The sequence below is a fragment of the Triticum aestivum genome, chromosome 6A (genome assembly GCF_018294505.1).
Source record: "Triticum aestivum cultivar Chinese Spring chromosome 6A, IWGSC CS RefSeq v2.1, whole genome shotgun sequence".
In the NCBI taxonomy this organism is placed as follows: Eukaryota; Viridiplantae; Streptophyta; class Magnoliopsida; order Poales; family Poaceae; genus Triticum; species Triticum aestivum.
In genome coordinates this window covers 14,042,847-14,114,935 of record NC_057809.1, presented here as the reverse complement: position 1 = coordinate 14,114,935, position 72,089 = coordinate 14,042,847, and the positions used below count along the sequence as shown (strand labels likewise).

General features: G+C 45.3%; 2 protein-coding genes and 1 long non-coding RNA gene across 3 annotated transcripts; all 3 read right to left on the bottom strand.

The window, feature by feature from the left end:
- Positions 1-29,852: 29,852 nt before the first annotated feature.
- On the bottom strand, positions 29,853-30,701 carry LOC123129992 (uncharacterized). The gene is made up of 4 exons (XR_006463721.1): positions 30,575-30,701; positions 30,302-30,409; positions 30,097-30,138; positions 29,853-29,964 (listed from the first exon to the last, which is right to left on the bottom strand). It is a non-coding gene; the product is annotated as an uncharacterized lncRNA (long non-coding RNA).
- A 470-nt stretch (positions 30,702-31,171) lies between these two features.
- On the bottom strand, positions 31,172-32,158 carry LOC123129991 (protein FAR1-RELATED SEQUENCE 5-like). Its single transcript, XM_044549944.1, has one exon. The coding sequence runs from the start codon at positions 32,147-32,149 to the stop codon at positions 31,349-31,351; it is 801 nt and encodes a 266-aa protein (XP_044405879.1). The 5' UTR covers positions 32,150-32,158; the 3' UTR covers positions 31,172-31,348.
- Positions 32,159-32,660: 502 nt separating this feature from the next.
- LOC123129304 (uncharacterized) lies at positions 32,661-33,689 on the bottom strand. The gene has a single exon (XM_044549523.1). It carries the CDS (start codon positions 33,687-33,689, stop codon positions 32,997-32,999), a length of 693 nt encoding a protein of 230 aa, XP_044405458.1. The 3' UTR covers positions 32,661-32,996.
- Positions 33,690-72,089: the final 38,400 nt, after the last annotated feature.

The window sequence follows — 72,089 nt, the reverse complement described above, 5'->3', positions numbered from 1 at the left end:
CCGAGGCTTCGGATTATGCAAATGACGATTTTTGGCTTCATATGTGCTGTCACGAAGTTTGCCGCCTCCTCAGTAATGAATGCGTCTGCCATCGATGCTTCAATTCTACGTTTATTTTTACATTTTTCTCGTAGCGTCTTCTGCATCCTCTTAGTTGCTTAGCCCAAAAGATTTTACACTCCCCCCCAATCTTGCCTCGGTTGGGGGATGCAAAATCAAGTGCTGCATTGGATTAAAGAAGCCCGGCGGAAAGATCTTTCTCTAACTTGCAGATCAACTCTGGCGCCAACTCTTCCATTCTTTTAGCAGAGTAGGCGATAGTTCTTTCGCACAAAGGACATGGAAGAAATAGCTTAGCTCTGCCAATACTAGCCATTCATCCTCAGGGATGAAGCCATGCAACATCACCGGCATTACCCGCTCAATCCATATGTGCCAATCATGACTCCTGAGGCCAAATATTTTCAATTTATCAAGACTCGCTCCTCTCTTTAGATTTGCTGCATACCCATCGGGGAACATCAATTGCTTTTGCACCCACGAGATAATTTCCCTCATAGCTGGCCTTCCAAGATTGAACCATGCCTTTGGCTTCATCAAGTTCTGTTTTCCTTTCGGTTCTTTCATGTTTTTTAACGGTCTATCACATAGCGCCTCCAGATCTACTCTAGCCTTAGTATTATCCTTTGACTTCCCCTCTATGCCGAACAATGTACCAAAAAGTGCCATGGCGATATTCTTTTCAGTGTGTATCACGTCGATTTTGTGTGGGCAAAGGAGGTCTTTGAAGTAAGGCAGATCCCACAAGCATGTCTTGTGAGTCCAGGCGTGTTTCGAATTATACCCCCTGAAATACCCTGCACGCTCTGGATCCGGCTCGAGAGCGTTTAACTGATCCATGGTCTATTGGCCTGTGAACACAGGTGGTGCAGAGTTTTTCATAACTCTACCTTTGATGAAGTTCTTCTTGTCTTTCCAGAACTTATGGCGAGGATCCAGGAATTGTCTATGCATGTCGAAGCAAGAAAACTTGCGACCGGCCTAAAGCCAACGAAACTCAAGAGCTCCCTTGCATGTGGGGCACGAGAACCTTTCATGCACACAGCAGCCAATGAATAGCGCATACGACGGCAAGTCATGCGTCGAGTACATGTACCAGACACGCATTATGAACTTCCGTTTGCTAAAGGCGTCATATGTCTTGAACCCATTATCCCAGGCTTCTTGCAATTTGTCCTTCAGCGGCTGCATGTACACATTCATATTCTTCCCCGGATAGTTGGGCCCTGGAATTATCAACGTCAGGAAAATGTTCTTTCTTTGCATAATCTGTCCGGGGGGAGATTGAGTGGAAAGACAAATACGGGCCAACAACTGTATTGGGCTGCCATCAGACCAAACACACTGAACCCATCCATGCTGAAGGCGACTCGAGGATGCCTCGGATCTGCCGCTTTGTCATCATGTAATGCATCGAAGCGCTTCCATGCTTCACCGTCCGATGTGTGCACCATCATCAGCTTCCCATCTGCATCTAGTTGGGTTCTTTTACCCGTTTTGTGCCATGTCATATGTCTGACTGTCTCTTCAACCATGAAAAGAGGTTGAAGTCTTGGTATGATTGACATATACCGAAGAACATTAATGGGGATTTTGGTCTACATCTTCTCACCCATACCGTTGTCTACCACAACATACCTGGATGACTTGCAAATGGGACAATAGTTCGAGTTCGCATACTGAAGCCTAAATAAGGCACATCCTTTCTCATAGGCTTGTATCTTCTCACAGGGCATCTTAAGAGCACGGAGGATTTTTTCTGACTGGTACAGGTTTGCAGGTAGTACATGGCCTTTGGGTAGAAAACGTCCAAATAATGTCATCATCGCATCGTACCATTCTCTGCCCAAGTTGAATTGAGCCTTCAGAGCCATTATTTGTGAGATGGCACCCACCTGACAAAGCCCAGTGTACTCGTGGAGAGGAAGTTTTGAAGACTCCAACATTTCATTGAAGGCCTTTGCAGATTCCTCCATCTGATCGTCCGAGTCCCGAGCATCATCAAAGTCTTGCACCATGTCTTCCATCCCGGTACCATGCTCGTCGGTGCGACGACATAGCACCTTCGCTCTGGCACGTTGGGCAGGCTCGCCATGAAATGTCCACACCATATAACCTGGCGTAAAACCCCTCTTCTACATGTGTTTGCCCATTTCATCCTCTGTCCTCTTGTGCCGATTGTTGCACCTAGCACAGGGGCACCCGATTGTCCTCTGGCCATTTGCAAATGCGGCTCTCAAAAACCCCTTGGTTTTTGTTAACCATTCAATGCTCATGTCTTTCTGACTAGTGTGACCGATGTACATCCACGCACGATCAGTCATCTTGCCTAGCTACTGGACACATAAGAAATATATATATATATATATATATATATATATATATATATATATATATATATAAATCATCATGTATATATTCATCAGTTAATGGAGATTGTCACTTTTATTACGTCCATGCAACTGATACGTCTCCAACGTATCTATAATTTTTGATTGCTCCATGCTATAGTATCTACTGTTTTGGACCATATTGGGCTTTATTTTCCATTTTTATATTACTTTTGGGACTAACCTATTAACCGGAGGCCCAGCCCAGAATTGCTGTTTTTTTGCCTGTTTCAGTGTTTCGAAGAAACGGAATATCAAACGGAGTCCAAATGGAATGAAACCTTCGGGAACATGATTTTCTCATCAGATATGATCCAGGAGACTTGGACCCTCCATCAAAAAGAAGAGAGGCGGTCACGAGGGTGGATGGCGCGCCCCCTGCCTCGTGGGCCCCTCGAAGCTCCACCGACGTACTCCTTCCTCCTATATATACCTACGTACCCCCAAACGATCAGATACGGAGCCAAAAATCTAATTCCACCGCCGCAACCTTCTGTACCCACGAGATCCCATATTGGGGCCTGTTCCGGAGCTCCGCCGGAGGGGGCATCTATCACGGAGGGCTTCTACATCATCATCATAGCCCTTCCAATGAAGTGTGAGTAGTTTACCTCAGACCTTCGGGTCCATAGTTAGTAGCTAGATGGCTTCTTCTCTCTTTTTGGATCTCAATACAATGTTCTCCTCCTCTCTCGTGGAGATCTATTCGATGTAATCTTCTTTTTGCGGTGTGTTTGTTGAGACCGATGAATTGTGGGTTTATGAACAAGATTATCTATGAATAATATTTGAATCTTCTCTGAATTCTTTTATGTATGATTGGTTATCTTTGTAAGTCTCTTCGAATTATCAGTTTGGTTTGGCCTACTAGATTGGTTTTTCTTGCAATGGGAGAAGTGCTTAGCTTTGGGTACAATCTTGCGGTGTCCTTACCCAGTGATAGAAGGGGCAGCAAGGCACATATTGTATTGTTGCCATCGAGGATAACAAGATGGGGTTTTTATCATATTGCATGACTTTATCCCTCTACATCATGTCATCTTGCTTAAGGTGTTACTCTGTTTTCATTAACTTAACTAGCGGGGTGACCCGCGCATTTGCGCGGCTAGAATTCCTATCTTGGTGGTTTTCTCTACCATCGTGTTTCCGCTGCATGAGTATTTATATAAAAGAATAAGCTAAAATATGTATCTTCATAAACCATTATTAAGCAGCAATGCCATGCGATAGGCTTTGGTAGTAATCTATAGTTTTTAGTGTTCCACCTTTTTTCATCCATTTTCATTTATCTTTTCACCTAATATATTTTGGGAATTTTCACCAAGAAAATATGAACATTCATGACTTGTACCCATACCTTTTTATTTGTTCCATCACGTGCCTCATCACCGGCCATATAGTGTTTATCTGTTTTGTTAGTACATTGTCATACATCCACATATCAATATATGTTCTTCAATGTATTCACATCATTGCCTGAATATCTATAACACTTCTCACTCTAAATGGATGTAGCAAGTGAATGGCGGAAATTTTACTAAAACATTCTCTAACTCGGGCTCTCCTAAGCTTGTCACCTCGGATGATGCCCATTTATTTTTAACGTGATTGTACTTGTAAGGAAGTTAATAAAATTTATTACATATTTGACACGCATAAGTGTTCTTTATATAACGACTATATGATTCAATAAGTAATAGATATACTCGGTATTGTTTTCTCCACCGGTATTTATTGCTGTTAAAGTCATCGGTGGATGTTAGCAAATGACTAATGTCACCAAAGTTTGTGTCTCACAACATGGAACCATTTCCTCTGTAATTAAATGCCTAAATTTCAGGTCCTCTCCCCCAATCTGTCTCACCATTATCTTTCTTGCCTACGATTCTCGATAGCACAATATCATGTATGTCCATCTTACATGCATGCTTCTAGATGCTCGTGACAATGTCCTCTCACCCTAACTATTTATGTTGTAGTCCAAGTAACTGTTGGTATATATTCATTTAGAATGGTAAATTATGTCTTGTCGAAGGTTGTCATAGATTTCTTTTTCTTTGTCCTTGTTGTTCTGCGCAAACTTATATTTTTTGCATATTGTATTTGGTAATAATTTATGTGAGTTTTAATTTCATGTTCAACTTTATGGGTTAATTTAAGCCCTATAGTTGAGTTTTATATAACGTAACTATACTTAATAATCGGATTATCATTTATTTTAAATTCATGTTCAACTTTGTGGGACAAATTTTATATTTAAGCCCTATAGCTGAATTTTTTACTTATTAAAAATATATTCAATAATATAGTTATTGTTTATTATTTTACAATTCACATATAAATCAAGTTGTACTCTTTGTCTATGAAAGAAGAGACATGTGTAGTATTTTATTGTGAAAAACTCAAATTATCAACCATGATCAATTGTATTTTGTGGCTTGTCTGTTTGCTTGGATTTTTTTGCAGAACTATTTTTCTTTGTTGTATGGCCTTTTGCATGCGAACATAGTGGGAAAATTCTGCTCCTGCATGTACGTGATCGCTTGGGAAGGTTTTTTTAATGTGTACTTATCCATGTTAGACGTGTCAATGACCATCGTGTACATGTTTTTTTTTAACACTACATACTCTTTATTCTCTTTTTACTACTTCCGGCGTGGGATACATAGCCATAATTTATTTTCTGAACAGGTACGTGGCCGTATGGTAATTGGACTCTCACCCATCGCTTTGTTTTTCTTTTTTAAATCAGCTCATCACGTTGATTGGCAGGCACAAACATACGGGATATGGACAGATGAATACTAATTTCCAGCAAATCACAACCGTTCTTTTAAGATCTTTTCTATTGTTATATCTAAGCCGTTCGTTTTCTATCGTTTTAATAATACAATAGACACTTAATTTAACTAAAGCACTTTTTGTGCGGAACTTAAACCGAAGGCATTGGCATGCATTGTTTCTTTCCATTGTTTTTTAGATTATAAACCATTGTATTAAATGGAACTCACAGTGATTCATCGACATTTTTTGGGAGAATAGAATATTAAATATTGGCAATTAGATGTTCACGTATTTCATGTTTCGGTTTTCCATCCATGATTTTATACAACTAATATCCTATTTTATTATATCAAATAGAAGTAATCTTTTTTAACACGACGAAATTATATTTCTAATCTCTTCTCTTTGATAAGTATATACGCCAAAAAGGCTTTTCAAGGTGGGTAGAGAAAGATTATTATTTTAACACAAACATGGAGCACTATTTTTTCCTGAAATCTAAAAAGCGGCCGGCCACTAAATAGACAGAATGAGCGGCCGAACGAGAGCCGCTCGATCTCGTCCCGATCGACGCCGCGCGGTGTCCAGGTGTCCCCTGGTCGGGAGGTGGGGCCGCGCCGCTCAGACCCGCGTGTGGACCAGTCGCCTGGTCCGATTTGCGCCGCGCCCGCGAGATAAATCGTCCGTGGGACCCACATGTCATCGAGGATTAGGCAGTTCTCCAGCGTTTTAGCCGTCGTGCGTAGTGGGCGGCGGTTTCGAATTTCGTGCCATTACCCCGTCCACCCCCACCTCTCGCCGCCCATTCCTCCACTTTCCCCCTTTGCTTTCGCCGTTGGTTGGTGCTCGGAGGCGGTTCCAAATCCGCTGGGTTGTGGTCGACGGCGGGGCGCGCCGCGAGGGTCGTCGTCCGCGGCGGCTCTGGTACTGCTCCTACGCGCGCTCCACGTCTTCGTCCCTGCTTGTTTCTCCACTCGCCCGTCCTCCTTTTTCCGATGAGGTCGCTCGTTTTCCGGTGAGGTCGCGGTCGTTGTCAGGGAGGTCGAGGTAGAGGTCGAGGTCGCGGTCGGGGTTAGGGAGGTCGAACTCATTTTCCGGCGAGGTTGAGGTCACCCCAGCGGACTACTTCATTTGGGAAACCGCCGGATTGGCAGGGATGGGTTAGGGTTGTGCTCATCCTGTCGTTTTTGAGTTGCAATAGGGGGTGAGCTCGTGCATATGGTTCAGGGAGGATGAGTGGTTCGCGGCGATAGTGCCTCTTCTGTGGATTGAAGCCTCGCGGTGGATCTGGTGTTTTTGATGAGTGTTTTCCCCCGCGGTGTGCAACTCTGTCGCCCCTTGCGTGCAAATTAGGAGCAGCAGTAGACAATTTTTGAGATAATATAGCCAATCTGCCAGCCTTCTGGTGGTTCTCGTGGGTCATTTGTTTTTCTCCTCTTGTTTGTAATTAGGGACCATTACATGTGCAAATTAGTACCTGTGCAAATTAGGGACCATTACCTGTGCTAACCAACTAAGAGGGTGAAACTTGTATCACGGCCACTTTTTAGTTGGTAGACACTTGTGTTCCAGTTGCACAAAATTCTATCCAGTTGGCTTCATTCATATAGTAGTTGGCTGTCCCTATGTTCTGCAGTTGCACCAATTTTTTGCTAGTTGGGTTTCTACATACTGTTCAGTTGCACAAGTTGCCTGCTCAGTTGGCTACATCACTTTTACTAGTTGGCTGTCCATATGTTCTACACCTGCACATTATTCTTTAGTTATTCTGTAAGTTGTATTAGATGTGCGCAATGTTGTGTGCAATGCATTGGCTGATTTCGTAGTTGGTGTTCAGAGATTTAAGTGGTTAGTTGCACAAAATTCTCCTCAGTTGGCTACGTCCATATAGTACTTGGCTGTCCATATGCTATGTAGTTGCAGCAGTTGTTTTGGTCAGTTGGCTCACTGTTTTTGTGTGCAGTTGTCACACCCTAGCTAGTCATGCATTAGAGTGTTGCATCATGTTTACTTTTTCATCAGAAACTTGAAATGGGGATGACAGAACCCCCAGTCCCCTCTGAAAACCAACTAGGGTTTACTAAAATAATTTTCAATGAACCTGAAATGCCCTTCTAAAATGCCCATCATTTTTGCCTTGGTTCAGAACCTCTGCCAAAAATGGTGCACACTTTTCTAGGCCATCCTAGGGTTCTTGAGTTAAATCATAACTATTTGAATTTGGGCATTTAAAATTATATAAAATATTTAAATGCTCAAATATCTCCAAACTAAAATGTTTCATGTTGGAAATATTCCAACTATGGACCAGGAGTAGTTTGGTGATTTTTGGAGTTGTCTAGGTATTTTATTTAATTCAACAAAGTTGCAGAAGTATTAAATAAAACAGGAAACAGAAAATAAATAAAGGGAGAAGCTTACCTGAGCTCCCCCCTGTGCGGCCCAACCCAGCCGGCCCAGCACTGTGCTGGCCCGTGCCAGCCAGCTGCTTCCCCTCGCCAGAGCAGGCAGGGAGGTGAGCATGGCGCGCCCGAGCTCGCCACGCACCACCCAGCCTCTCTGCATCGCCCTGGTCGCCATTGCGCCGCGTGGATCGTCTTCTGGTCGTCGCCCCGACCTCGCCGACACCCCATTCACTCTCCCCCGGTTCTCCCTCGCTCTCTCCCTCTCACGGCCGAAGCACACCGTCGCCGCCGTTCGCCTTAGCCACTGCCTCCGACCACCCCTCGCTCCCCCGATTAGCTCAGGAGCTCCGCCTCGACTCCCACTTCCTCCCCACCGCTCCACGAGTCCCCGGAAGCCCTGCATCGCCGCCACGTCGCCGTTCCCCTCTTCGGACTCCGACCACCGTCTCCGACGAATTCGCCGTCTCCAGCGCGTCCCCGAGCCCGCTTCGACGCCCACTGCAACCGCGGTGAGCTACGCCACCGTTTCCCCCTCTTCTTCCCCTCGTTCCCTCACCGTAGCTGCATCCCCACCACGGCCGAACCTCCGCCGTCGCCGAGCTCGCCGTCGACGCAGCTCCGGTGACCATTTGGTCACCCCGGCGAGTCCAACGCGTTCACAGAACCCAGTAGAGCATCCCTAGCGCCTCACTTTGCTCGACTTCGAGCTCCAGCACCAATCTCGCGCACGACCGAACCCCGGCAGCCGCAACCGAGCTCGCCGCCGTCGACTCCGGCCACCCCGACCCCAACTGACTCCGCCAAGAGCCGCGGGTCGTCCTCAGCTTCACTCCGGTGGTCGCCACGTTCCATTTGGTGGCCGAAACGACCAAAACCACTATCGCCGCCGCACTGTTGGTCGCCGCCGGCCAGAACTCCGGCGAGCTGACGTGGCCTAGTTGATTAACCACTAATCCACCACCTACAGACGCTGACAGTGGGCCCCAGGGCTTAGTCAAAGCTAACCAGCCCGGGGTCAACGCGGGATTAGCCCCTGTGACACTGACGTGTGGACCCCACACGTCAGGTTTGACCCGAGCCAGCTCTGTTGACCTGCTGATGTCACTATGATGTCAGGCTGACGCAGTAATTGAATTTCTGGATTTAAATTAAATCAGGAAATTCCAGAATATTATTTAAACTTCAAAAATTCATAACTTTTATTCTGTAACTCCAAATTGGACAAATAATATATGAAAAATGATCAGAAAAATCCAATCTATCCATCTGTACCATTTTCATGCATGATCAAACAAGTTAAGTTGATGTTTCAATCAGAACAAGAAAGGCACCTTAAAAGGCCATATTTGAATTTGAAATTTGAATCTTTGATTCAAATTTGTTCAAACCCTTCTGGTTTTAGTTGCATTAGCCCAACACACTCATATTGCCATGTTTCATGCATGCATCATATTGTTGCATATTGTTTGGTGATGTTTGTGTATCGATGTCCTTTGCGACAGGATCTGTCCCCGAGGAGTACCGTGATTACCCTAACGAGGAATCGTATCCGTGCAACGAACCATCAGGCAAGCAACCAACCATTTGATCATATCGATACAATCCCATGTTCTCGCTCCTGCTCTCTTTTACTGCATTAAGACAACGCGATTCAAACTGCTGTGTGCTACGGTAGTTGAACCCATTTCCTCTGCATGACCTGTCATTGCCACAGTAACTAGATGAAACCCACTAGCATGTGTAGGAGTTGATTGAGCCATATGTATGTGTTGTTCCTACCTTGCTATGCCTGCTATGCTTAGAGTCGTGTCAGGTCTGGTTCATCTGGGTGATGGGCTAGAGTGAAATGATTATGTCGGTAACGAGAGTGGTGTGGTGAACACGATTTAGTAAAGGTATCGATGAGAGGCCATGTAGGAGTACATGGTGGGTTGTTTCATTGAAGCCGACCTTAAGCACTGAGATCTGTATGTGTGATTTAAGATACAGCTACTACCATGCATTGGGCCCTGAAATATGACCCCGCTCGACTTCTTAATCACCCTAGCTCTCTGTCCAGGAGTTGCAAGTAGTTTCTGGTGTTTGTAGCCTACTGGAGGCCGTGGACAGCGCTGACCGTAGGGGTGGGCTGTGATGCGGTAGGTACGTGGCCGGGTGTACCGAATACCCGTTAGGTATCTCGGGAACCCTGTTCACATCGTTCGGGGCCGTATGGGAAACCTCGGCCGGACTCCCTGCGGATGGAACCTGAATAGGCGATAAACCTGGACTAGAGGCTTAAGTGTTTAGGTAGGTCGTGGTCTACACCCACGTCGGCTTTCGCTTGAAGTCTGCCGAGCACATGTCGTGTGCAGACGCTAAGTGGTGGAAACATGTATGACGAAGTACACCCCTGCAGGGTTAACATGATCTATTCGAATAGCCGCGTCCGCGGTAAAGGACTACTTGGTTGCCTATACAGTTCATAGACAAGTAAATGGAAACTACTAAAAGCCTCAAGATAAGTGTGAGTGCCGAGGATGGCTCTTCCGTAGGAAGACGGAGGTGGATCCTCGGTAGTGTATTGAAGTGGTGAGTAGTGGACTCGAGTGCGCAAAACTATTTCAAATGGAGTATCGTAGGATAGCCTAGCCAAGAGTCAAAGCTGGCTTGCTGCAATAACTCCACCAACCCTTCTTGATACTATGCATGTATGTAGGATCTGATGTAAGTCTTGCTGAGTACCTTTGTACTCATGTTGCTATAATCTACATTTTTACAGAAGACGCTGCAACCCCTTCTGATGGGTTCTATGTAGACGTTGACATCAACGAGTAGGCTAAAGACCCAGGTGGTGACCCTGAGCTTGTGAAGGACCACATAGTATAGTCAGGCTTTCCAAGCCTCTTTTATTTTACTAGTTGTCTGTACTCAGACAAGTTACTTCCGCTGTTGGCTTGTATGATTGTATGACTTGTATGTTGGGTCGTGAGACCCGTACCTTTGTGTGTATGTTATGTATGGCTCACTGAGCCTTAAATAAAGTACTTGTGTCGTAGAGTCATGTTGTGATGCTTCGTTGTATTTGCACATATCGAGCATATTGTGTGTATGATTGAAATGCTTGGTATGTGTGGGATCTGACTATCTAGTTGTTTATCTTTAGTAGCCTCTCTTACCGGGAAATGTCTCCTAGTGTTACCGCTGAGCCATGGTAGCTTGCTACTGCTCTGGAACACTTAGGCTGGCCGGCATGTGTCCTTCTTCGTTCCTGTGTCTGTCCCTTCGGGGAAATGTCACGCTTTGAGTACCGGAGTCCTGTTAGCCCGCTACAGCCCGGTTTACCGGAGTCCTGCTAGCCCAGTGCTACAGCCCGGACCCACTTGCTGATGACCGACACGTTCGAAGCTGGGTCATGGATGCCTGTCCCTGTAAGTCTGTGCCACTTTGGGTTTACGACTAGTCATGTCAGCCCGGGCTCTTTATCATATGGATGCTAGCGACACTATCATATACGTGAGCCAAAAGGCGCAAACGGTCCCGGGAAAAGGTAAGGCGACACCCGTGGGAATACCGTGCGTGAGGCCGCAAAGTGATATGAGGTGTTACCAGCTAGATCGATGTGACATCGAGTCGGGGTCCTGACAGCGTTGGCATCAGAGCCGGACTGCCTGTAGGTTCTCCAAGCCAAACTGGTCGATGTTGAGTCTAGAAATTCTTTAGTTATATGTAGGGAAATTGTTTGTGGGATGGAACGTAAGGCTCTTTTTACTCCTTATATCTTATGACTTTCTGATCTGAGTCAGTCCATTCTTCCACCGGGGGTTAAGGAATTAGGATCTGTTCTCTCTATCAGGATCACGTGTTACTAATCAGTAGTACCTTATAAGTTTGATGGTTACAAGCCTAGTCCAGTTCTACTACCACATTATGTTGTAAGAATGGTTTCAAGACTTGATATGATGATGTTGAGTGTGTACGAAATCCTTCGTCAAATGTCTCAATGTCCTTTTTGAGCATTTACAGCTGTTATGCTGCCGAAATTTTGCTAGAAATTCTAATGCCTTTGCATTATAACTGTGCTTTCAGATGGCCACTCGCGACCTCAATCAAGTGGTTCGCCTGACTCGATGCCTAGATGTACCCGGCCATACTGCTAAGTTGGTCAGGGTAATGACTGAGGCTGGATACCGCTGGTATCCTGAGTACACGGTCGAAGAGCAATTCCGAGACTTTAATCAAAGCCAGTATCTCTGCACTGTCAGGATATTTCCATCTTATCCTGGATCCACTGAGCCTCTTCACTGCTCCTATGGACTCGGGGTTACTATCGAGATGGCTGTGCAGGATGCCGCCTACTCTATGATGACCATTATGCGAGTCAGATCTGGTTATTTCGGGACTCTGATTTCCGGTATATGCCAGGATCACTTCCGGGAGCACAAGGATATTTTCAGGCTATATATGCTGACTCCACTCAGGAGGATTCACGGACTCGCACCACTGCTGAGATGCTCGAGGATAAGGACCGTGAAAATCGGGCCTTAAGGCTAGAGCTCTTCAATACCCGTGCCGACCACTGGGCCACTTTGACTCGGTTCGCACCGGCGGTGCAAGCTGGATTTTCAGATATGCGCGATCTCTATCCTGTGAGATCTGCTCTGCCGGACGTGATGGTTTGGCGTGATGTAGGAGGCATCACCCCACCTCGCGGTCCCCGCAGGCCACCGTTTGTTGGTCCACGACCTCATCCTAGCCCCTATGGTCCACAAGCTCCGCGAGATCGTCTGTTTCCGGATGATCATGTAGAACTTCCGGGCTATGGAGGTGACTTCTACGAGGACTACTACGGATCGGTCTGAGTTAGTAGTAGTATCACTAGTTCGCACTAGATGTGTCGTCTATCGTCCCGCGTGACTCGTGGGTTATGACCTAGTTTGTACTCTTTCCGGAGGTGTAGAAAAATAATGTATAGGAGCTTGGGATGCCTCCGATGAGATGTAATCCTTTTCTCACCGTAATAGTACTTTGTTTGGTCTTGTACTAAACCTTGTATGGTGTGTATGACGATGGAATAAAGAAGCAGTTTCTGTATCTACCATGTCATACGGATGATCATCTTGCATTCCGAGTTATTTCTTACATTATGTATCCCATGTCGGAATTTCATCATTCTGACTAAATCATTGTCTTGTCTACCTAGGATGGTCAACACGCGCGCTAACCCTGCCTCTCAAGAGCAGGCCGAAGGCAGTGAAGCCAGGGATGTAAATCTGCCTCATCCTCCTTCACTAGCCGAGGTTATGATGGAAGCTGAGAGAAACAAGCGGGAGACAAACCGTTTATTAGAGCGTATTGAACAGAATACAGCACACCATCAGAGGGCTAACGTGGTGTCACTCAGTGATTTTATCAAATTGCATCCACCCACGTTCCACCACTCCGTCGAGCCTCTCGACGCTGATGACTGGCTTCGCAGTATCTCTCACAAACTGCGTTCCGTGCTGGTAGCGGAGGCTGACAAGGTCACCTTTGCTGCATATCATCTTGAAGGCCCCGCCAGTCTATGGTGGGAGAATTATGGAGCTATGCGCCCAGCGGGCCATGTCACAACTTGGGCTGAATTCAATGAGGCTTTCCGTGAACATCACATTCCGGAGGGTCTCATGGACCGTAAGCGTGAGGAATTTTGCAATTTCACCCAAGGCCGACTCTCTGTGGATGTCTATAGCAGGGAGTTTGGTAATCTCGCCCGATATGCAACTGAGGAAGTGTCTACTGACGCCAAGAAGCAAGCAAGGTTCCGTAAGGGCCTTAGTCCTGAGCTTCGCCGCGACCTTCGTCTGCATGAGTGCACATCCTTTTCGAAACTTGTCAACAAAGCCATCAGTGCTGAAACTGGTCAGACTGACTATGACGCAACACGCAAGCATGGACGTGACATGGGTTCCTCATCCGGTGCTGGTCCTCAGAAGCGCCGCGTGTGGGTACCCAACACCGCCTTGCCACCCAGGTTCACACCGAGGCCATCCTTCCAGGCGCCTCGCCCCGCTCAACAGTCTGCTCCAGCTAAGCCCTATGGGGGTCCAACCAATAATGCTCCTCCACGTACCAGTTCTGTGACTTGTTTCAAGTGTGGGGAATCTGGTCACTATATGCGTGAGTGTCCCCAGACCAACCCCAATCAATCTGCTAAAGCTGCTGGCCGTGGCAAGCCGACAGGGAAAGTATTCCACGCTAAACCGGTCACCGCTTCACGTGGCCATGTCAACTGTATCTCTGCCGAAGAAGCTCAAGAAGATCCCAACGTCGTTCTCGGTACGCTTCTTGTTAATTGCCACCCGGCATCTGTTCTTTTCGATACAGGAGCCTCTCATTCCTTTATATCTGAAAATTATGCTCGTTTGCATAACGTTGCATTCTGTGATCTGCCGTCCACTATGGAAATCTCTACCCCTGGGTCTAGATGGCAGACCTCTAGGGTAAGTTATGGAAATGAAATCCAAGTCGACAGACTTGTTTTTCTCGCATCTTTGATAGCCCTTAAATCTTCAGACATTAATATCATTTTGGGTATGGACTGGATGTCAGCTCATCATGCCAAAATTGATTGCTTCTCTAGGACTGTTCAACTCACCCATCCTTCGGGGAAGATAGTCAATGTTTTGACTCGAATAGCCAAGCGACAATTATATTCTCTTAACGCCAGCCCTTTGCCAGACCTTGAGGACGTTCCGGTAGTCCGTGACTTTCCGGATGTCTTTCCAGAGGAATTGCCAGGTGTTCCACCTGACAGGGATGTTGAGTTCGTAATAGACCTCATTCCAGGTACCGTTCCGATTGCTAGAAGACCTTATAAGATGGCACCCCTAGAACTAGCCGAGCTTAAGAAACAACTCGATGAATCCTTGAAAAAGGGTTTCATCCGACCTAGCTCATCTCCGTGGGCTTGCCCCGTCCTATTCGTCAAGAAGAAGGATGGTACGGACCGGATGGTTGTAGATTACCGACCTGTCAACTTGGTCACAATCAAGAACAAATATCCACTTCCCAGGATCAACGACCTGTATGATCAGCTCGCTGGATCTTCAGTCTTCTCTAAGATGGATTTGAGGTTGGGCTACCATCAAATCAAAATCAGAAACGGGGACATTCCTAAAACGGCCTTTGTTACTCGTTATGGCCAATACGAGTACACCGTTATGTCCTTCGGTTTAACCAACGCTCCAGCCACTTTTTCTCGGTTAATGAACTCAATCTTCATGGAGTATTTGGATAAATTCGTCGTAGTTTATCTCGATGACATACTCATATACTCCAAAAACGAGGAAGAACATGCCGAACATCTAAGACTAGTGTTGCAAAAACTTCGAGAGCATCGCCTTTATGCCAAATTTTCTAAATGTGAATTCTGGTTGCCAGAAGTGACCTATCTGGGTCATGTAATATCTGGTAAAGGTATTGCTGTCAACCCTGAGCGAGTTCAAGCCGTCCTTGATTGGACTCCACCCGAATCGGTCAAGCAAGTTCGGAGTTTTCTAGGCTTAGCGAGCTATTGCCGTCGCTTTGTCGAGAACTTCTCCAAAGTTGCCAAACCTCTAACCGAACTCCTCAAGAAAGATAAGAAGTTCGAATGGACTCCACAATGTGAGCACAGTTTTCAGGAACTGAAAAGACGCCTGACCTCTGCTCCTGTGCTGGTACCGCCAGACTTCTCCAAGGACTTTGTTATCTACTGCGACGCCTCGCGACAAGGACTAGGTTGCATTCTCATGCAAGATCGACACGTAATTGCTTACGCTTCACGGCAATTGCACCCACATGAGGAGAATTATCCTACTCATGATCTAGAACTTGCAGTCGTAGTCTATGCACTTAAGACCTGGCGACATTACCTCCTAGGTAATCGTTGCGAAATATTCACTGATCACCAAAGTCTGAAGTACATTTTCACCCAACCGGATCTGAATCTCAGGCAAAGACGTTGGGTTGAATTGATCACAGACTTCGACTTAGGAATAACCTACACCCTAGGGAAAGCCAACGTCATGGCTGATGCGCTAAGTCGTAAATCTTATTGTAACAACCTGATGTTACAACAAAGTCAACCGCTTCTCCATGAGGAATTTCGGAAGCTTAACCTTCACATTGTACCTCAAGGTTTTCTTTCCACCTTGGTGGCAAAACCTACTCTTACGGATCAAATCATCGCTGCCCAAAAGCGAGATAAGGGAATATCTAAAATCAAAGAGAACATTGCTAGCGGAGGTGCTAGTTGTTTCTCCACAAATGATCATGGTGTTGTGTACTTTGAGAATCGTCTAGTGGTTCCCAAGAACCAGCATCTACGGCAGTTGATCCTTAAGGAGGCTCATGAATCTTCTCTCACCATTCATCCCGGTAGTACTAAGATGTATCAGGACCTACGCCAGAGGTTCTGGTGGACTAGGATGAAGAGAGAAATTGCTCAGTATATTGCAAATTGCGACGTCTGTCGTCGTGTAAAAGCAGAGCACCAACGGCCTGCTGGCACCCTTCAACCCTTAGCTATTCCTGAATGGAAATGGGATAAAATTGGTATGGATTTCATTACCGGTTTTCCCAGGACCAAGAGAGGGAATAATGCTATTTTCGTCGTGGTCGATCGTCTTTCCAAAGTAGCTCATTTCTTACCTGTTCGTGAGAGTATAACCGCTAGTTAGCTGGCAGACTTATACATCTCCCGAATAGTGTCTCTCCATGGTGTTCCTTTGGAAATCAATTCGGATCGAGGAAGTCTTTTCACCTCTCGATTTTGGGAAAGTTTCCAAAATGCTATGGGAACCCGTCTCTCCTTTAGCACCGCTTTCCACCCTCAGTCAAGTGGTCAAGTGGAACGCGTCAACCAAATTCTAGAAGACATGCTTCGAGCCTCTGTTATCTCGTTCGGAATGGACTGGGAGAAGTGCCTTCCATTTGCCGAATTCGCTTACAACAACAGCTATCAATCTAGCTTGGGTAAAGCCCCTTTTGAAGTTCTCTATGGACGACGATGTCGAACACCCCTTAACTGGTCAGAGACCGGGGAAAGACAATTCTTTGGCCCGGATATGATTCAGGAAGCAGAAGAACAAGTTCGTATCGTTCGTGAAAAGTTGAAAACAGCCCAATCTCGTCAAAAGAGTCAATATGACCAAAAACATAAGGCTATGACTTTCGAGGTTGACGAGAAGGCTTATCTTCGGGTCACCCCTCTGAAGGGAACCCATCGCTTCGGTATCAAAGGAAAATTGGCTCCTCGTTACATTGGACCTTTTCGCATTCTTGCCAAACGAGGAGAAGTTGCCTACCAATTGGAACTACCTCCGCACCTCTCCAGAGTTCACGATGTCTTCCACGTTTCTCAACTCAGGCGTTGCTTCTCGGATCCTATCCGTGAAGTGGACCACGAAACGCTTGATCTCCAAGATAATCTTACATATCGAGAGTACCCCATTCGTATCCTCGATCAAACCGAACGTACCACGCGACGTCATAATATCAAGTTTCTCAAGGTTCAATGGTCGCACCATTCTGAAGATGAAGCAACTTGGGAAAGGGAGGATCGTCTTCGACTCGAGTATCCCGCCTTCTTCTCGGAGGAACCCAAATCTCGGGACGAGATTCTTTTGAGTGGGGGTGAGTTGTCACACCCTAGCTAGTCATGCATTAGAGTGTTGCATCATGTTTACTTTTTCATCAGAAACTTGAAATGGGGATGACAGAACCCCCAGTCCCCTCTGAAAACCAACTAGGGTTTACTAAAATAATTTTCAATGAACCTGAAATGCCCTTCTAAAATGCCCATCATTTTTGCCTTGGTTCAGAACCTCTGCCAAAAATGGTGCACACTTTTCTAGGCCATCCTAGGGTTCTTGAGTTAAATCATAACTATTTGAATTTGGGCATTTAAAATTATATAAAATATTTAAATGCTCAAATATCTCCAAACTAAAATGTTTCATGTTGGAAATATTCCAACTATGGACCAGGAGTAGTTTGGTGATTTTTGGAGTTGTCTAGGTATTTTATTTAATTCAACAAAGTTGCAGAAGTATTAAATAAAACAGGAAACAGAAAATAAATAAAGGGAGAAGCTTACCTGAGCTCCCCCCTGTGCGGCCCAGCCCAGCCGGCCCAGCACTGTGCTGGCCCGTGCCAGCCAGCTGCTTCCCCTCGCCAGAGCAGGCAGGGAGGTGAGCATGGCGCGCCCGAGCTCGCCACGCACCACCCAGCCTCTCTGCATCGCCCTGGTCGCCATTGCGCCGCGTGGATCGTCTTCTGGTCGTCGCCCCGACCTCGCCGACACCCCATTCACTCTCCCCCGGTTCTCCCTCGCTCTCTCCCTCTCACGGCCGAAGCACACCGTCGCCGCCGTTCGCCTTAGCCACTGCCTCCGACCACCCCTCGCTCCCCCGATTAGCTCAGGAGCTCCGCCTCAACTCCCTCTTCCTCCCCACCGCTCCACGAGTCCCCGGAAGCCCTGCATCGCCGCCACGTCGCCGTTCCCCTCTTCGGACTCCGACCACCGTCGCCGACGAATTCGCCGTCTCCAGCGCGTCCCCGAGCCCGCTTCGACGCCCACTGCAACCGCGGTGAGCTACGCCACCGTTTCCCCCTCTTCTTCCCCTCGTTCCCTCACCGTAGCTGCATCCCCACCACGGCCGAACCTCCGCCGTCGCCGAGCTCGCCGTCGACGCAGCTCCGGTGACCATTTGGTCACCCCGGCGAGTCCAACGCGTTCACAGAACCCAGTAGAGCATCCCTAGCGCCTCACTTTGCTCGACTTCGAGCTCCAGCACCAATCCCGCGCACGACCGAACCCCGGCAGCCGCAACCGAGCTCGCCGCCGTCGACTCCGGCCACCCCGACCCCAACTGACTCCGCCAAGAGCCGCGGGTCGTCCTCAGCTTCACTCCGGTGGTCGCCACGTTCCATTTGGTGGCCGAAACGACCAAAACCACTATCGCCGCCGCACTGTTGGTCGCCGCCGGCCAGAACTCCGGCGAGCTGACGTGGCCTAGTTGATTAACCACTAATCCACCACCTACAGACGCTGACAGTGGGCCCCAGGGCTTAGTCAAAGCTAACCAGCCCGGGGTCAACACGGGATTAGCCCCTGTGACACTGACGTGTGGACCCCACACGTCAGGTTTGACCCGAGCCAGCTCTGTTGACCTGCTGATGTCACTGTGACGTCAGGCTGACGCAGTAATTGAATTTCTGGATTTAAATTAAATCAGGAAATTCCAGAATATTATTTAAACTTCAAAAATTCATAACTTTTATTCTGTAACTCCAAATTGGACAAATTATATATGAAAAATGATCAGAAAAATCCAATCTATCCATCTGTACCATTTTCATGCATGATCAAACAAGTTAAGTTGTTGTTTTAATCAGAACAAGAAAAGGCACTTTAAAAGGCCATATTTGAATTTGAAATTTGAATCTTTGATTCAAATTTGTTCAAACCCTTCTGGTTTTAGTTGCATTAGCCCAACACACTCATATTGCCATGTTTCATGCATGCATCATATTGTTGCATATTGTTTGGTGATGTTTGTGTATCGATGTCCTTGCGACAGGATCTGTCCCCGAGGAGTACCGTGATTACCCTAACGAGGAATCGTATCCGTGCAACGAATCATCAGGCAAGCAACCAACCATTTGATCATATCGATACAATCCCATGTTCTCGCTCCTGCTCTCTTTTACTGCATTAAGACAACGCGATTCAAACTGCTGTGTGCTGCGGTAGTTGAACCCATTTCCTCTGCATGACCTGTCATTGCCACAGTAACTAGATGAAACCCACTAGCATGTGTAGGAGTTGATTGAGCCATATGTATGTGTTGTTCCTACCTTGCTATGCCTGCTATGCTTAGAGTCGTCTCAGGTCTGGTTCATCTGGGTGATGGGCTAGAGTGAAATGATTATGTCGGTAACGAGAGTGGTGTGGTGAACACGATTTGGTAAAGGTATCGATGAGAGGCCATGTAGGAGTACATGGTGGGTTGTTTCATTGAAGCCGACCTTAAGCACTGAGATCTGTATGTGTGATTTAAGATACAGCTACTACCATGCATTGGGCCCTGAAATATGACCCCGCTCGACTTCTTAATCACCCTAGCTCTCTGTCCAGGAGTTGCAAGTAGTTTCTGGTGTTTGTAGCCTACTGGAGGCCGTGGATAGCGCTGACCGTAGGGGTGGGCTGTGATGCGGTAGGTACGTGGCTGGGTGTACCGAATACCCGTTAGGTATCTCGGGAACCCTGTTCACATCGTTCGGGGCTGTATGGGAAACCTCGGCCGGACTCCCTGCGGATGGAACCTGAATAGGCGATAAACCTGGACTAGAGGCTTAAGTGTTTAGGTAGGTCGTGGTCTACACCCACGTCGGCTTTCGCTTGAAGTCTGCCGAGCACATGTCGTGTGCAGACGCTAAGTGGTGGAAACATGTATGAAGAAGTACACCCCTGCAGGGTTAACATGATCTATTCGAATAGCCGCGTCCGCGGTAAAGGACTACTTGGTTGCCTATACAGTTCATAGACAAGTAAATGGAAACTACTAAAAGCCTCAAGATAAGTGTGAGTGCCGAGGATGGCTCTTCCGTAGGAAGACGGAGGTGGATCCTCGGTAGTGTATTGAAGTGGTGAGTAGTGGACTCATGTGCGCAAAACATTTCAAGTTGAAGTATCGTAGGATAGTCTAGCCAAGAGTCAAAGCTGGCTTGCTGCAATAACTCCACCAACCCTTCTTGATACTATGCATGTATGTAGGATCTGATGTAAGTCTTGCTGAGTACCTTTGTACTCATGTTGCTATAATCTACATTTTTACAGAAGACGCTGCAACCCCTTCTGATGGGTTCTATGTAGACGTTGACATCAACGAGTAGGCTAAAGACCCAGGTGGTGACCCTGAGCTTGTGATGGACCACGTAGTATAGTTAGGCTTCCAAGCCTCTTTTATTTTACTAGTTGTCTGTACCCAGACAAAGTACTTCCGCTGTTGGCTTGTATGACTGTATGACTTGTATGTTGGGTCGTGAGATCCGTACCTTTGTGTATGATATGTATGGCTCCCTGAGCCTTAAATAAAGTACTTGTGTCATAGAGTCATGTTGTGATGCTTCGTTGTATTGCACATATCAAGCATATTGTGTGTATGATTGAAATGCTTGGTATGTGTGGGATCTGACTATCTAGTTGTTTATCTTTAGTAGCCTCTCTTACCGGGAAATGTCTCCTAGTGTTACCGCTGAGCCATGGTAGCTTGCTACTGCTCTGGAACACTTAGGCTGGCCGGCATGTGTCCTTCTTCGTTCCTGTGTCTGTCCCTTCGGGGAAATGTCACGCTTTGAGTACCGGAGTCCTGTTAGCACGCTACAGCCCGGTTTACCGGAGTCCTGCTAGCCCAGTGCTACAGCCCGGACCCACTTGCTGATGACCGACACGTTCGAAGCTGGGTCATGGATGCCTGTCCCTGTAAGTCTGTGCCACTTTGGGTTTACGACTAGTCATGTCAGCCCGGGCTCTTTATCATATGGATGCTAGCGACACTATCATATACGTGAGCCAAAAGGCGCAAACGGTCCCGGGCAAAGGTAAGGCGACACCCGTGGGAACACCGTGCGTGAGGCCGCAAAGTGATATGAAGTGTTACCGGCTAGATCGATGTGACATCGAGTCGGGGTCCTGCTTGGTATGTGTGGGATCTGACTATCTAGTTGTTTATCTTTAGTAGCCTCTCTTACCGGGAAATGTCTCCTAGTGTTACCGCTGAGCCATGGTAGCTTGCTACTGCTCTGGAACACTTAGGCTGGCCGGCATGTGTCCTTCTTCGTTCCTGTGTCTGTCCCTTCGGGGAAATGTCACGCTTTGAGTACCGGAGTCCTGTTAGCCCGCTACAGCCCGGTTTACCGGAGTCCTGCTAGCCCAGTGCTACAGCCCGGACCCACTTGCTGATGACCGACACGTTCGAAGCTGGGTCATGGATGCCTGTCCCTGTAAGTCTGTGCCACTTTGGGTTTACGACTAGTCATGTCAGCCCGGGCTCTTTATCATATGGATGCTAGCGACACTATCATATACGTGAGCCAAAAGGCGCAAACGGTCCCGGGAAAAGGTAAGACGACACCCGTGGGGATACCGTGCGTGAGGCCGCAAAGTGATATGAAGTGTTACCAGCTAGATCGATGTGACATCGAGTCGGGGTCCTGACAGCAATGCATTGGCTGATTTCGTAGTTGGTGTTCAGAGATTTAAGTGGTTAGTTGCAAAAAATTCTCCTCAGTTGGCTGCGTCCATATAGTACTTGGTTGTCCATATGCTCTGCAGTTGCAGCAGTTGTTTTGGTCAGTTGGCTCACTATTTTTGTACTAGGTGGTTGTCTATACTGTGTTCAGTTGCACAAGTTGCCTGCTCGGTTGGCTGCATCACTTTTACTAAGTTGGCTATTCATATGTTATACACTTGTGCCAGTTGCTCTACTTAGTTGGTTTTACTTAGTTGCATATGTTATACACTTTTACTAGTTGGCTGTTCCCCCCTCTGCTGTGTGCAACTAGGGACTCTTGTTTGTACAATTTTAGCACCAATGCTTGCCAATTTTCCAATATAATCTACCCAATCCACCAGCGTTGTGGTGGCTGTGGTGGTTTATGTGTTATTCTCCTGCTTTTGTGCAACTAGGACCCCTTGATTTGTGCAAATTAGTACCAATGCTTGCCAATTTTCCATTTTAATTTTTCTCAATGTGCAAGTCTTTTGTTGTGGATGTGGTTGTTTTCATGTGTCTCCCTTCATGTTCAACTAGGGACGCTTTTTTCAGAATAAGTTATCTCACTGAGCTTGTTGCCTTTACTTAACTTTTTTCTGTCTAGGTATTACTTGTCACAGTTGGCAAGTAATAATTAGGCAGAAAAAAGTTAGTTGGCTTATTTGATGTCCAGTTTGCACAAGGTTTACTGCCCAGTTGGCTGCATGATTGTAGTAGTTGGTTGTCCACATCTTCTAACTATGTTTTTTTGTTGTATTTCCTTCCGCGGGGCAAAAATGGTTATAATAGGAGGAGATGCGGGTGGCAATGAAGGAGATGTATTTTTATTCACTTTTTTTCTTTTGTTTTTGAGTTGTTTTTCAACTTATGCATGTATGCTAATGTCTTTTTTTCATGTTTTCTTTTGGTTGCTTAATCAGCGTTCTGGAAGTCAACCTCTTCGCCGGAACTCGAAGCGTCCTGCTAATCGCCAGCCACGACTTGCGCAGAGTGTTGAGCAGGGAGAGGATGTTGAGGTAAGTGGCATGTTGATGACACAAGTCCATTTTTTGGTTTTGTTTGGGTCATATAACATTTTTTTATTTTTTCCCATGCTCATGTTTTTTTCTTAGGATGCTGATCAGTTCCGTGTTGTAAAGCGGACTAGACGTGCAGCACTTGGCAAGGGAGCTGAGTCATCTTCTAGGGTAAGTAAAATCTCAAATATAAGTGTTTTTTCTCGCCTTTTTTTAGATAGTGATGAAATTATGCAGCAGTTCGGAACACTATTTTTTGTTTTTAGTCTGTCAATAACAACCTTTTGTAGTTGACATCTCTAGTCATTTTGATTTAAATACAGTTGACATTAGTTGGCATTAGTTGGCATCTTGTAGTTCACTAGTTGGCATGTTTTCATAGTTGACATCAGTGGTCATTTTTGTGTGCAGGCAGCAGTTGCTGGAGAAGCTGTCGCATCTTCCGCAGCAGATGCTGAGGTATGTGGGTTTTTTGTGTTTTTATGAGCTATTTGAATAGTTCTTTGCAAACCTTTTTTTAGTTACTGTTTTTCTTGTGTTGCAATATCATTTCTTATTGTTGCACATACACTAGAACTTTTTGTAGCTGCGAGGTCTCGTTCTTTTTTTATTTACTGTTTTATTGTTGCACATTCAGTTGCACACCGGCAGTCTTTGCAGTCAGTTGTCCTCATGAGCTTTATTAGTTGCACCAATACATCATGATGATTGCTAGTTTTTTTTCATTCTTGTTTTTTCTCTTGTGTTTAATGTTTGTGTAATGCTTTCATTTTCTAATCAACAGGGCAGCGGCGAAGGAGTTGAGGTGGCTCCAGGGGAAGATGTGGAGCGACCATCACAAGCAGGCAGGATAAGGGCATCACCAGCGCGCTTTGCAAATTTCAACGCCTCTCTAACTCCACTACAGAAATCAGAGCTAGTTTCGAGGTCGGTCGGGGGGCTATTGAACTTATCACACACACTTCCAGCGGACCTCACTAAGTTCCTAGTGCAGTCCTACCAGCCACAGACCTCTGAAATGGTTTTCCCAGGAAGGGGAAGGATCTGTGTCGATGCTGACAGTGTTCAGAGGGTATTTGATCTCCCAAACAAGGGTCCAAAAGTCAGATATTTAGTTGACAAGGATGCCACTAGGAGATTCAGACAGGCTTTCAACATAACTGGAAATTCTCATCCCCAGATCACTACATGGCTCAAGATGATTGAGCATATGGCTGGAAGAACGGATGACACATTTTTTATGGCCTGGCTTGCGGTTGCCTTCAGTACTTCTCTAGCACCAACCACGGCCTTGAAGCTCAGCCCAAAGTGTTATGGACTTGTGCTAGATCATCAAATGCTAAAGAATACAAACATCTGCCTCTTTGTAGCAGAACACATTAACGAAGCTTTCCGGAACATGGACCAGGAGAAGCAAACTGTTTGCTGCTGCTTGTATCACTTGATGGTTAGTGAAAACGACCACTTTTTTTCCATCTGTTCCTGTTCTTTCTGTGCAGTTATAGTTTGCTGAAATTCTCATAACAATAACTGAACTTGGCTTTTTCTTTTGTTTGGGTCTGGTGCAAATACTATACCTTGATGCGCTCGTACATGACATCCCAGTAAGCAACTGCGCGATACGATCGAATGCATGGGATAGTACTCTAATTGCCAAGGTGATCAAGAAGGATACTATCTCTCCTGGTGTGTTCGGCAAATTACAAGTGAGTTCTTTTTTGTTTTTTTCCAACAGTGTCTTCCTTCTATGTTCTTTTGATGTCTGGTCACTCTTTTTGGAAATTGCACAGAAAACTGTCATCAGTTGGCACAACAATGCATGTAGTTGCACAGATTATAGCTTTAAGTTTGGCAATCTGCACACATGTTTATTTTAAATTGGCACACCATCTTTTTTAAGTTGCACAGTTTTACTAATCTTGTTGCACAGATGTGTTGCATCAGTTGGTAGGAACTTTTTTTTAGGTGCCATGTGTGTTGCACAGTTTTTGTGTCTTTGTTCAGTTGCATATATGTATAGTTGAATTTGTCTACCCCAGTATCTTGTTTGTAGTTGCACAGGTTGTAATGTGTGGTTTCATTCAACACACAAATCTATTTTGATAACCTTGTTATTTTCTGTTTCTCTTTTTTTTTACATCAGCTTAAAGAGGAGTATAGAGGCACGGAGCAGACACCACTGTTTGGTGGAATTTTGCAAGCTGAAGCATTTGTGGCATCCAAGTTACCAATAACATACAATCCGCAGGTTAGTGTTTTGCATACATAAACTTGTATCACTTACCAATATTTTTTCTATTGGCTGGGATGTATGTTCAGTTGGACATGTATAACTTTTGTAGTTGCGAAAATTCAGAATTTAGTTGGCTGTGATGTATGTTCAGTTGCACATATAAGGTTTTGTAGTTGCACATGTTCTTTTGGATAGTCAAAGTGTTCATTTACAACCATTGTCATCAACTTTTGGCAGAAATGCATGGTTTTTACTTTGTGCCACAGTGCATGTGTAGTTGGCTAGAATCATGTTTTTAGTTGGCCAGAAAGTGTGTATTAGTCATTTTTGCTTATCACATCATGGTCAGTTACAGACATTTTTACTTTTTATTATTTTTTCTAACTGAATCAGTACTGAATCTTTTTTGTGTTGATGCAGAAAAAGGCAAAAATTGCGAAAGTGGTCAATGAGCTATGCAAGGTTGTAACTGAACAGGTTGGCACCTTCATTAAAGAAGTTGCCAAGATTGATGACGAGGAACCAGATATTGATCCTTACGTACAGCAGCCATCAATGCAAACTGGGGCATCACGTCGTGCTCCAAAAAGAAAGAGACGGCGGTCAACTATACAAGAAGAAGAAGAATTTGTTGAGGATGATTCAGAAGAAGATGAGGAAATGGGAGCAGCGATAGATGCTGACGACGATGAGGAGACAGATGCGGATGAATCATAGGAGGAGGACAAGGATGAGGATGACAATGAAGAAGATGCAGAGGAGGAGGAGGATGAGGAGGAAGAGGAGGAGGAGGAGGAGGAGGAGGAGGACAAACAAGAAGAGGACAAAGGAGAGGAGGAGAACAAGGAAGAAGATAGTGATGCAGAGGAGGAGGAAGAAGAAGGTGAGGCCAGAGAGGGTGACGGGGACAAAGGGGCAGCAGTTGATGGCAGTGAGAGGGGAGAAGACAAAGGCGCAGCAGCTGATGGCAGTGAGAGGGAAGAGGACGAGGATGAAGAAGACGAGGATGATTATGGTGATGATAAAGGGGGATCCAATGGAGGCAGCGACAGCAGCGATGACGATGATGATGACAACGCTCCTGGTTCTGGTGGTACAGGTGGCAACACATCCAGGAGGACTAGCACTCACGCCACCCCTGCGAGCAGCAGCAATTCATTTAGTAGCAGGAGCACACTACAGTTGTTGATTGACAAGACTTGCTGGAAAGACAAGGATTTGCCAAAGTCAAAGAAAAATGACGAAGCAGAGTCTCAGGGAAGCATTGATATGTTCAAGCTCTGCAACTTGAAGCCAGCTTTGCCAACCACCTTTCCCGTGCCAGATTTCAGCGACTAAGATATGTGTGAGAAGATCAACTTTGCCATTGACAAGAGCCTGTTCTTATCAATTGAAGCTGAAAAGAATCAAATTGACATGGAGGAAGCAGGAAAGGGTCTTGACTGGGTTCATTCAAAGGAAAAATACAAGGAATATTTAAAGCTGCTCCCAGACCTAAGCTCCAGCAAGAGCAAGGCAGCATCCACGGCAAACCCTCACGTGGTCCAGAAGTGTAAAGCAGTTTCAATGAAGAAGAATCTGCAGTTGCCTCAAACCAAGGAGAAGATGGTGAGTGAAGTTGCTGAAGTAAATATGGTCAAGGAAGCTGTGCTTCAAACTGATATGCCAACAGTAGTGAGCAGAGAGCCAACCAATGTCAGAGAAGTTCAACAGATCAAGGGGAAGACTCCCCTTTCAACAGTCGCACCAAAACCACCTAAGCAGAAGATTGTCAAGTTTGCCAGGGGCGCAAAGGGGGAACAGGCCACAAAAGATTTGGGGTTCAGAGACGAGAGAGAGCTGCGAGCCGCAGCCATTGATGCAGGGGTGCCAAGTTCTGCCAGGTTGCTGCCAACTTAGACTGGAAAGATGCCAATTACAGATACCAGTGTGCCAACTGATGTGTCAGTTAGCAGTATGGTCACAGTCAAAACCACCATAGCTGGTCAGGAAGGCACCACTGCAACTGCAAGTCCCAAGGTGCCTACTGATAGAGATGCTTCAATGCCAAACACAAAAGGAGGTGATCCAACTATCAAAGTGCCGTCCCCAAGAGTTGTCTTTCAGCAACCATTAACACAAGAGGAGGTGTTCGACATTATAAGTAGGTGCAAGCCTCCAAGGCCGCCAACTACAACACTATTGCGAACCAAGTCAGCGAATGATGCACCCATGTTTGTGCCGCAAGGAGATGCCCTGGTCCTTGAACCCTTACGAAGATCAAACTCTTATCATGGTGACGGGTTCTGCGATGCACCATCTTTTGACCTCGGCATAGATGGTGATGCTCCAGCACCTGCTCCAGCAGTAGATACAGCGGAAGCCGGTGTGATTAGCATCGATGAGTGTGAGTTAGACCCAGCAGCTGTGAATGAAGGATGTGATGCTGCTAATGTTGGCAAGGCAATAGCTCAAGAACTAGATGTTGGTTCGCCAGAGAATTGCCACACCCCGATATGCGCAGAACCAGAACTTGGCACGAGCAGTCCTTCGGGGCCACCTCTTGCACGAAGACAGAGGAGGGTAAGAAGGCCCGCAGCATCTCAAAGGTCTCCATTCATCGACTACAACAAGAACAAGACTTTCAGCACCAATGAGGTAGTGAACAAGCTTTACGCTGCCCTCTTGTATTGGGTCAGGCATCACAAAGGAGCAAATGATGGAGCTACCAGGTAGACTAACTCCCCACAGCCTACATACATATCTTTTTCAGTTGCATAGCACCAGCCACTTAGTTGCACAGAAAGCATAGTATGTTGCACAGAACAGGGCTTTTAGTTGCACACTGTTCTTTTTTCATTTTCATGCACATTTTTTTGCTGCTGTGACCCTTCGAGCTAACTTGTCTTTTTATTGCTTTCAACAAAAATCAGCCCTGAGATAATTAGGTATGGTGCTTTCTACATTTCTTTAAAGGAGTTAGTTGATTCGATGAAGCCGGTTCAATGGTTGTCAAAAATTGTTATTGAGACTGGAATCTTGCACATCATGGATAACTTACCAGAAGGGTCAAAGAAGGTTGTTATGCCACTGAGGTTTTCTGTAAGTTTTTCCAAAACCTTCTTTTTACCCTCATCTTTGTTCTGTAGCACTTTTCGTTGACCATTTGAGGGAGGCCTTTCACCAACTAAGGAGTTTTGAGCCATGTTTTATAATCTCTGCAGATAAAATTACAGCAAGGGATCCACAATGTGAATGAGATGAACAAGATGTTTGATTACAAGAACCGTCTCGACAAGAAAGACTTAGTGAGTGTTGTGCCCACATCATCAATCTTTTTTTAGTTGGCACCCACAGCATGTCCAGTTGCACATGACACATCTGTTAGTTGGCAGATACTTGTTGCAACCCGTTTTTAACTTGACCAAGTCTTTTACTGTTTTTCTTAGCTACATCTTGTATTTTTGTGTCTGAAATCATTCACGCTTGCAGGTCATGCTGCCAGTGCTCGAGTGCGCAGATGTAACCGATAAGGACGGAGGGAGGCATTATTGGGTCTTCAGTGTCAACTTGAGGGACGGACGCTTCGAAGTTCTTGATTCAAGCAGGACGCTGGACAACATTGAGCTGATGAACAACGCCTCTACCATTGCGGGGGCAGTACGCCAGCTATGGAGGAAGCATTACCCAAAGTTCAGCATCGAGCACTTCCAGATTATTGACATTGACGTACCGAAGCAGCTTGGCAAGTAAGACAATAAGCATTTCATTCCTTCTCAATCAAATACAATCATTTTGTAGTTTTTAAAATTTTCTACATGTGCAATCTTTAGTATTTTTAAGACACAGTACTAGTCTTCAATCTGTATTATCATTTTTATGAGTTTCTAATGGATTATCTAGCTAGTTGCAGAGTGGCGCGTAAGTAGTTGCAAAGTGGCACATAATGAGTTGCAGTAGAACACAAGCAGTTGCACAGTAGGACATAAGTAGTTGCACAGAGTGCATTACCTTTTTTTGGTTTTAATTTCATGTGACAATTTTTTTTGCCCATTTTTTGCAGTAATGAGTGTGGGTTGTTCGCACTGCTTAACGCCACCGAGTGGAATGGTAGCCAACTGCCCAACTACGACCCCAAGGAAGTACTCAACATCAGGAAGAAGATGACGTATGATTGGGTCACCAGCGTGCACAACACCGCCCCATGGAGGAAGTTGCTGAGATACGACAAGGAGTAGGTCAGTACTTTTTTTTCCGGCTCCATGGAGGAAGTTTCTGGTTTGTACAATTTTATTAAGTAGATTTTGTAGTTGCACACTGCTAGTAATTGCGTTTTGCAACTCAATATCATCACTTTTGTTGATACATTAGGAGCACTGTATATACAATTGTTCAACAACTAAATATTTAACCAGTTGCCAACAAAGGCACAAATAGCAACTTTTTTTACACAGTGCATGAACTAATTCAAGCAGCATAAATTAGATAAAGAGGAATCATAGATGCTGAATGTGTCCACTTGGTCCCAACATTGCTAAAAAAGACATCATTATTTTTCCTTCTTTGTTCCAAAGTTACAAATGAGGAAACAGAATCATAGGAGCCTCTGTGGACACACACCAGCAGTGTGCTCTGTAGATTGGCATTGGCTGCATTTGTTTTTCTTCTTTGGGTGTAGCTCCAGCGCCGATTTGTACCGTCAACTCTTTGCCCTACCCTTTGTAGTAGACCTTGGAGGATCCCTGGGCACAAAATCATCAGAAGCTTGTGCAAGGGATGCAGCCTCCAACGGGGCAGTAGGACCGTCACGATCACCTGTGTAATAATCATATAAAAAGTTTAGTATTTTTGTTATTGTGCAACCAGCACTGATGTTCTGTGCAACCACACAGTACATTTTTGTGCAACTAACTGGTTGCTGTGTGCAAGTTAAGTTGAAAAAAACACCTGCAGTAGCACGGCCTGTTATGGTACTTGGATTGTAGTCGCCTATGGGCAGAACATGAAAAACAAGTTAGATTTTTAGCTTGATCCTCAAACTAACACAGCGCACACAACTAGGCAGCATGTTTCTGTTCAACTAGGCACTATGATATGTGCAACTAAAGTCACTCACCCTAGTATTTGTTTTGGAGTCGGTGAAGGTACTAACCTGGGTTATGAGCCCCCTGAGTCCTGCCTGTAGGTCCATTGGGAGTAGCACAAAGGGCACTGCTAGTTGGGCCTGGCGGGGGAGGAGGTCTTTGAGGGTTGGCATCACCTATAGGCAGAACAGGACAAACAAGTCAGTTGTGTTTATCTTTTTTATGCTCAAACTAACACAGCATGCGCAACTAGGTAGCCTGTTCGGTGCAACTGAGCACCATGATGTGTGCAATTGGAGTTACAGACCTAGTTTGATGGGGAGTTGGGTGAAGGTAATTACCTAGACGACGAGCCCCCTGAGTGCTGCCTGTAGGGCCATTGGGAGGAGCATGCGGGGGAGGAGGTGGCGGAGGATGCCGTGTACAGCCAGGAGGGGGAGGAGGTCCTTGAGGGTTGACATCACATATATGCATAACTGGAAAAAATAAGTTAGCTGTGTTATCTTTGATGCGTGAACTAACACAGCGTGCGCAACTAGGCAGTATGTTCTTGTCCAAGTGGCTACCATGGTGTGTGCAACTGGGCACAATGATGTGTGCAACTGAAGTTACACACCTAGTTAGATCAGGAGTTGGGGCAGGTAATTACCTGGATGATGAGCCCCCTGATTGCTGCCTGGAGGTGGAGGAGGTCCTCGAGGGTTGCCATCATCTGATGGCCCCGTTACAGCAGTCGGTTTTTTCCTTTTCTTGGACTTGTTCAGGTGGCCGATCTCGGTATGTGCTGCACGCATATGCTTGTATACAATAGCTTGTGCTGGATCAGAACCACTCGCAAACTTTGCTAGTTTCCGAAAATCGTATATCATGTTCCTCTCCCTTATCTGCTTCTTTGATTGAGGAGGCATTTCATCCGGTTTCTCATAACTAGTCCCTGGCGCACTAGGTACAGCAGTAGGTGTCCACCGTCTTAGCAGGTACCTTTGCGGTATGACATCAACGCCAACATGGGTGAACACCTTGAGGATGTGGCAACAGAGGATGCCGTCCTTGTCCATTTTACAACACTCACACAAATAGGAACGCTCCTCCACCCTTGCCTGCACCAAGTAGTTTCAAGAACCATATTTCGCAACAAATTCCTGGTTCGGTTTGAGCTCAAACACATCAGCACCAACTTGGAATGCATTATAACGTCCAATCAGCTCAAACTCTTCTCTAAACTTGCGGTAAAGGTCTCTAGTATAGGTTTTGTAAGCTTGCTTCTCTATTGGGAAGTTGGACCACAACTCAATCTCAAGGTGTTGTGTCCTGTAATCATTGCAGCCTTCCTTGGCAAGGATGTGGTTCTGTATTTTTTCATATTGCTTGACGAAGTTCAACATTGAGTTGTGTGGGTTCACATATCTTTTGAGGACGGCGTTGAACCCCTCACTACGCTGTGTAGACTGGAGGAAGGGAAAGAACCTGTGTTTGAAGTAGCACGGCACCCAGGTTGACCTGTATTCGTACAACTTCTCAAAGTGCGTGTGTGCCATAGCCTCATACTTGATCATTAACCTAGCCCAATTCTGCTCAAACTCGTCTATAGTGAAGCTGAAGTCAACACACTTGTTGAAATCATCAGAGAGTCCTGGATTCCGGCACAGCAACCAACCAACCTTTTCCTGAGCCTTTTTCATGATGTGCCATCGACAACAACGGTGCACGGTGGTTGGAAAGATGCTCTGTATTGACTGCCTCATCGCACCATCCTGATCGGTGATGAAGTTGTCAGGAGGTTTGCCATCCATAGCCTCTAGGAATGCTCCAAAGACCCAATCAAAGCTCGATGCCAACTCCTGCCTCACAAACGCGCAACCCAGCATGAAAGATTGGCCATGTCGGTTTATTCCTATGAAGGGCGCGAACGGCATATTGTACAAGTTGGTCATGTAGGTGGTGTCAAACGATATGCAATCGTGGTACGCCTCCACATAAGCTTTTCGAGCTAAGCCGTCCACCCAAAATATGTTGACAACTCTGTCCTCTTCATCATATTTCACCTTATAGAAGAAGTCTGGATCGGTTTTTTGTATATCCTTGAAGTGCGCAATTGTCTCAATCAGATCACCCTCCTTTGTGTCATCTCTACGGAAACTTTTACAAAGATTTGTTATTGCCTTTGGTCCGAACGGCACCATCATCTCAGATCCATAGAACTCTGCCATTACATGCATCATTCGTCCTGCATAATACAAAAACAAACAATATATCCTTTTTTTAGTTGCACAAATGCGCACATCCAGCTGCACAGTAATAGGACACGTGTTGGCACAGAAGATAATCACAGGAAATGGACACCTAGCTGCACCTTTTTAAAAACACTTTGCAGTTTTTGCATACAGGACATTGTGTATTTGCACAGTAAAGACAATCTAGTTGCACAAGAAGCACCCAAAGTGATATATAAAAAGCATGGGAAGTTGGACAGCAGTTGCATAGTTAAGCCATTTCAGTTGCACAGTAGTACCATAACAGTTGCACACTGGACTGCCTAGAGGGAAACTTAATTCTTCAAGGGATATAGAAAAACACCCCACCTGTAGTCAAGTTGCAGTTATACAAGATGCGCAGAAACTCCTTTTCATCAGGTGAGATGCCTTGGTGGGATCTCAAGTATTTGGACAATGAAGGTTTGTTCACGAGCGGATGATTGTGGTCACGAACAAAGTGCGTCACCTCCCATCGCCCATCTATCAGCTTCACCAACATTTTCGCCTTTCATTCAGTCTGCTTTATTGTCTCACGTTTGCGCTTCTTCTTCTTCTTACTAGTACCAGCATCCTCTTCAGCAAATATTGGAGGTTCTTCTTCCATCTCCTCATCACTTTTAACAGATGTTGGATCTGGAATAGGGTCCAGGTAAGGAGGAGCCTCAGCTCCTCCATCATCAGCTTTGGGCTTCTTGAACTTGTTGCAGCAAAACTGTTGTTTTATCAATTCATTGGTGCGGGGTGTCCGTCTAGAGGTGTTCATCTTGATGGAGAAACCCATCCGTAGTGCGTAACTGTTGTAGTGATCCTTAGCAATTTGAAGGCTGTCAAACCTCATGCCAACATAGGGTTCCATAGGTTGAGAACCAGCCTCATCCTCTCCTTCTTCTACTTGCACAACTCTGTCAAAAGCCCCAGCTTCTAGCTCAGTCCTGGTTGGACCAGGAACATTTGCCTCGGTTCCTGTGTCATCAAGAGTATGGCTCTCTAACTGCAAAGACACCACTACAGGGGCACCACGGGCTGATGACTGGCCTACCACATTGTCATGGCCCGTAGGGTTACCATCACGACTTGCCTGCGTGTAGTAAACAGATCGACCATTTTCTATGCAGTTTCCTTGTTGTATGCTGGGTTGCTGCTGATCCATATCATGAGGAAGCTCATTGAGATCTGGAGGCAACTCATTGAGATCAAGCATTTTTTCCCTTGTTTTTGGATGCTGCCACACACTCCCTGCACATATAAAAAAAGAAGAAATTGATGCCATCAGTTGGTAACCACAGAAAAACTGTGTTTCAAAACAACCTAAAAGCAACATGACCATACCATAATCTTTTATTATAACAGTTATGAATTTTTTTGTTTGCACAGAGTTGTTATGTTAGTTGCACAGTTTGCAGTAAATAACTGGCAAGAGCATGACTTCTTTTTGCTACAGAGTTTTTCTTACCCTTTTCCCTTTTTGTTTTGTTGCAATGATCTGTAGGTTTCCGTTTCGCAAGGAGCTCTTTTCAGATTTTTCTGCACATAATTGGATGCTACATTTGAGAAGGAAAATCCAGGTGAAAGAAGAAAGAAGAATTGGAGGACAGATTATAGTTATATGTTTTTCATCGCCGTTTATGTTTCTAGATCTGGTATATTTGAACATATTAATATGGTTTGCAATAGGTGTGGGACCAGAATATATGCGTGGGACATGATTTGTGTGTGAATATGTTAATATGGTTTGTGGCTTCATTAGCCATGGACAAAAGTTCCTATGTTTTTCCTATTGCACTACAGATTTCTGGTTTTCGCTAGAATAGACGTCTCAATTTCCAGGATTTCCACTTGGCCAGCATACATATTCAGTTGGACATTCAATGCTTTTAGTTGGCTAGAATAGATGTCTCAGCTGGCCAGGTTGCATTTTTTCAGTTTTGTGGCCAACATGCATGTTCAGTTGGACAGTTAATGCATTCAGTTGGCTAGAATAGATGTCTTAGTTGCCTAGAATAGATGTCTTAGTTGGTCATCAGTTTTTGGCCAACATGCATGTTTAGTTGGCCAGAAAACATGTTTTTTATTTTCACATATACTACATTTTTTCCAAAGTGTTCACTCAGAAACATGTATTGCCAGATATATGTTTTTAGTTGGCAGGATACATGTTTAGTTGGCCAGGATACATGTTCAGTTGGCTGGGATGCATGTTTAGTTGCACATTTATGAATTTTTCGTTGCACATGTTCAACAAAGCATTTGGCAGTCAATTTTTTGTTCATTTTGCAAATAATAACTAGAAGTTGGCTTTTAATCATGTTTTAATTGGCCAGATAACTCGTTTTTAGTTGGCTTGTTTTTAACACATCCAGGTGGTAGTTTTTGGCATGTTTAACACATCCAGCATGTTTAACATCTGGTGTGATGTGCCAGATTCACCTCTTTTTTGAAGCAGATTCTCCATGGATCCATGGAGAAGGGGGAAGCGAAGAGGTGCAGAGGGGGCTTACCTACTCGATCTTACTGCCTGGTATGGCTCTGACCACCCTGCCCTTTAGATCTTGAAGCAGCTCCTTCTACTTTGGGGCTCCCATGGCGGCTGTGTAGGAGGAGGAAGAAGGGCTGGGGGCGATTGCGTTTGGATCTGTTTCTGGCGTGCAGAAGAATAAGAAGGCAGCGTCGGTGGGGCTGAGGCGTGGGGGCGAGAGATGGCGTGGATTCTGCAACCTGGGCAGATCCTCCTTCTTTCGTGAGGAAGAAGAAGATAGCCAGGGCGCAGTTTGGCGAGGAGGGTGCACGTGATCCCGCGGCCAGCTGGTGGGTGGGGCAGTTGCCTTTTTGGCTCCGACGGGCAGGGACCAGGTGGACTGTTTCCTCTTTTCGCTCGAGGGGGGACCAGGTGGTTTCCTTTTTCGGGTGGCCGCTGGCTAGCGATCCCAGGGCGGCCGGCCGCCCACTAGACGCGTCCCTATTTTTTTGCGGGGTAAACATGGAGCACTTAGCTGAGTCAGGACGTATTCTTTTTACATGGATGGAGTCCAGCCTAATTACTTTGCTAGACTATTTTATTTAACGCAGACAGAGTCTAGCCAAATTACTTTGCTAAAACTATATCTGACGTCATCTCTGTATATTTTAGGAATCAGCACATGCATTCTATCAGAACCCTTCCTTTCTATGGTTGGACTCTTTCCTTTCTTCTTAATCGGACTCTTTCCTTTTTTTATAAACTGGACTCTTCCATAGCTGGCTACCAAAACTTTACTTTATCTGTCCCCATGTGCACTTTTTTTTGTAACACCAACGTAAGGTAGTGCTTTTTTGTTTTTCTATGAACACGTCCTTTTCCATATAACATGTTGAACTATTAGTATATGACACGTGACACCCCTCAAAAAAAAGTATATGACACGTGACATGTCCAACTGCTTGTGCGGAATAATATTTATGTGTAACGTTGTATCTTTTAAATCTGAACCGTTCATATCTATATTTTACGGTCAAGATAATTTAATTTATGTGGATTAATGTTGTGTCTTATTTGTATTCTGTCTTAATTATATAATAGATAGATACTCTAGATGCATGCTGGATAGCGGTCGATGAGTGGAGTAATAGTAGTAGATGCAGACAAGAGTCGGTCTACTTGTCTCGGACGTGATGCCTATATACATGATCATACCAAGATATTTTCATAACTATGCTCAATTCTGTCAATTGCTCAACAGTAATTTGTTCACCCACCGTAGAAATACTTATGCTCTTGAGAGAAGCCACTAGTGAAATCTATGGCCGCCGGGTCTATTCTCATCATATCAATCTCCAATCACTTTATTATTGCTTTGTCTTTTTACTTTGCCTTTTATTTTACCTTGCATCTTTACATCAAAAATACCAAAAATATTATCTATCATCTCTATCAGATCTCACTCTCGTAAATGACCGCGAAGGGATTGACAACCCCTAATCGCGTTGGTTGCATTGAGCTGTTGTTTTATGTAGGTACGACCGTACGAGGGACTCGCGCGTGGCCTCCTACTGGATTGATACCTTAGTTCTCAAAAACTGAGGGAAATACTTACGCTACTTTGCTGCATCATCCTCTTCTCTTCGGGGAAATCCAACGCAGTGCTCAAGAGGTAGCAAGAAGAATTTGTGGCGCCGTTGCCGGGGAGTCTACGCAAAAGTCAACATACCAAGTACCCATCACAATCCCTATCTCTCGCATTACATTATTTGCCATTTGCCTCTCCCCCACTTCACCCTTGCCGCTTTATTCCCCTCTCTTTTACCGTTGGCCTTTTTCTCGCTTGCTTTTTGTTTGCTCGTGTGTTGGATTGCTTGCTTGTCGCGAAGGCTCAAGATAATACCAAATTGTGTGACTATACCAATACCAACAATAATGATTTCCTTAGCACTCCAATTACTCCTCTTGCCAATACTGAATCTTGTGAAATCAATACTGCTTTGTTGAATCTTGTTATGAAAGATCAATTCGCCGGCCTTCCTAGTGAAGATGCCGCTACTCATCTAAATAGCTTCGTTGATTTATGTGATATGCAAAAGAAGAAAGATGTTGATAACGATATTGTTAAATTGAAGCTATTTCTTTTTTCGCTTAGAGATCGTGCTAAAGTTTGGTTTTCGTCTTTGCCTAAAAATAGTATTGATTCTTGGAACAAGTGCAAAGATGCTTTTATCTCTAAGTATTTTCCTCCCGCTAAGATCATCTCTCTTAGAAATGATATTATGAATTTTAAGCAACTTGATCAAGAACATGTTGCACAAGCTTGGGAGAGAATGAAATTAATGATACGTAATTGTCCTACTCATGGTTTGAATTTGTGCGTGATTATTCAAAAAAATTATGCCGTATTGAATTTTGCTTCTAGAAATCTTTTAGATTCGGCCGCGGGAGGCACTTTTATGGAAATAACTTTAGGAGATGCTACTAAACTCCTAGATAATATTATGGTTAATTATTCTAAATCGCACACTGAAAGATCTACTAATAAGAAAGTGCATGCGATAGAAGAAATCAATGTTTTGAGTGGAAAGATGGATGAACTTATGAAATTATTTGCTACTAAGAGTGTTTCTTATGATCCTAATGATATGCCTTTGTCTACTTTGATTGAGAATAATTATGAATCTATGGATGTGAATTTTGTTGGTAGGAATAATTTTGGTAACAACTCGTATAGAGGGAATTTTAATCCTAGGCCTTATCCTAGTAATCCTTCTAATAATTATGGAAATTCCTACAACAACTCTTAAGGAAACTTTAATAAGATGCCCTCTGAATTTGAGACTAGTGTTAAAGAGTTTATGAATTCGCAAAAGAATTTTAATGCTTTGCTTGAAGAGAAATTGCTTAAAGTTGATGAATTGGCTAGGAACGTTGATAGAATTTCTCTTGATGTTGACTCTTTAAAGCTTAGATCTATTCCTCCTAAGCATGATATCAATGAGTCTCTCAAAGCCATGAGAATTTCCATTGATGAGTGCAAGGAAAGAACCGCTAAGATGCGTGCTACAAAAGATGCCTTTATTAAAGTTGTTCTTCCAATTCCTATAAAAATCAAGATGAAGATCTAAAAGTTATTGAGGTGTCCCCTATCAAATCTTTGTTTTGCAATATGAATCTTGATGAAACTGAATATGATCCACCTTTACCTAGAAGGCGTTCCAAAAATTCGGAGTTTTTAGATCTTGATGCTTAAATTGATAAAAGTGGGATTGAAAAGAATAAAACCTTAGATGTTGCTAAACCCACTATATTGGATTTCAAGGAATTTAATTATGAAAGTTGCTCTTTAATTGATTGTATTTCCTTGTTGCAATCCGTGCTAAATTCTCCTCATGCTTATAGTCAAAATAAAGTGTTTACTAAACATATCGTTGATGCCTTGATGCAATCTTATGAAGAAAAACTTGAGTTGGAAGTTTCTATCCCTAGAAAAATTTATGATGAGTGGGAACCAACTATTAAAATTAAGATTAAGGATCATGAATTTAACGCTTTATGTGATTTGGGTGCTAGTGTTTCCACTATTCCCAAAACTTTGTGTGATTTGCTAATTTCCGTGATTTTGATGATTGCTCCCTAAACTTGCATCTTGCGGATTACACTATTAAGAAACCTATGGGAACAATTAATGATGTTCTTATTGTTGCAAATAGGAATTATGTGCTCGTAGATTTTATCGTTTTTGATATAGATTGCAATCCGTCTTGTCCTATTATTCCTGGTAGACCTTTCCTTAGAACGATTGGTGCAATTATTGATATGAAGGAAGGGAATATTAGATTCCAATTTCCATTAAAGAAGGGCATGGAACACTTCCCTAGAAATAAAATAAAATTACCATATGAATCTATTATGAGAGCCACTTATGGATTGCCTACCAAAGATGGCAATACTTAGATCTATCCTTGCTTTTATGCCTAGCTAGGGGCGTTAAACGAGAGCGCTTGTTGGGAGGCAACCCAATTTTATTTTAGTTTTTTTTCTTTTGTTTCTGTTTAGGAATAAATAATCCATCTTCCTTCTGTTTATATGTGGTTTTATCTTTTAATTAGTGTTTGTGCCAAGTTAAATCTATAGGATCTTCTTGGACGATAGTTATTTGATCTTGCTATAATTTCCAGAAACTTTCTGTTTACGAAACCAATTATTAAAAACCACCGGAACGTGATAAAATAGTGATTCTAATTTCTGATGATCAATAAACAAATTGTCTAGGCCGTCCTATTTTGGCTGATTTTTTGGAGTTCCAGAAGTTTGCGTTAGTTACAGATTACTACAGACTGTTCTGTTTTTGACAGATTCTGTTTTTTGTGTGTTGTTTGCTTATTTTGATGAATCTATGGCTAGTAAAATAGTTTATAATCCATAGAGAAGTTGGAATACAGTAGGTTTAACACCAATATAAATAAAGAATGAGTTCATTATAGTACATTGAACTGGCCTTTTGTTTTCTTTCGCTAACGGAGCTCACGAGATTTCTGTTGAGTTTTGTGTTGTGAAGTTTTCAAGTTTTGGGTGAAATCTTTTGATGGATTATGGAACAAGGAGTGGCAAGAGCCTAAGCTTGGGGATGCCCATGGCACCCCCAAGATAATCCAAGGACACCAAAAAGTCAAAGTTTGGGATGCCCCAGAAGGCATCCCCTATTTCGTCTACTTCCATCGGTAATTTTACTTGGAGCTATACTTTTATTCACCACATGATATGTGTTTTGCTTGGAGCGTCTTGTATGATTTGAGTCTTTGCTTTTTAGTTTACCACAATCATCCTTGCTGTACAAACCTTTTTAGAGAGCCATACATGAATTGGAATTTGTTAGAAATACTCTATGTGCTTCACTTATATCTTAATTTTGAGCTTTATAGTTTTGCTCTAGTGCTTCACTTATATCTTTTAGAGCACGGTGGTGGATTTGTTTTATAGAAACTATTGATCTCTCATGCTTCACTTAGATTATTTTTAGAGTCTTAAATAGCATGGTAATTACTTTAAAATCTTAATATCCTTGGTATTCAAGATTTGTAAAACTTTCTTTTGAGTGCGTTGAATACTAAGAAAAGTTTGATGCTTGACAATTGTTTTGAGATATGAAGATGGTGATATTAGAGTCATGCTAGTTGAGTAGTTGTGAATTTGAGAAATACTTGTGTTAAAGTTTGTGATTCCCGTAGCATGCACGTATGGTGAACCGTTATGTGATGAAGTCGGAGCATGATTTATTTATTGATTGTCTTCCTTATGAGTGGCAGTCGGGGACGAGCGATGGTCTTTTACTACAAATCTATCCCCCTAGGAGCATGCACGTAATACTTTGCTTTGATAACTTCTACATTTTTGCAATAAGTATATGAGTTCTTTATGACTAATGTTGAGTCCATGGATTATACGCACTTTTCCTTCCTTCCACCATTGCTAGCCTCTCTAATACCGCGCACCTTTCGCCGGTATCATACACCCACCATATACCTTCCTCAAAACAGCCACCATACCTACCTATCATGGCATTTCCATAGCCATTCCGAGATATATTGCCATGCAACTTTCCACCAAACCGTTTATTATGACACGCTCCATTATTGTCATATTGCTAGCATGATCATGCAGTTGACATCGTATTTGTGGCAAAGCCACCGTTCATAATTCTTTCATACACGTCACTCTTGATTCATTGCATATCCCGGTACACCGCCGGAGGCATTCATATAGAGTCATATTTTGTTCTAAGTATCGAGTTGTAATTGTTGAGTTGTAAGAAAAATAAAAGTGTGATGATCATCATTTTTTAGAGCATTGTCCCAAGTGAGGAAAGGATGATGGAGACTATGATTCCCCCACAAGTCGGGATGAGACTCCGAACGAAAAAGAAAGAAAGAAAAGAGGCCATAAAAAAGGCCCAAATAAAAGAAGTGAGAGAAAAAGAGAGAAGGGACAATGTTACTATCCTTTTACCACACTTGTGCTTCAAAGTAGCACTAAGATCTTCATGATAGAGAGTCTCTCATTTTTTTCACTTTCATATACTAGTGGGAATCTTTCATTATAGAACTTGGCTTGTATATTCCAATGATGGGCTTCCTCAAATTGCCCTAGGTCTTCGTGAGCAAGCGAGTTGGATGCACACCCACTTAGTTTCTTTTGTTGAGCTTTCATATACTTATAGCTCTAGTGCATCCGTTGCTTGGCAATCCCTACTCACTCACATTGATATCTATTGATGGGCATCTCCATAGCCCGTTGATACGTCTAGTTGATGTGAGACTATATTCCCCTCTTTTTTTCTTCTCCACAACCACCATTCTATTCCACATATAGTGCTATATCCATGGCTCACGCTCATGTATTGCGTGAAGATTGAAAAAGTTATGAGAATGTCAAAAGTATGAAACAATTGCTTGGCTTGTCATCGGGGTTGTGCATGATTTAAATACTTTGTGTGGTGAAGATAGAGCATAGCCAGACTATATGATTTTGTAGGGATAACTTTCTTTGGCCATGTTATTTTGAGAAGACATAATTGCTTTGTTAGTATGCTTGAAGTATTATTATTTTTATGTCAATGTGAACTTTTGTCTTGAATCTTTAGGATCTGAATATTCATACCACAATTAAGAAGATTTACATTGAAATTATGCCAAGTAGCATTCCGCATCAAAAATTCTCTTTTTATCATTTACCTACTCGAGGACGAGCAGGAATTAAGCTTGGGGATGCCTGATACGTCTCCAACATATCTATAATTTTTGATTGCTCCATGCTATATTATCTACTGTTTTGGACCATATTGGGCTTTATTTTCCACTTTTATATTACTTTTGGGACTAACCTATTAACTTGGACCCTCCATCAAGAAATAAGAGAGGCGGTCATGAGGGTGGAGGGCGCCCCCCTAGGGCGCGCCCCCCTGCCTCGTGGGCCCCTCGAAGCTCCACCGACGTACTCCTTCCTCCTATATATACCTACGTACCCCCAAACGATCAGATACGGAGCCAAAAACCTAATTCCACCGCCACAACCTTCTGTACCCACGAGATCCCATCTTGGGGCCTGTTCCGGAGCTCCGCCGGAGGGGGCATCAATCATGGAGGGCTTCTACATCATCATCATAGCCCTTCTGATGAAGTGTGAGTAGTTACCTCAGACCTTCGGGTCCATAGTTAGCAGCTAGATCGCTTCTTCTCTCTTTTTGGATCTCAATACAATGTTCTCCCCCTCTCTCGTGGAGATCTATTCGATGTAATCTTCTTTTTGCGGTGTGTTTGTTGAGACCGATGAATTGTGGGTTTATGATCAAGATTATCTATGAACAATATTTGAATCTTCTCTGAATTCTTTTATGTATGATTGGTTATCTTTGCAAGTCTCTTCGAATTATCAGTTTGGTTTGGCCTACTAGATTGGTTTTTCTTGCAATGGGAGAAGTGCTTAGCTTTGGGTTCAATCTTGCGGTGTCCTTACCTAATGACAGAAGGGGCAGCAAGGCACGTATTGTATTGTTGCTATCGAGGATAACAAGATGGGGTTTTTTATCATATTGCATGAATTTATCCCTCTACATAATGTCATCTTGCTTAAGGCGTTACTCTATTTTCATTAACTTAATACTCTAGATGCATGCTGGATAGCGGTCAATGAGTAGAGTAATAGTAGTAGATGCAGGCAGGAGTCGGTCTACTTTGTCTCGAACGTGATGCCTATATACATGATCATACCTAGATATTATCATAACTATACTCAATTCTGTCAATTGCTCAACAGTAATTTGTTCACCCACCGTAGAAATACTTATGCTCTTGAGAGAAGCCACTAGTGACATCTATGGCCCCCGGGTCTATTCTCATCATATCAATCTCCAATCACTTTATTATTGCTTTGTCTTTTTACTTTGCCTTTTATTTTACCTTGCATCTTTATATCAAAAATACCAAAAATATTATCTATCATCTCTATCAGATCTCACTCTCGTAAGTGACCGTGAAGGGATTGACAACCCCTAATCGCGTTGGTTGCATTGAGCTATTGTTTTGTGTAGGTACGAGGGACTCGCGCGTGGCCTCCTACTGGATTGATACATTGGTTCTCAAAAACTGAGGGAAATACTTACGCTACTTTGCTGTATCATCCTCTCCTCTTCGGGGAAATCCAACGCAGTGCTCAAGAGGTAGCAGCAACCTAGACGCTAATAGGTAAAGATATGTCCTAATCCCATCTGAGTATGTGTAGATTGGGTTCGTTTTCCCATGATCTACTCTGTATCGGATGCAAAATTATGACAGCACCTCCCCGCTGTTCTCCTAATGCACGTCTCGGCAATAAGCAGAGAGGATGTGTACCCGGAGAACAACATGGAGGCACTGACAAAATTCCGCATCGGATCCGGTGCAGAGCATTATGGGAAAACAAACCCAATCTACACATACTCGGGCTGTCCATGGATAATGTTGGACAATTCGAAAGAATCACACACTAGTAGAAAACAGGGCTATGGTCTAGGCCGGCTCAGCCCATTAGTCCCGGTTCAGTCTAGAACCGAGACCAATGTGGGCATTGGTCCCGGTTCGTGAGCCCAGGGGGCCGGCCGGGCCACGTGGGCCATTGGTCTCGGTTCGTCTGGACCTTTTGGTCCTGGTTGGTGGGATGAACGGGGACCAATGGGCCTCGCTCCTGGCCCACCACCATTGGTCCCGGTTGGTGGCTTGAACCGGGACCAAAGGCTTCCCTTTAGTCCCGGTTCATGTCATCAACCGGGACCAATGAGGTGCCTATATATACCCCCTCGCGCAAGAGCAGAGCACAGTGCTCTATTTTTTCTGGCCGAGGGGGAGAGGGCTTTGTGGTGCTCTAGCTCACCTCCTATGCACATGAGGTGTTCGATGGAATGCCCGAGCCACACTACTTAAGCTTTCTCCTCTCGAAGCTCGACCTCCAAGCTCCATTTTCCTCGAGATTTGTCTAGATTTAGCGGTCCGTCACGCCCCGTCCCCGTCTTCACCGCCGTCGATCACCCGCGCCGATCTCATCACCGACACCACCGTGGTGAGACTCTTGTTCTTATCTTCTTTCTGAAAGGAAAAATATTCTTACTTGTATGTTTAGATAGATACTTGTATCATTTTCTTACATTTATTATTGCATCTTATATAGTGCGATGGTTTTGGTTTTAATGTTGTTAGATGAGAACTATGTATGCACTTTGGTTTTAATGTGATGATGAACTTCTATTAATTTGGACACTTAATTATATATAATGCACGCAGATGAACCGGCAATGGATGTACGGTGATAGACACACCCGCGAGTACATTAAGGGTGTGCATGAGTTTCTCTATGCGGCTGAGGCAAACAAGCAGAATGGTTTTATGTGTTGTCCATGCACTGAATGTGGGAATACGAGGTCTTACTCTAACCGGAAAATCCTTCACTCCCACCTGCTTTACAAGGGTTTCATGCCACACTATAATGTTTGGACGAGGCACGGAGAAATAGGGGTTATGATGGAAGACGGCAAAGAAGAAGAGTACGATGACAACTATGTGCCCCCTGAATACGGTGATGCTGCAACGGGGGGAGCTGGTGAAGATCAAGAGGAACCAGACGATGTGCCCAATGATGCTGCCACGGGTGAAGCTGCTGAAGATCAAGAGGAACCAGACGATGTGCCCGATGATGATGATCTCCGCCGGGTCATTGTCGATGCAAGGACGCAATGCATTAGTCAAAAGGAGAAGCTGAAGTTCGATCGTATGTTAGAGGATCACAAAAAAGGGTTATACCCCAATTGCGAAGATGGCAACACAAAGCTCGGTACCGTACTGGAATTGCTGCAGTGGAAGGCAGAGAATGCTGTGGCTGACAAAGGATTTGAGAAGCTACTGAAAATATTGAAGAAGAAGCTTCCAAAGGATAATGAATTACCCGACAGTACATACGCAGCAAAGAAGGTCGTATGCCCTCTAGGATTGGAGGTGGAGAAGATGCATGCATGCCCTAATGACTGCATCCTCTACCGCCGTGCATACAAGGATCTGAACGCATGCCCGGTATGCGGTGCGTTGCAGTATAAGATCAGACGAGATGACCTTGGTGATGTTGACGGCGAGCCCCTCAGGAAGAGGGTTCCTGCGAAGGTGATGTGGTATGCTCCTATAATACCACGGTTGAAACGTCTGTTCAGAAACGAAGAGCATGCCAAGTTGATGCGATGGCACAGTGAGAACCGAAAGAAAGATGGGAAGTTGAGAGCACCCGTTGACGGGTCGCAGTGGAGAAAAATCGAGAGAAAGTACTGGGATGAGTTTGCAAAGGACCCAAGGAATGTATGGTTTGCTTTAAGCGCGGATGGCATTAATCCTTTCGGGGAGCAGAGCAGCAATCACAGCACCTGGACCGTGACTCTATGTATGTATAACCTTCCTCCTTGGATGTGCATGAAGCGGAAGTTCATTATGATGCCAGTTCTCATCCAAGGCCCTAAGCAACCCGGCAACGAAATTGATGTGTACCTAAGGCCATTAGTTGAAGAACTTTTACAGCTGTGGAATGGAAACGGTGTACGTACGTGGGATGAGCACAGACAGGAGGAATTTAACCTTAAGGCGTTGCTGTTCGTGACCATCAACGATTGGTCCGCTCTCAGTAACCTTTCAGGACAGACAAACAAAGGATACCACGCATGCACGCACTGTTTAGATGACACTGAAAGTATATACCTGGACAAATGCAGGAAGAATGTGTACCTGGGCCATCGTCGATTTCTTCTGACCAACCATCAATGTCGAAAGAAAGGCAAGCATTTCAAAGGCGAGGCAGATCACCGGAAGAAGCCCGCCATGCGCACCGGTGATCACGTGCTTGCTATGGTCAATGATTTATACTACGTAATCTTTGGAAAGGGTCCCGGTGGACTAGCTGTTCCGAATGACGCTGAGGGACACACACCCATGTGGAAAAAGAAATCTATATTTTGGGACCTACCCTACTGGAAAGACCTAGAGGTCCGCTCCTCAATCGACGTGATGCACATGACGAAGAACCTTTGCGTGAACCTGCTAGGCTTCTTGGGCGTGTATGGGAAGACAAAAGATACACCTGAGGCACGAGAGGACCTGCAACGTTTGCACGAAAAAGACGGCATGCCTCCGAAGCAGTATAAAGGTCCTGCCAGCTACGCTCTTACGAAAGAAGAGAAAGAAATCTTCTTTGAATGCCTGCTCAGTATGAAGGTCACGACTGGCTTCTCGTCGAATATAAAGGGAATAATAAATATGCCAGAGAAAAAGTTTCAGAACCTAAAAGTCTCATGACTACCACGTGATTATGACGCAACTGCTTCCAGTTGCATTGAGGGGGCTTCTACCGGAAAACGTCCGATTAGCCATTGTGAAGCTATGTGCATTCCTCAATGCAATCTCTCAGAAGGTGATCGATCCAGAAATCGTACCAAGGCTAAGGAGTGATGTGGTGCAATGTCTTGTCAGTTTCGAGCTGGTGTTCCCACCATCCTTCTTCAATATCATGACGCACGTCCTAGTTCATCTAGTCGACGAGATTGTGATCCTGGGGCCCGTATTACTACACAATATGTTCCCCTTTGAGAGGTTCATGGGAGTCCTAAAGAAATATGTCCGTAACCGCGCTAGGCCAGAAGGAAGCATCTCCATGGGCCATCAAACAGAGGATGTTATCGGGTTTTGTGTTGACTTCATTCCTGGCCTTAACAAGATAGGTCTCCCTAAATCGCGGTATGAGGGGAGACTAACTGGAAAAGGCACTCTTGGAAGAGACTCAATAATATGCAGGGACGGATATTCTTGGTCTCAAGCACACTACACAGTTCTACAGAACTCTACCTTGGTGACCCCGTATGTCGATGAACACAAGAACAGTCTGCGTTCCAAACACCCGGAGCAGTGCGACGACTAGATTACATGTGAACACATCAAGACTTTCAGCAGTTGGTTGGAAACTCGTCTCAGAGGTGACAACACTATTTGTGATGAGTTGTACTTGTTGTCAAGGGGACCATCTTTGACTGTATTGACTTACAAAGGATACGAGATAAATGGGAATACATTTTACACGATCGCCCAAGATCAAAAGAGCACCAACCAAAACAGCGGTGTCCGCTTTGATGCAGCAACCGAGAGCGGAAAGGACACATATTATGGTTACATAGTGGACATATGGGAACTTGACTATGGACCTGATTTTAAGGTCCCTTTGTTTAAGTGCAAATGGGTCAATCTGTTAGGCGGCGGGGTACAGGTAGACCCACAGTACGGAATGACAATAGTGGATCTGAAAAATCTTGGGTACAATGACGAACCGTTCGTCCTAGCCAATGATGTGGCACAGGTTATCTATGTGAAGGACATGTCTACCAAACCGAGAAAAAGAAAAGATAAGGAAGCGAATACATCATCTGATGAGCCAAAGCGCCACATAGTTCTTTCAGGAAAAAGGGACATCCTGGGAGTGGACGGCAAGACAAACATGTCTGAAGATTATGAAAAGTTTCATGAAATTCCTCCCTTCAATGTCAAGGCTGACCCAAGCATCCTGATAAACAATGAAGATTATCCATGGTTACGGCGCAATAAGCAAATGACACAAGCGAAGAAAAAGTGAAGACTTTCTCCCGCAACTATTATGATGATACCATGCCAAATTTGTAATAGACGAACATGCTACCATTGTCCGTTTTATACATGCACATGCTATGTGGGTGAAATTATGATACCATGCCAACTTTCAACCTTTTCAGAGTTCATTTTGAAATGCTTTCCAATTTCAGAGTCATTTAGCTCAAATAATGAATTAATAGCAAACAGAATGAACTACAAAACTTTTATGAAAATAAAAACAATCAATTAAAATATTATGTTATGATCAACTAAAATAAAACTATAATATTCTTCAATAGCAAAAAGAATATAATTTTTGTGACCTAAAATCAAACTATAAGTATTTAATTGTAAGTATAAATAAAAAATAAATAGCAAAGAAGAAAAAAAATTCTATTTTTATAGTAAAGTTATTCATAAACTAGTGATTCACAAAATTTTTATAAAATTCAAATTTAAACTATTCAAAATTTTAAAACTAATGGCACTAACAGAAAGTTTATAATTTTTGTGACCTAAAATCAAAAAGAAATCACTAAAAAACTATAAGTATTTAGTTGTAAGTATAAATAGAAAGTAAATAGAAAAAAAATTCTATTTTTATAGTAAAGTTATTCATAAACTAGTGGTTCACACAAATTTTTAAAAATTCAAATTTAAACTATTCAAAATTTAAAACTAATGGCACTAACAGAAAGTTTATAATTTTTGTGACCTAAAAGCAAAAAGAAATCACTAAAAAACTATAAGTATTTAGTTTTAAGTAGAAATAAAAAAATTAAAAAACCAAAAAAATGTAGAAATAAAAAAGAAAAAACCAAAAAAAAATGCCACCTACTGGGCCTCCACGGCTTGAATACGACTAGAAACCCTACATGGGCCAGGATTCAGGCCCGCAGAGGCCCAATAGGCCCACAGGCAGTAACAAGTTTAGGCCCGAAAGCCTGCATTAGAGAGGAGCTCGAATGGGGAGGCACAGCAGCGCTTATAAACAAGTGCCGGCGCCCTTCAGCTAGCGATGTGGGACTAAACTTCAGCTAGCGATGCAGCACAAGGCCATTGGTCCCGGTTGGTGGCACCAACCGGGACTAAAGGGGGCATTGGTCATGGTTCGTGGCACCAACCGTGACCATTGCCCCCCTTTAGTCCCGGTTGGTGCCACCAACCGGGACCAATGGCCTTCGCTTCCCGCCCTTTCGGCTGCCGAAAATTGGCCTTAGGTCCTGGTTCGTCGCACCAACCGGGACTAAAGGGAGCATTAGTCCCGGGTCGTAGCACGAACCGTTACCATTGCTCTGGCTATATAAGCCACCACTTGTGAAATTTTGGCCAACCGCTCCCATTCGCCCCGACGCCCCCAGGCCGTTCGTCGTCGTCGTCGCCGCCCCGAGCCCGTCGTCGCCCCGCGCCCGCCGTCGTCGCCCCGCGCCCGCCGCCGTCGCCCCGCCCCGCCGTCGCCCCGCCCCGCCCCGTCGCCGCCCCGAGCCCGTACGTCGTCGCCCCGCGCCGTCGCCCCGAGCCCGTCGTCGCCCCGCGCCCGCCGCCGTCGCCCCGCCCCGTCGCCGCCCCGAGCCCGCCGCCGTCGCCCCGCCCCGTCGCCACCCCGAGCCCGTCGCCGCCCCGAGCCCGTCGTCGCCCCGCGCCGGCGCCCTTTCGGTTGATGATATGATGATGTTGATGATATGATGATGTTTTTTTCTGTTGATGATATGATGATGTTTTTTTTCATATATGCATTTTTTCATATATGTATTAATTTTTTTAAGTTGTTAGTAGATATCGATTTTAGGTTAGTGCATTTTATCACTGGTTTTAGGTTAGTTGAGCCTCTTTAGTGCATTTTATGTTTGTTGCATTTTAGGTTAGTGCATTTTATGTTAGTGGAGAGGAAAAAGTAAAATAAGGAAAAGGAAAATAAGTAGAGAAAGAAGGAGAAGAAGGAGAAGACGAGGAGAGGAAGAAAAGGAAGAGGAGAAGAAGAAAGGAATAGAGGAGAAGAAGAAAAAATAGAATTTTTTTCTATTTTTTCTTCTTCTCCTCTATTCCTTTCTTCTTCTCCTCTTTTTTTCTTCTTTTTTTTCTTCGATCTTCTCCCCCTCCCGATAGGAAAGTTTTATATAGAAAGTTACAATTTTAGAAAAGTTTTATATATGCAAAAATTACAATTTTAGAAAAAGAAGGATAGGAAAGAAGAAAATAAGAAGAGGAAAGAAAGAAGAAGAGGAGAGGAAAAGAAGAGAAATAAATAAGAAGAAGAAAAAAGAAGAAAAAGAAGAGGAGAAGGAAGAAAGGAATAGTGGAGAAGAAGAGAAAATAGAATATATTCCTTTCTTCCTTCTCCTCTTCTTCTCCACTATTCCTTTCTTCCTTCTCCTCTTCTCTATTTTCTCTTCTTCTCCACTATTCCTTTCTTCCTTCTCCTCTTCTTTTTCTTCTTTTTTCTTTTTCTTATTTATTTCTCCTCTTCGAGGGGTCGAGGGTCGGGAACTAGGGTAGAGGGTCGAGGGTCGTTAAGGGGTCAAGGGTCGAGGGTTTCAGGGTCGAGGGTTCGAGGGTTCTATAGGTTCGAGGGTCAAGGGTTCCAGCAGGGTCGTCTAGGGGTCGAGGGTTCCAGGGTCGTCGAGGGTTCGAGGGGTCGAGGATCGCCGAGGGGTCGAGAGAGGTTTCCTAGTGTCAAAGTATTGAAGAAATCCATGCCTTCATCATTAGCCGGAAGTAACCAGGGCATGTTGGTACAAAGTTCTGCAAAGTTGTTCTGGAATGGAGTCCCAGATAGAATAATCCGCCTTTTGGTACGAATTCAGCAAAGGCCTTCCAAATAGCGATATTCGGAAGGCTCTTTCTGAACTTTGTACCAAAAAGTGAATTATCCTATCTGGGACTCCGTTCCAGAACAACTTTGAAGAGCTTCGTACCATCATGCACATGTTACTTTCGCCTAATGATGAAGACATGGTTTTGTTGAATCCTTTGACACTAGGCAACCTCCCGACCCCTCGGCGATCCTCTCGAACATGAGAGGAAGAAGAGGGTCGTCTAGGGGTCGAGCGTTCCAGGGTCGTCGAGGGTTCGAGGGGTCGAGGATCGCCGAGGGGTCGAGAGAGGTTTCCTAGTGTCAAAGTATTGAAGAAATCCATGCCTTCATCATTAGCCAGAATTAACCAGGGCATGTTGGTACGAAGTTCTGCAAAGTTGTGCTGGAATGGAGTCCCGGATAGAATAATCCGCCTTTTGGTACGAATTCAGCAAAGGCCTTGCAAATAGCGATATTCGGAAGGCTCTTTCTGAACTTTGTACCAAAAAGCGAATTATCCTATCTGGGACTCCGTTCCAGAACAACTTTGAAGAGCTTCGTACCATCATGCACATGTTACTTTCGCCTAATGATGAAGACATGGTTTTGTTGAATCCTTTGACACTAGGCAACCTCCCGACCCCTCGGCGATCCTCTCGAACATGAGAGGAAGAAGAGGGTCGTCTAGGGGTCGAGGGTTCCAGGGTCGTCGAGGGTTCGAGGGGTCGAGGATCGCCGAGGGGTCGAGAGAGGTTTCCTAGTGTCAAAGTATTGAAGAAATCCATGCCTTCATCATTAGCCGGAAGTAACCAGGGCATGTTGGTACGAAGTTCTGCAAAGTTGTTCTGGAATGGAGTCCCGGATAGAATAATCCGCCTTTTGGTACGAATTCAGCAAAGGCCTTCCAAATAGCAATATTCGGAAGGCTCTTTCTGAACTTTGTACCAAAAAGCGAATTATCCTATCTGGGACTCCGTTCCAGAACAACTTTGAAGAGCTTCGTACCATCATGCACATGTTACTTTCGCCTAATGATGAAGACATGGTTTTGTTGAATCCTTTGACACTAGGCAACCTCCCGACCCCTCGGCGATCCTCTCGAACATGAGAGGAAGAAGAGGGTCGTCTAGGGGTCGAGGGTTCCAGGGTCGTCGAGGGTTCGAGGGGTCGAGGATCGCCGAGGGGTCGAGAGAGGTTTCCTAGTGTCAAAGTATTGAAGAAATCCATGCCTTCATCATTAGCCAGAAGTAACTAGGGCATGTTGGTACGAAGTTCTGCAAAGTTGTTCTGGAATGGAGTCCCGGATAGAATAATCCGCCTTTTGGTACGAATTCAGCAAAGGCCTTCCAAATAGCGATATTCGGAAGGCTCTTTCTGAACTTTGTACCAAAAAGCGAATTATCCTATCTGGGACTCCGTTCCAGAACAACTTTGAAGAGCTTCGTACCATCATGCACATGTTACTTTCGCCTAATGATGAAGACATGGTTTTGTTGAATCCTTTGACACTAGGAAACCTCCCGACCCCTCGGCGATCCTCTCGAACATGAGAGGAAGAAGAGGGTCGTCTAGGGGTCGAGGGTTCCAGGGTCGTCGAGGGTTCGAGGGGTCGAGGATCGCCGAGGGGTCGAGAGAGGTTTCCTAGTGTCAAAGTATTGAAGAAATCCATGCCTTCATCATTAGCCGGAAGTAACCAGGGCATGTTGGTACGAAGTTCTGCAAAGTTGTTCTGGAATGGAGTCCCGGATAGAATAATCCGCCTTTTGGTACGAATTCAGCAAAGGCCTTCCAAATAGCAATATTCGGAAGGCTCTTTCTGAACTTTGTACCAAAAAGCGAATTATCCTATCTGGGACTCCGTTCCAGAACAACTTTGAAGAGCTTCGTACCATCATGCACATGTTACTTTCGCCTAATGATGAAGACATGGTTTTGTTGAATCCTTTGACACTAGGCAACCTCCCGACCCCTCGGCGATCCTCTCGAACATGAGAGGAAGAAGAGGGTCGTCTAGGGGTCGAGGGTTCCAGGGTCGTCGAGGGTTTGAGGGGTCGAGGATCGCCGAGGGGTCGAGAGAGGTTTCCTAGTGTCAAAGTATTGAAGAAATCCATGCCTTCATCATTAGCCAGAAGTAACCAGGACATGTTGGTACGAAGTTCTACAAAGTTGTTCTGGAATGGAGTCTCGGATAGAATAATCCGCCTTTTGGTACGAATTCAGCAAAGGCCTTCCAAATAGCGATATTCGGAAGGCTCTTTCTGAACTTTGTACCAAAAAGCGAATTATCCTATCTGGGACTCCGTTCCAGAACAACTTTGAAGAGCTTCGTACCATCATGCACATGTTACTTTCGCCTAATGATGAAGACATGGTTTTGTTGAATCCTTTGACACTAGGCAACCTCCCGACCCCTCGGCGATCCTCTCGAACATGAGAGGAAGAAGAGGGTCGTCTAGGGGTCGAGGGTTCCAGGGTCGTCGAGGGTTCGAGGGGTCGAGGATCGCCGAGGGGTCGAGAGAGGTTTCCTAGTGTCAAAGTATTGAAGAAATCCATGCCTTCATCATTAGCCGGAAGTAACCAGGGCATGTTGGTACGAAGTTCTGCAAAGTTGTTCTGGAATGGAGTCCCGGATAGAATAATCCGCCTTTTGGTACGAATTCAGCAAAGGCCTTCCAAATAGCGATATTCGGAAGGCTCTTTCTGAACTTTGTACCAAAAAGCGAATTATCCTATCTGGGACTCCGTTCCAGAACAACTTTGAAGAGCTTCGTACCATCATGCACATGTTACTTTCGCCTAATGATGAAGACATGGTTTTGTTGAATCCTTTGACACTAGGCAACCTCCCGACCCCTCGGCGATCCTCTCGAACATGAGAGGAAGAAGAGGGTCGTCTAGGGGTCGAGGGTTCCAGGGTCGTCGAGGGTTCGAGGGGTCGAGGATCGCCGAGGGGTCGAGAGAGGTTTCCTAGTGTCAAAGTATTGAAGAAATCCATGCCTTCATCATTAGCCGGAAGTAACCAGGGCATGTTGGTACGAAGTTCTGCAAAGTTGTTCTGGAATGGAGTCCCGGATAGAATAATCCGCCTTTTGGTACGAATTCAGCAAAGGCCTTCCAAATAGCGATATTCGGAAGGCTCTTTCTGAACTTTGTACCAAAAAGCGAATTATCCTATCTGGGACTCCGTTCCAGAACAACTTTGAAGAGCTTCGTACCATCATGCACATGTTACTTTCGCCTAATGATGAAGACATGGTTTTGTTGAATCCTTTGACACTAGGCAACCTCCCGACCCCTCGGCGATCCTCTCGAACATGAGAGGAAGAAGAGGGTCGTCTAGGGGTCGAGGGTTCCAGGGTCGTCGAGGGTTCGAGGGGTCGAGGATCGCCGAGGGGTCGAGAGAGGTTTCCTAGTGTCAAAGTATTGAAGAAATCCATGCCTTCATCATTAGCCGGAAGTAACCAGGGCATGTTGGTACGAAGTTCTGCAAAGTTGTTCTGGAATGGAGTCCCGGATAGAATAATCCGCCTTTTGGTACGAATTCAGCAAAGGCCTTCCAAATAGCGATATTCGGAAGGCTCTTTCTGAACTTTGTACCAAAAAGCGAATTATCCTATCTGGGACTCCGTTCCAGAACAACTTTGAAGAGCTTCGTACCATCATGCACATGTTACTTTCGCCTAATGATGAAGACATGGTTTTGTTGAATCCTTTGACACTAGGCAACCTCCCGACCCCTCGGCGATCCTCTCGAACATGAGAGGAAGAAGAGGGTCGTCTAGGGGTCGAGGGTTCCAGGGTCGTCGAGGGTTCGAGGGGTCGAGGATCGCCGAGGGGTCGAGAGAGGTTTCCTAGTGTCAAAGTATTGAAGAAATCCATGCCTTCATCATTAGCCAGGAAGTAACCAGGACATGTTGGTACGAAGTTCTGCAAAGTTGTTCTGGAATGGAGTCCCGGATAGAATAATCCGCCTTTTGGTACGAATTCAGCAAAGGCCTTCCAAATAGCGATATTCGGAAGGCTCTTTCTGAACTTTGTACCAAAAAGCGAATTATCCTATCTGGGACTCCGTTCCAGAACAACTTTGAAGAGCTTCGTACCATCATGCACATGTTACTTTCGCCTAATGATGAAGACATGGTTTTGTTGAATCCTTTGACACTAGGCAACCTCCCGACCCCTCGGCGATCCTCTCGAACATGAGAGGAAGAACAGGGTCGTCTAGGGGTCGAGGGTTCCAGGGTCGTCGATGGTTCGAGGGTTCGAGGGTTCTTCTCCTCTATTCTTTCTTCTCCTCTTTTTTTTCTTCTTCTTCCTCTTTTTTTTATCGGGAACGAGGGTCGTCGAGGGACATAGATGTAGTGTCGTCGTTGTCGATATATACCCCCTCCCGATAGCTTACTATGATTAGGTAGCTAGTTCTATGTTTGGCACTAATATATCCATCTATCATGTTTTGAATAATAATTGCCATGTTGTAAATATTTGTAGAAACTATGGACACCGCCCTAGACGAAGCAATAAAAGAAGCGTTGTTGAGGGACATAATCGTAGAAGGAAGTGATGCCATCTCATTGTTTCTCAACGAAACCGATGGTCTGGAAGGAGAGGGTGAACAAGCTGGCTACGGTGACCTAATGCCGGTGCAAGAAGAAGAACATGAGGACGGCTCCGGTGACCCAATGCCGATGCAAGAAGGAGACCATGATGACGGCTCCGGTGACCGAACCGAGTCTGGCCAGGTATATATATTAGTTAAGCCTATGCTGACTAGCTGATTGATGCATTCATTGTTTTGGTATGTACACATATTAATTAAGTCTTTGTTCTTTTTTCTAGCCCTCCGGATCGAGCACAACTTCGGTAAAGAGACGAGGCCCGAAGAAAAAGTTGAGCTCGGATGAAAAGTTTGAGATCATAGCAATCGCGCCCGACGGCCAACCTATTGAACCCCTCCGGACAAAGAGCGCATTTGTTGCTCAGTGCGGGGTTCTGGTTAGGGACAAGATCCCGATAAGCATCCAGCAATGGTTTAAGCCGGCTACAGAAGACCCTGAGGTGTCTTATGTCAATGATATGCAGAAAAATGATCTTTGGACTGAGCTGAAGTCAAATTTCACCCTACCGCCTGAGGATAATCCAGAGAACCCAGTTAAAGAGAAATTAATCAAGTCTTTTGCTCTGAAGAGGATGGCAGAACTATTCAGGAGGTGGAAGAAAGAGCTGAATAAGTTTGTCGAAAATAATGAGACACCAGAATTCAAGGGCAGATATGAGAAGATCAGAGATCACTGGCCCGCATTTGTGGCCCACAAGACATCGGAAAAGAGTCAGAAGATGTCGGCGACAAACAAGCAAAATGCTGCGAAGAAGAAGCTTCACCATCGCACGGGGTCAGGTGGCTACCTCGTAGCCCGGCCTAAGTGGTCCAAGACTGAGAATGATCTGGTTCATAAAGGGATCGAACCAGAGACAATTAACTGGCCAGACCGTTGCCGGACTTGGTTCTTCGGGGCTGGCGGAACCTTGGACCCTGTAACAGGGAAGTGCATTTGGACGAACGATCAAATGGACATACCAGTCAGTAAGCTTAAGCAGTATATCGAAGCAGCGCAGGAAGGGACGTTCTTTCCAGACAGAGAGAACGACGAGCTCACAATGGCCCTCGGGAATCCTGAGCACCCTGGACGGACACGAGGCACGCCAGGCTCCATTCCGTGGAAGGTTGGGTTTCCGGACGCAGGCGGTTACAAATCCCATGAGAGGAGGAAAAAAGTGCAGCAGACCCAAATGCAGGCGCTGCAAGCAAGGGTAGACGCGATAGAGGAACGAGAAGCAAATCGCAGCAAACGTACTGCCGAAGCCTCCCCCGAAGCTACCCCGCCATCTCAGCGCAGAAGCAGCGTGGCTTCCACCGAGCTGCTTCAGCCGGAGCATGCCTTGACGGCTCCTGCCAGCTATCCCGTGGATGCTATAACGGAGTCTCAAAATTGCCACCTTATGACGCAATGGATGAATTTGAAGGTCAAGGCGGCTGTTGGCTCTGTTTATCCTACTGAACCCGGCGCAACTTTTCACTGCCGGCCGATTCCAGAAGGATATGCTAGGGTGATGGTGGATGAGATAACGGAGGGATTTGAGGACCTCCAGCTTGACCACCCTACCGGTGAAGGGGAGACTCGGCTGGGGTCTGCTCTGAAGACTCCATGCCTATGGCGGAAGGAGCTCATCAACCTTCCGAACTGGACGCCTCCGCCTCCTCCTCCTCCTCCGGCGAGTCAGGGCACTCCGCCTCCACCGCCTCCTCCTCCGGCGAGTGACGATCAGGGCCCTCGGCCGGCTCCTTCTCCGGCGCGTGGCGGCACTCCGCCTCCTTCTCCGCCTGCGCCGACGCGCCCGAGCAGCCAGCCTCCTCCTTCTCCGCCTCGTCAGCAAGGGCGGAAGAGACCTGCCGCCGCTCCAGCTGCTCCGGCGCGTCGTAGTCCTTCTCCTCCGCCTCTTAAGCAAGTAAAGAAGACAACCGCTCCGTCTGCTCGGTCGGCGTCTAGCAGTACAACCAGAGGCGGGAGGACATACAGATTCGGTCCTTCTCTGAAGACTCCAGAGAAGTTACCATATGAGAGGACCCTGGAGGAGAACGCCGAGATCGCGCGAGAAGAAGTGAGGAACTTCTTTGAAGGGGTGAAAGCAAAGAAACATCCACCTCCGGAGGAGAAGGTAGATCGGGTGAAAGTGAAGCGCACTCTGGCTGCCCTGACAAAACCACCGAAGTCTGATCCGCCGAAAGGAAACTATGACCGCATTATTGGAAAGGAATTTGCCGAAGCGGAGCGGTCGGGAAGTACTGTCAGTGATCAAAGGCTGAAAGAACGACGAGCTGGGAAACAAATTGCCCAGCTCGGCGAACAAGCGAAGCAATCGTGCCCCCCGCTCAAGGTGCCTAGCCACAACGTCGCTAATGATCCGAGGATGGTGCCCGGTTATAGCAATCTTGCAGATTACCTGCCCGACGAAGTACATTATGAACCCATGGACATGCAGATACAAAGATACGAGTACGGGAAGCCTCTCGTCAAAGATGAAAGATCTCTATCAACGATGATGCGAAGATTGCATGATTGGTACTTGAAAATCTGCAGAGACTCTGGGGGGAGGAGTACTTTGTATGTGAAAGTTAAAAAGGAGCATGACCTCGTTGGAATTGATCTGTTGCCTGTTCCATTTGAGGAGTTCTATCAGTTTTTCAATCAATTGGCCCTCGATAAAACAACGGTCGCCTGCTACTGTCTGTAAGTAGTACTACTTCTGTCATTAAGTTTCTCTATATAGCTTAGCTCTTTCATTGCATGTATTTATAATCATCCTCACTATATTATGCAGATTGAAGATCGCCGAATTGAAGAAAAGACAAGTCGGTGATATTGGGTTCATTAACACATATCTCATAGATGCAACTCAGGTTAAACTTCATGCCGCAGCTACCGAGGCCAACTTGCTACGATCGTTCGTAATAAATCAAAACAAAGATATAATACTCTTTCCTTACAACTTCAGGTGAGTGTTACTGTCTTGTGCGTATTCGGTTTCCCTTATATATTAGTCAAGGTTATAGTAATGTAATTCATGAGTTATGCATGCGTGTGCAGTTTCCACTATATTCTCCTAGAGATTAAGCTTGAGCAGGGACTAGTAACCGTCTTAGACTCAAAACGAAAAGATCCCCAGGACTATGCAGACATGACTCAAATACTCCAGAAGTAAGTTAAATCGATCATTATCCACCATATCAGCAACTTTGTTCATTTCCTGATATCAAGTAATTGTTTTCTTTGTCCGGCAGGGTTTGGAGAAAATTCACCAAAACAGTTCCGGGACTGCCGAAGGAGCTGGAATTTAGACACCCGAAAGTAAGTACTATAGTAGCATGTTCCGCGCATCTCCTAGTGATTCAAGCGCTAGTTTCATCAATACCATTTAGCATTCTTGCTTATCAGTTTGATTGACCTCTATTTCTTGTAAAGTGGTTGTGGCAGGAACAAGGGAATGATTTCTGTGGATACTACATCTGCGAGTCCATCCGCCACACGACCTGTGAGCGGGGCGGGTACTCTAACGAACAATATGAAGTACGTAAATAACAACATTCACAATTTTATTTTATTACCATCATTTGTGTTGAGTTTCATTCATTCATATATATATGTATTGACCCCCTTCTTCAAATTAGATGTTTCGGAAGCGGGATGAACTCCTAGCACCAGCTCGCATGCGAGCAATTCAAGAGGAATTGGCGGCATTCTTTCTTGACCACGTGATCCCTGAAGACGGAGAATTCTATGTGGACCCTGAGTCCGTATGATTATATTTGTAAGAGATAATTATTGTATATATGTAGCCGGTAGTGTCAGATAGATATACGAGAACTTGTTGTTCGACCAATCTCTCGGAGAAGGAGAGGTGGTCGATATCACTTCTCTCTGTATGCATATATGTTCATGACGATCTTCTGTTTCCTTCGTTTGCTTACTAGCTAGCCAGCGTGTCTAGTCCTCTCTATACGTATGTATAGTACGTAGCGTCGACCAAGCACGGACATAAGAGAGGACACTTCTCTCTATTAATTATAGCTAGCTAACACAATATATGAAACACCTAAATTAACCCCCCAAAACCCCCAACCCCCCCCCCTTTCAAAAAAAACAAAAACCCCAGCCACAGAAATGCTGACGCGTGGATGCCTATTGGTCCCGGTTGGTGCCACCAACCGGGACCAAAGGGTCTCCTGACTGGGCTCTACGCACTGCCCACGTGGAGGCCCATCAGTCCCGATTCTGGATTGAACCGGGACTAAAGGGTCGGGGCATTAGTACCGACACTTTGGTCCCGGTTCAGGAACCAGGACTAAAGGCCCTTACGAACCGGGACTATAGGACCTTTTTCTACCAGTGACAGTTATAAATATGCAAATGCATGCATATTTATAGATGTAACCCTTTTGTACAGGAGATGCGTAGTGGTCACGCATACTGATGATTGAAGACACCTATAGCTAGCAAGTTTCATCGGCACGAAGACCGGAACAGAGCAAAAGAAGGGGGAGGAGGAGATGTCATTTGTGGTCACCCACGAACGCAGGGGCGGAGCTCGCCGAACACTAGACCCTCGCAACGACGAAAAAACTACGCATTTAAATTGCAAGATGAGTAACATAGCAATATTGTTTTTCCGTCAACCTAACTAAATATTTACAATAGGATGAGCGGGTTAGGGGGTTCCTCGGCGTCGATGGAACCCTAAATAGCAAGTATCATCGGTGCGAGATACATGTGGCGCTCGGCGTTGAACACTAGATCCACATCCCACAAGTGACGCCAGCGCCCGGCGTCCCGCGCGCAGCAGTAGTTCTGGGGGCCGATGACGGACGAACACCTTGGTGAATTTGTCTGGCAGCCTTTGCGATGAGGATGAAAGCCAAGTTTTGAAACTTCAAACAACCAAACCGACTTGAGTCAGTTTGGGTGTTTCAAGTTTCAACACTTGGCTTTTAATCATCATCGTAGAGGTTGCAAGACAAATTCGCATAGGTGTTCGATCGCCATCGATCCCTTGAACTGTTGTTGTGGGACACCAGACACCGACATCACTTGTGGGACGTGGATGTAGTGTTCAGAGGTGGTTTACCACTTAACCAAAGCACTTTTAACCAATCTACCACCTCAGATGCAACCGCCCCAGGCAGAACTCCATCCCAGACATCGTTTGTCTTAGCTCGTGGCACTGTGTGCACCAGTGCACGCGGTGACCACCGCTTTGGCGTGCAATGGCCGCGCCCAGAATGGCTTCTTGCTCGGGCCCCTTCTCTGCTCGGCGTCTCAGCGAGCACGGGCATGTCCAGCAGCTAGCCCACGTTGTCGCCGTTCTCCTAGAGCCCTTCCCCCCCTCCGTCAGCCCCTCCGTCATCTCTCGTCGCCGCGCGCCCACGGGAAGCCTGTAGCCGACCGGGCATTTATGGCGCCGTGGCCGTTTCCCCTATTGTCTCTGAGCTCTGCTCGTCCCTGTGCACCTCTATAGCACGTCATCTTCTCCCTCGTCGTGATCCAGCGCCCTCTGGTGATCGTTGCTGTCGCCAGAGCCATGGCCGAGCGCGAGCGGCGGCACCCGAGCCCGTGCCCCTCGCCCCACCTATTTAAGCCCTCCCTCGAGCCCTTCGAGCATTCCAGCAGCCCTCCCTCACTCCCAGTAGCCCTCCCGTCCACTCAAACAAGCTCGAGGATGCCTCGAGCCCTCCACTGGCCGCCATGGCCGCCGCGGTGCTCCGCTTAAATCCGGTCGACCCGAGCCTCCCCTCCACCTCTACTCCTCACTAGTAGGCCACCCAAACCCCGGAGACCCTTCCCCAACTCTCCATTTGTCGTTGCAGTGCCCGTGGCCGTGTGCCCAAGTTCGTCCGAAGGCACCGTCCACCGTCCTCGAAGCTGCCCTCGCCTCGATGCTCCTTGGTGGCCATGCCCTACGCCATCCGATGCGCCGCTTCTTCCTGAGCACGCCGGTGTGCCGAGCTCCGGGGGAGATGGCCGGAGTCGCCGGGACTCGCCGTCGAGGCGGCCGGCCTCGCCTCTGCCTCTCTCGAGCACGGGAGGAGGAAGAAGGAGCCAGGCGGAGGGAGATGGATAAGGCAGAGACACCTCTCCGGCCAATAACCAATAGCGGGATCTGGATACCCATATTGGCTCCCACATGTTCCACGATGATCTCATCGGATGAACCACAATGTCGGGGATTCAATCAATCCCGTATACAATTCCCTTTGTCTATCGGTATGTTACTTGCCCGAGATTCGATCATCGTATCCCTATACCTTATTCAATCTCGTTACCGGCAAGTCTCTTTACTCGTTCCGTAACGCATGATCCCATGACTAACTCCTTAGTCACACTGTGACAGCCTGATTTTTGGCCCTTTCTTTTTCTTTTGTTTTTCTGAGGTTTTTGCTTGAGTTTTCTTTTTTCGTGGCTTTGTGGTCTGGAAAGTGAAGAAGATGAACTCTTCTTTGTTTTCAGAGTGGCTTGTCATACCCAAATCCTTCCCTAGACCCTGTCATTTTCATCCTAGCCCAAATCCCAATATTCTTTTCCTTGGGAAGATTCCTTTTCTATTAAAGGAATAACCCAATTTGCCCTAGGTTGTGAAGCAACCTTTATTTACATCACTCCTAAAATTCCCAAATAATTCTCATAAATTGTTTGGGTTATATATTTCTCAAATATGGAAAAATATTTCATTTTCCATGTCCTCATCATACTCAATTAATTCATTTCCTATTCTGTCCTGAATGGCAGAATGTGAAGCAAGTGCTATTTTACTATTCCCAATTGACCTCAAACTCCTTGGGAACCTTTTCCTGTCCATATCATTGCCACATGCCAAAGTTCAACCTCATTTGCCTAGTAAATATTCCTGAGCAATTTTTCAAAGTTCCTGTCAAAGGGAAGTTGTTGTGAAGGAAGTACAATCTAGGCATATCCAAATGAGTTTCCATTTTTCATGATCCCTCATATCATCATATGATAGCACTCCACCAAAGTAGAGCTCATGTCATGCCTCCATGTGAGCTCAACTTCAATTCTTTGATTCTGTCCAAAATTTCAGTTTGTGAAGCAAGTATATTTTATCTTGCTCCATTATGACTGACAATTTGTCTAGGTCTTCCATCATCCATATAACCTACCTCCACCAATTTTGGGCATGTTTCATCTAGCCATTTTTCCTCTAGAATTTTTGCTAGTTTCTAGTCAGTGGAAATGTTTGTGAAGGAAGTACCACTTTGGTTTATCCAATTGGTATTAAACCTTTTGCAGAATCTTCATATGGACAAATAAGCCTGCCTTGCCAAAGTTCAGCTCAAGTGGCTTCTCCATTTGAGAGCATCATCATGATCTTCATTCTGGACCAGATTACTTAGTTGTAAAGCAACTATATTAATTAGTGGTCCAATTCTTCTCATAATTACCAGCATGTAAGTCCTTCTTTACCTCACCCTTCCAGACAACTCCATTAACCTCAATCAAGTCTCTGTAGATCAGCAGTGCTCGATCAAGTTTACTGCAGTAAACTTCAGAGGTAGTTTACCACTTAATCAGAGCACTTTTAACTAATCTACCACCTAATATGCAACCTATCCAGGAATAGCTCCATCCCAGACATCGTTAGGCTTAGCTCGTGGCACCGTGTGCACTAGTGCACGCGGTGACCACCGCTTTGGCGTGCAATGGCCGCGCCCAGAATGGTTTCTTGCTCGGGCCCCTTCTCTGCTCGGCGTCTCAGCGAGCACGGGCATATCTAGCAGCTAGCCCGCGTTGTTGCCGTTCTCCTGAAGCCCTTGCCCCCCTCCGTCAGCCCCTCCGTCAGCTCTCGTCGCCGCGCGCCCACGGGAAGCCTGTAGCCGACCGGGCATTTATGGCGCTATGGCCGTTTCCCCTCTTGTATCTGAGCACTGCTCGTCCCTGTGCACCTCTGTAGCACGTCCTCTTCTCCCTCGTCGTGATCCAGCACCCTCCCGTGATCGCTGCCATCACTAGAGCCTTGGCCGAGCGCGAGCGGCGGCACCCGAGCCCGTGTCCCTCGCCCCGCCTATTTAAGCCCTCCCCCGAGCCCTCAGAGCATTCCAGCAGCCCTCACTCACTCCCAGTAGCGCCCCTGTCCACTCAAACAAGCTCGAGGATGCCTGGAGCCCTCCACTAACCGCCATGGCCACCGCGGTGCTCCGCTTAAATCCGGCGGACCCGAGCCTCCCCTCCACCTCTACTCCTCACTAGTAGGCCACCCAGACACCGTAGACCCTTCCCCAACCCTCCATTTGTCGCCGGAGTGCCCGTGGCCGTGTGCCTAGGTTCGTCCGAAGCCACCGTCCGCCGTCCTCGAAGCTGCCCTCGCCTCGGTGCTCCTCGGTGGCCGTGCCCTACGCCATCCGATGCGCCGCTTCTTCCCGAGCACGCCGGTGTGCCGAGCTCCGCGGGAGATGGCCGGAGTCGCCGGGACACGCCGTCGAGGTGTCCGGCCTCGCCTCTGCCTCTCTCGAGCGCGGGAGGAGGAAGAAGGAGCCAGGCGGAGGGAGATGGATAAGGCGGACCCGCTCGTCAGCCGCTCAGCGCCCCGGGCCCCCACTGCCATGCGGGATAAGTGGAAGCGTACATCCCGGAAATACGTTTTCGGTTCCGGAAAGCGAATTCCTCTCCTTCTTCAGTCAAGAATGCGCTTTTCTCTACGGAAAGCGTATTCCACAGAAAGGCGCCTTCTGTTTTTCTGTCCAGGCCCTGTTTGAAAATATTTTCATTACAGAAAGCTCCCTGGCAGAAAACACTTCATATCTTTTTAACCACAACTCCAAATGAGGTGATTCCAAAGCCCACATCTTCGTTTCATCGAGCCCGTTCTGTTGGTTTCATTTTTCACTATGGTTTGACACTATGAAAATGACCTTTTTGCCCTTGCACGTAAACAGCCCCTCCGAGAGAGAACTGTTTCCGGCAAATCTTTTCGCGGCTTCACCCGCACTTATCCCCGGTGCCTTCTTCACCCCCAGGCAAGCCACAATACCCACTTGCATGACAATCATGCAGTAGCCATGGTTTTCAACTTGAATATTTATTAAATGATTGCTTGTTTAAAATATGGTTATCGTTGTTTCGGTAATGCTTCTGGGCTAGTGATTACTTGTTTGCTATGTTGTTATGCACCTGGTTATCATGCCCTGCTAGTTGCTAGTATTACTTTCATATTGCCATGCTTGACAGTAGTACATGTTGGGTTGGTCATGTTCTTCGGTGCATGACAAACGTCGGTTACCGAGTACTGTTAATATGAGTCGTTCCTTTGCTATTAGTTGGTTAAGTGTTACTCGGTAATGTTATTGATGATTTCTTGCATGTTATTTATGGTTGATGATAATAGTCATGTTATGCTATGAGTAGTGTTGCACTTATAATATTTATGCTCGTCATTATGCCATGTTCCGTTGGAGATTATTCATAGTTGATATGGTGGATAGTTATGTTGCATCCCGTGGTTATGTTGATATCATGTTCATGCATTGTAATTGCATCATGTTATTTTATCATGGCTCAGCATATTTGCATTCAAGTTTAACCGGAATAAATTGAACTTGAACAACTGTTGGCTGAGTCATGGTGCCACCATATCGAAAATGACCAGTGCAACCACGCTTACCCTATGGGGGGTCCTAACTGGGTCTATTGTCATGCCTCTCACCGATGCCTCCCGCGAGGGAAGGTTATGCGCGGGCGCTACCCTGATCGGGTAGGACGCATAAGCCTTGTGTGCCCGTGTTTGGTTTTGAGCTCATGTCCCCGTTTGGGACCGTTTTTGCCACAACGGTGGCTGTTGGTGCCTTTGGTAGGCACGGGGCCACCCAGGACTTAGCCCAAAAGGGAGTTGGTCGGAGTGGCCGGGGAGTGTCATGGCAGTAGATCGGTTTTGTCGGAACGCTTTGGTCCGCACGTATGGGAGTGCGAGGCCAGGGTTCCATGGTGTGGGTACAGTGTGCTAACCTCTGTAGAGTGTATATTAAATTTATCAATAGCCGCGCCCGCGGATAAGGGCCCAGTTCGTAGTTGGTCCCACCGTGAGTCAACAGTATTACTAATAACTTGATTAATAACAACCCCGGTTCGATGATGAGATAAGTTGGTTGTGATCGCCGGAATGATCACCGTTTGAGACCAAGTGTTGGTCATGGTTGTGATCGCCGGAATGATCATCGTGGTATCGAGGATATCGAGTTATTGGATATTCGTGATGTTGTGCGAGAATCATGGGTAAAGATCAAGCTCCTTGTGGTCATTTAATGATTACTACGGTATTGTTTATACCAAGCATGATTTGATCCTGAGATGATCGTGTGATGTCTGAGGTTGGTAAGTGCTGCGTGTGATGGTTACGAGATAACCCGAGTAGAGTAATTGGTTCATGTAGTGTTATCATGTTGCATGCAAGTATCATCAGATTCATATGTTCATGCCATGCTCATATTATTCTAGTTGTATCATGTTCATGTTGCCTTTGGATTCTTAGTGGCTATTATGATTATTTTCATGATGGTAGCTGGTATTATTTTGGGAGTATTACTTTGGATGTCATGTTGTTCATGCCATGTTATTCTGATGATCTCATATTAATCCCTGATTAACTTGAAATTGCCATGTTGTTGTTTGTCTTGAATGCTTCTGGTTATTGTGAGCTTGCAAGTACATTCAATGTACTGACCTGGCGTGTCATGCCAGCTTGCAGGTCGTGCCTGGATTGCTTGCTTGTTTGGTGTTGTTCCTGTGTTCGCGAGCTAGGATAAGCGTTCCAGCCAGAGTCCCTGCGGAGTGGAGTTCACCACCGTCATCGTTGTTCCGCTGCTAGAGTTATTCCGTTGCTTCGAGTTGTTCTACTGCTTGCATAGAGCAACAGAGGATGGCGTAGTGTCGTCGTGCCAATGTTATTCATTGTAATATTGGAAACCTTGTATTCATATTCGTGTAATAATAGAAAGCTGGTTTGTTCTATGCTAAGCAGTTCCGTATTCCAGAGGACTTCTCCTCAATCTCTAGGCTGGAATACGGGGCGTTCCGGTTTTCTCTGAGCCGGGGTGGCACACACACTGAGCTCATTATGATGATGCATTACCGAGTGGGCCCAGAGATACCCCTCCGTCATACGGAGTGACAAATCCCAGTCTAGATTCGTGCCAACTCAATAGATACTTTCGAAGATACCTATAGTGCACCTTTATAGCCACCCAGTTACATTGTGACGTTTGGTACACCCAAAGCATTCCTACGGTATCCGAGAGTTGCACAATCTCATGGTCTAAGGAAATGATACTTGACATTAGAAAAGCTCTTAGCAAACGAACTACACGATCTTGTGCTATGCTTAGGATTGGGTCTTGTCCATCACATCATTCTCCTAATGATGTGATCCCGTTATCAATGACATCCAATGTCCAGGGTCAGGAAACCATAACCATCTATTGATCAACGAGCTAGTCAACTAGAGGCTTACTAGGGACATGTTGTGGTCTATGTATTCACACATGTATTACAGTTTCCAGTTAATACAATTATAGCATGAACAATAGACAATTATCATGAACAAGGAAATACAATAATAACCATTTTATTATTGCCTCTAGGGCATATTTCCAATAGTTAGGTCGTTCTCGTTAGTCCGCCACCCACCCTCTTTGCCGTCTGCTAGCAGACGACAAAGCTTCTATGCTGTCAGCTAGCAGACGGCAAAGAGCAGGCTGACGGGTAACACCCTCTTTGTCGTCCGCTCTATCTTTGCCCTCAGCTTTTTGTAAGCTGATGGCAAAGACCTTCTTTGTCGTTAGCTAGCAGACGGCAAAGAGCTGCTTGACAGAAAAGATCCTGATTCCAGTAGTGAGCTAAGCGTTCTTGAGGACACACCGGAATTTCATCTAGTCACTTTCATCATGTTTGTTTGATTCGCGTTCGCCACTTTGACAATTTGATATGTGGGTGGACCGGTGCTTGGGTGTCATTCTTGAAGGAAATATGCCCTAGAGGCAATAATAAAGTTATTATTTATTTCCTTATATCATGATAAATGTTTATTATTCATGCTAGAATTGTATTAACCGGAAACATAATACATGTGTGAATACATAGACAAACAGAGTGTCACTAGTATGCCTCTACTTGACTAGCTCGTTAATCAAAGATGGTTATGTTTCCTAACCATGGACAAAGAGTTGTTATTTGATTAACGGGATCACATCATTAGATGAATGATCTGATTGACATGACCCATTCCATTAGCTTAGCACCCGATCGTTCAGTATGTTGCTATTGCTTTCTTCATGACTTATACATGTTCCTATGACTATGAGATTATGCAACTTCCGTTTGCCGGAGGAACACTTTGTGTGCTACCAAAGGTCACAACGTAACTGGGTGATTATAAAGGTGCTCTACAGGTGTCTCCAAAGGTACATGTTGGGGTGGCGTATTTCGAGATTAGGATTTGTCACTCCGATTGTCGGAGAGGTATCTCTGGGCCCTCTCGGTAATGCACATCACATAAGCCTTGCAAGCATTGCAACTAATGAGTTAGTTGTGAGATGATGTATTATGGAACGAGTAAAGAGACTTGCCGGTAACGAGATTGAACTAGGTATTGAGATACCGACGATCGAATCTCGGGCAAGTAACATACCGATGACAAAGGGAACAACGTATGTTGTTATGCGGTCTGACCGATAAAAGATCTTCGTAGAATATGTAGGAGCCAATATGAGCATCCAGGTTTCGCTATTGGTTATTGACCGGAGACATGTCTCGGTCATGTCTACATTGTTCACGAACCCGTAGGGTCCGCATGCTTAAGGTTTCGATGACAGTTATATTATGAGTTTATGCATTTTGATGTATATAAGTTTGTTCGGAGTCCCAGATGTGATCACGGACATGACGAGGAGTCTCGAAATGGTCGAGTCATAAAGATTGATATATTGGAAGCCTATATTTGGATATCGGAAGTGTTCCGGGTGAAATCGGGATTTTACCGGAGTACCGGGAGGTTACCGGAACCCCCCGAGAGATATATGGGCCTTAGTGGGCTTTAGTGGCAGAGAGGAGAGGTGGCCAGGGCTGGGCCGCGCGCCCCTCCCCCTAGTCCAAATAGGACAAGGAGAGGGGGGCGGCGCCCCCCCTTCCTTCTCTCTCTCCTCTTTCCCCCTCCCGAATCCTATTCCAACTAGGAAAGGGGGGAATCCTACTCCCAAGGGGAGTAGGACTCCTCCTGGCGCGCCCTCCTCCTGGCCGGCCGCACCCCCCCCCCCTTGATCCTTTATATATGGGGGCAGGGGGCACCACTAGAGACACAAGCTGATCCACGTGATCATATTCTTAGCCGTGTGCGGTGCCCCCTTCCACCATAGTCCTCGATAATATTGTAGCGGTGCTTAGGCGAAGCCCTGCGACGGTAGTACATCAAGATCTTCACCACGCCGTCGTGCTGATGGAACTCTTCCCCGACACTTTGCTGGATCGGAGTTCGGGGATCATCATCGAGCTGAACGTGTGCTAGAACTCGGAGGTGCCGTAGTTTTGGTGCTTGATCGGTCGGGCTGTGAAGACGTACGACTACATCAACCGCGTTGTGCTAATGCTTCCGTTGTCGGTCTACAAGGGTATGTAGATCACACTCTCCCCTCTCGTTGCTATGCATCACCATGATCTTGCGTGTGCGTAGGAAATTTTTTGAAATTACTACGTTCCCCAACAGTGGCATCCGAGCCTAGGTTTTATGTGTTGATGTTATATGCACGAGTAGAACACAAGTGAGTTGTGGGCGATATAAGTCATACTGCTTACCAGCATGTCATACTTTGGTTCGGCGGTATTGTTGGACGAAGCGGCCCGGACCGACATTACGCGTACGCTTACGCGAGACCGGTTCTCCCGACGTGCTTTGCACAAAGGTGGCTAGCGGGTGACAGTTTCTCCAACTTTAGTTGAACCGAGTGTGGCTACGCCCGGTCCTTGCGAAGGTTAAAACAGCACCAACTTGACAAACTATCATTGTGATTTTGATGCGTAGGTAAGATTGGTTCTTGCTTAAGCCCGTAGCAGCCACGTAAAACTTGCAACAACAAAGTAGAGGACGTCTAACTTGTTTTTGCAGGGCATGTTGTGATGTGATATGGTCAAGACACGATGCTAAATTTTATTGTATGAGATGATCATGTTTTGTAACCGAGTTATCGGCAACTGGCAGGAGCCATATGGTTGTCACTTTATTGTATGCAATGCAATCGCGCTGTAATGCTTTACTTTATCACTAAGCGGTAGCGATAGTCGTGGAAGCATAAGATTGGCGAGACGACAACGATGCTACGATGGAGATCAAGGTGTCGCGCCGGTGATGATGGTGATCACGACGGTGCTTCGAAGATGGAGATCACAAGCACAAGATGATGATGGCCATATCATATCACTTATATTGATTGCATGTGATGTTTATCTTTTATGCATCTTATCTTGCTTTGGTTGACGGTAGCATTATAAGATGATATCTCACTAATTATCAAGAAGTGTTCTCCCTGAGTATGCACCGTTGCGAAAGTTCTTCGTGCTGAGACACCACGTGATGATCGGGTGTGATAGGCTCTACGTTCAAATACAACGGGTGCAAAACAGTTGCACACGCGGAATACTTAGGTTATACTTGACGAGCCAAGCATATACAAATATGGCCTCGGAACACGGAGACCGAAAGGTCGAGCGTGAATCATATAGTAGATATGATCAACATAGTGATGTTCACCAATGAAACTACTCCATCTCACGTGATGATCGGACATGGTTTAGTTGATTTGGATCACGTAATCACTTAGAGGATTAGAGGGATGTCTATCTAAGTGGGAGTTCTTTAAGTAATATGATTAATTGAACCTAAATTTATCATGAACTTAGTACCTGATAGTATCTTGCTTATTAATGTTTGATTGTAGATAGATGGCCCGTGCTGTTGTTCCGTTGAATTTTAATGTGTTCCTTGAGAAAGCAAAGTTGAAAGATGATGGTAGCAATTACACGGACTGGGTCCGTAACTTGAGGATTATCCTCATTGCTGCACAGAAGAATTACGTCCTGGAAGCACCGCTGGGTGCCAGGCCTGCTGCTGGAGCAACACCAGATGTTATGAATATCTGGCAGAGCAAAGCTGATGACTACTCGATAGTTCAGTGTGCCATGCTTTACGGCTTAGAATCGGGACTTCAACGACGTTTTGAATGTCATGGAGCATATGAGATGTTCCAGGAGTTGAAGTTAATATTTCAAGCAAATGCCCGGATTGAGAGATATGAAGTCTCCAATAAGTTCTATAGCTGCAAGATGGAGGAGAACAGTTCTGTCAGGGAGCATATACTCAAAATGTCTGGGTATAATAATCACTTGATTCAATTGGGAGTTAATCTTCCAGATGATTGTGTCATTGATAGAATTCTCCAATCACTGCCACCAAGCTACAAGAGCTTCGTGATGAACTATAATATGCAAGGGATGAATAAGACTATTCCCGAGCTCTTCGCAATGCTGAAAGCTGCGGAGGTAGAAATCAAGAAGGAGCATCAAGTGTTCATGGTCAACAAGACCACTAGTTTCAAGAAAAAGGGCAAAGGGAAGAAGAAGGGGAACTTCAGAAGGAACAACAAGCAAGTTGCTACTCAAGAGAAGAAACCCAAACCTGGACCCAAGCCTGAAACTGAGTGCTTCTACTGCAAGCAGACTGGTCACTGGAAGCAGAACTGCCCCAAGTATTTGGCGGATAAGAAGGATGGCAAGGTGAACAAAGGTATATGTGATATACATGTTATTGATGTGTACCTTACTAATGCTCGCAGTAGCACCTGGGTATTTGATACTGGTTCTGTTGCTAATATTTGCAACTCGAAACAGGGACTACGGATTAAGCAAAGATTGGCTAAGGACGAGGTGACGATGCGTGTGGGAAATGGTTCCAAAGTCGATGTGATCGTAGTCGGCACGCTACCTCTACATCTACCTTCGGGGTTAGTATTAGACCTAAATAATTGTTATTTGGTGCCAGCGTTAAGCATGAACATTATATCTGGATCTTGTTTGATGCGAGACGGTTATTCATTTAAATCAGAGAATAATGGTTGTTCTATTTACATGAGTAATATCTTTTATGGTCATGCACCCTTAAGGAGTGGTCTATTCTTATTAAATCTCGATAGTAGTGACACACATATTCATAGTGTTGAAGCCAAAAGATGCAGAGTTGATAATGATAGTGCAACTTATTTGTGGCACTGCCGTTTGGGTCATATCGGTATAAAGCGCATGAAGAAACTCCATACCGATGGGCTTTTGGAGTCACTTGATTATGAATCACTTGGTACTTGCGAACCGTGCCTTATGGGTAAGATGACAAAAACACCGTTCTCCGGTACTATGGAGAGAGCAACAGATTTGTTGGAAATCATACATACAGATGTATGTGGTCCGATGAATGTTGAGGCTCGTGGCGGATATCGTTATTTTCTCACCTTCACAGATGACTTAAGCAGATATGGGTATATCTACTTAATGAAACACAAGTCTGAAACGTTTGAAAAGTTCAAAGAATTTTAGAGTGAAGTTGAAAATCATCGTAACAAGAAAATAAAATTCCTATGATCTGATCGTGGAGGAGAATATTTGAGTTACGAGTTTGGTGTACATTTGAAACAATGTGGAATAGTTTTGCAACTCACGCCACCTGGAACACCACAGCGTAATGGTGTGTCCGAACGTCGTAATCATACTTTACTAGATATGGTGCGATCTATGATGTCTCTTACTGATTTACCGCTATCATTTTGGGGATATGCTCTAGAGACGGCCGCATTCACATTAAATAGGGCACCATCAAAATCCGTTGAGACGACGCCTTATGAACTGTGGTTTGGCAAGAAACCAAAGTTGTCGTTTTTGAAAGTTTGGGGCTGCGATGCTTATGTGAAAAAGCTTCAACCTGATAAGCTCGAACCCAAATCGGAGAAATGTGTCTTCATAGGATATCCAAAGGAAACTATTGGATACACCTTCTATCACAGATCCGAAGGCAAGA

What these genes read in the sequence shown, in the direction of transcription:
- LOC123129991 (XM_044549944.1), bottom strand. Translation starts at nt 32,149, where the DNA reads ATGCCGTTCGCGCCCTTCATAGGAATAAACCGACATGGCCAATCTTTC.
- LOC123129304 (XM_044549523.1), bottom strand. Translation starts at nt 33,689, where the DNA reads ATGCTTGATCTCAATGAGTTGCCTCCAGATCTCAATGAGCTTCCTCAT.